The 59,406-nt window shown below is 48.5% G+C and overlaps 1 protein-coding gene across 1 annotated transcript; it reads left to right on the forward strand.

Moving 5' to 3' along the window:
- The first annotated feature begins 8,200 nt into the window (after positions 1-8,200).
- Positions 8,201-54,403, forward strand: KIAA1614 (KIAA1614 ortholog). Its single transcript, XM_007937688.1, has 10 exons — positions 8,201-8,265; positions 10,088-11,019; positions 11,752-11,815; positions 21,580-21,723; positions 28,141-29,690; positions 35,005-35,161; positions 37,508-37,766; positions 46,739-46,866; positions 48,142-48,326; positions 54,210-54,403. Exons 1-10 carry the CDS (start codon positions 8,201-8,203, stop codon positions 54,401-54,403), a joined length of 3,678 nt encoding a protein of 1,225 aa, XP_007935879.1.
- Positions 54,404-59,406: the final 5,003 nt, after the last annotated feature.

Consider the following 59,406-nt stretch of genomic DNA (forward strand, 5'->3'; position numbering starts at 1 on the left):
ACCAAAAAAAAAAAAGAAAAGAAAAAAAAAGAGTTTCTTCAACAAGTAAAAACATTTCCACTAATTACTGTCATCCCTCTTGATCATGCCTTGACTCAGGCCTGAACAGGCTCTTGACCAAATTAGTCCCCAATTTGTGACTTGTTGGAGACAATAGTGTAAGATAAAGGAGGGAAAGGGCACAGTCTGCACAAGTTTAGGGTTCCTTTGATTCCTGAAGGTAAGGAGAGACATGTTTGAGTTGATCCAGGCCTTATTTCAGGCCCCACCGACAAAGAAGAGGAAGGTGTAATGGGAATAGATGGGCCACATGAACCAAAGAACCTCTCTTGGGTGGTCACAAACACCCTTCAGGGTCAGGCAGAACAGGCTTTGAACCTGGGGACCACCACTTACCAGCTGGGGAGCCTGGGATAAACTAGTTAAAATCTCTGAGCCTCTGTTTATTCATCTGTAAAACATGGATGATATAACAGTTCTTAGGGCCACCTTGTGACTGTTGTTGTTACGTGCTGTCGAGTCAGACCTGACTCATAGCGACCCCTCCTTGGGTTTCCGAGGCAGTATCACTATGGAAGTAGATTGCCCCATCTTCCTTCCGAAGAGTGGCTGGTGGATTTGAACCGCCAGTCTTCTGGTTAGCAGTCAAGTGCCTTAGGCATTACCCTACCGGAGCTCCTCAGGCTAGGTAATACATGCAAAATCAGCTTGATTCCAAAACTCAAAGGCTTAACTACTGCACTCAGAGAGTTGATGGATTCATAGAAGAGAAAAAAGAAAGAAATCCACCCAGAAGAAGCTGCAGACAGTGAGCAGTTTGGAACAAAGAGCAGGGTATTACATTTGGGCTGAGGGTGGGACCCCTGTGGGGAGAGAGAAGACATTCCACATAGAGAATGCATGAATATGGAATAGCACATTATACCTTTCAGAGCCCATAGACCATTGTTAAATGAATATGATGATGAGAAGCATTCTTTTGTTCCTATTTCAATGGGACTACCGCAGTTTCACCATTTTGCAAGATATTGCCTCTTAGATGTTGGATTTGAGAAGGATATTTTTATCACATTAGAGAAGAAATCTACTTCTGGGTACAATATTGAATTTTTTCAAATACCTTTTTAGCTTTCGTTGAAATAATCAAATTTTTTTTCTGAACTATTGGTGTCAGGATATGCTAATACATTTCTACATAGTCCCCCATGCGTATCAAATCAATCATTCACAGTGCTGAGCACTTAGTGTCACAAATGAGTCTCAGTCATCCTCCAATATCTTTCTCCCTGAATCTGTTCTCATATCGTGGATGAGAAAATTGGCTTGGCCCAGATAAGAGTGATTGTTGACAAGACAGGGATTAAAGTCAGATGTCCTCTTCACATACTGAGACTGATGGCCTCCTTATAGGCAGGCACAGTAGGGTAGGAAGGAGAGTATTAAAATATTTTCCTAATCCCAGTCATTTCCCTGTGATTAGGATTATGAAATAAAAAGCTGCAGTTTGGGTTTAGGCATGGGAACAGATGCCTGGCAGAGACAGGGTTGATATGGGCTAAGTAGGCATCAAAGGCAGTGAATGAAGTCCAGGTCCTTGTCTTATGTCAGTGGGCTTCCTGCCTGTCAGCCTTGGGGAGCAGGGCAGGCTGACCCTGTCCAGGTAAGAATTACGTGTCTAATCTTGAGTTTTGGAGATTCAGGTTGGTGTGACACGAGAGGGCTTGACAAATCTGTGTTCATGCACAAATGTGCATGTGTGTGTGTGTGTACATGTGTTCACATGTCTAAAAATAGCAAGAAAACAAGGTGGCTGCTGTCTGGAGGTGCCCTATTGTCATGTTGCCTGCTTTCCCCAGGGGTATGTGCCTGACCAAGGAGCTCTGGTAACATAGTGCCTAAGGCACTTGACTGCTAACCAGAAGGCTGGCGGTTCAAATCCACCATCCACTCCTCGGAAGGAAGGTTGGACAATCTACTTCCGTAGTGATACTGCCTCAGAAACCCAAGGAGGGGTCACTATGAGTCGGGTCCTACTTGATGGCACATAACAACAACAACATGTGCCTGACCGTGTGTATATCTGGTGTCCTCTCCCAGCCGGACTTTCTATGCACCTCTCCTCAACATATCTTCCATTTCTTTTCTGGTAGCTATTTTATTTCCACATTTCCAGGCTCAATCAGAATTGAAGTTTAGCAAGGAGTTACAGTGTAATTAAAATTTGTGATCAATGACCATTTTTGGAAGACGAAGGAGGAACAGGAGCAAGGAGGCCTGGACATCAGCTATAACTAGGGGTCACTCAGCAGGCCTGGGTGCTGGTCTTGGCCCTACCAAGGAATGACATTCTCACAGGGCCTGGGGCAGGATTGGTGACACTGAAAGAATAAACTAAGCCGTTTGGAAAAACCCTTGTTCCTTTTAGCAAGCGGTAGCCCCCTCTTCTCTGAAGCATCCTAACTAACAGGGATTTTTTTCTTTCATTTAACCATCTGACATTTAGTCATTACCTTTAATGGGGCAGGAATGGTGCTAGGTGCCAGAGACACAGATAAGAATCAGACATTTGTTACTATCAAGAAGCTCTTTGTGTCCTGGGGGATCCACAAGAGCCAGACACTTACAGCTCAGTGTGAAAAATGTCCTGATAGAGGTGGGCCCAGCCAGCTCTAACCCAGGCTCTGAGGACTGTGGGGGTTGGAGAAGGTTTCCCTGAGAGTGACATTGGAGCTGTGTGTAGGTCTGGGAAGAGAGAGCCAAATTAGAACAGGATGTATGGTGTATATGGAGGGAAGCAGGTTGTTTCAGGCTGAGGAAAAGCGTGGGCAGAGACATGAGACAGCATGGTCAATTGGTGGGTTTTGAATAATTCAATATGGTGTGGATGTAGGGGGTAGGGAGAGGTGAGGTGGGAGGGACCCATGTGCCATAGGAAAGAGTTCGAACTCCTATGCTTCTCAAAACTGACTGGGCCTCAAAGTCACCTGGGAAGCTTCTTAGAAAACAGATTCCTGGGCCTTACTCCAACCTAAGGAATCAGAATTTCCATGGGCAGAGCCTCCGTTTCAGCATTTTTCCTAGCTTTCCAGGAGAGTCTACACAGGCACTGGCCAGACTCTCGTGGAACTAACTGAAGGGGAACCATGGGAGGGCTGAAGCAGGGGAGTGCTAGGCTCATGGTAGATCAGTCTGAATACTCTCTTAGAAAAAAATGACAAGGGTCTGAGTGATGGCACTGGGGCTGTGACTTACATGTCAGGAGTTGCTGCCTGGATCACTTCCTTCCAACTCCACCTGGGACCAAGAGAGGAAGGACTAGGAAATTCAGGTTCCAGTTGGCAAGGATGAACAAGCTGCTTTAGGCAGTATGGTAGAGGGATGGCAGGGATGTCCCTCCCACACCACCTAACTCTAATGGTGTGACCTTGAGGACCGTGAAGTGTCACCTTCTTCTGCGTCCTTAGTGAAACCGATCACATTTTGCCCTGAAATCAGCCTGCATGGCTCCTTACTCAAGCTGAGTATGCAAAACATGATGGGGGTAAGGCGGTGAGTGGTGGTGAGGCTGGTGTTTTCACCCAAGGTAAGTCAAAGTTTTTTTAGATTTCCCATGGTGTTCAAAAGGAGGAAGATATTTGAATACATGTTTGCCATTTACCATGCATTTATTTTCCTCCTAGATTTCGCTTCAAAAGTTGATTTTGAAAGTACCTGATTTACAAAGAAATAAGGTAGTTCCCCAGCCTGGGAATGAGCCACACTCTAGGACTATGGTGTTGATCCCCTAGGGACCTTCACTTGGCAGGATGGAGTCCAGGCTCCTCAGTGGGACTCCTGATGCCCTCAGTCCAGGCTCATACCACCCCTGCTCTCCAGCCTCAGCCCTCCCCTTGCCTTTCTCGGTTAGAGTTTTACACTTAGTAACGTTGAAACCAGGCAGTTTCACACTTCAATGCCCTTGTTTATGCTAATCTGTCCTCCTGAAATACCTTCTCCCAGCTCCCCTCCTCTGTCTGGCTAATTCCTGCTCTTTCTCCAAGACCCAGATCTTTGTGACACCCTCTTCCACCCAACATATACCCCTCAATATAGCCGTCCCTGCGAGTCATCTACCCCCATGTCAATCTTAATTGTTGTTGGAGCACTTAAATTATACAGAAAGTCCATTTATGCGCCCACTCCCCACCAAAAACTTGATCAGAAATTCATCAAAGGCAGGGTCTATGATACTAATAGTTGTTTCTCTACTGCCTGGCACATAGTAGGAGCTCAACAAATACTTGCTGAACTAAACAGAATCCAGAAGACGGGGCAAGGCCCTCACATGTGGATCTCATGAGAATTAATAGACCCACCAGCCACTCCTCGGAAGGAAGGTTGGGCATTTCTACTTCCGTAGTGATACTGCCTCGGAAACCCAAGGAGGGGTCGCTATGAGTCGGGGCCGACTCGATGGCAAATAACAACAACAACAACAAGGTCGATGTCAGTGGTTTTGGTTTTTGGAAGGATTTTCTTATTGGTGTTTTTAGGACAGGTGACTTTTAAAGAAGGAACTCTGGTGGTGTAGTGTCCAAGGCATTTGACTGCTAACCAGAAGATTGGTGGTTCAAACCTATCAGCCACTCCACGGAAGGAAAACTGGACAATCTACTTCTGTAAAGATTTACAACCTCAGACACCTAGAGGGGGTCACTATAAGTTAGAATTGACTAGATGGCAGTGAGTTTGGTTTGGTTTTGGTTGGACTTTTAAAGACTCAGTAAGAATGTGACACCCCTCCCCCAAAACCAAAATAAATTTAACGAGTAAACTGGAGGTGATTATTTGCATCTCAAAAGGTTGGAGGGGGCAGTTTTCTTTTAAACATTAAGCCCTTGCAGGACCTTTCAGAATCTCACTTTACAGATCATTAATTTCTGAGGGGAGGGGAGAGGGCAGGAATCATGGAGAGATTTACCTTTAAAAGTCTGAGCTCCGAGATCCATCTGAAAAGAAGCAAGGCGGAAGATCTTACAGTCGGACAGAATTGGGTTCAGGTCCAACTGGACTAGCTGTGTAGCCTTGGGCACCCTGATTTCCTTATCCCTGGCAGCACAGTGGTTAAATGCCTGCCTCAGAAACCCAAGGAGGGGTCTCTATAAGGCCAGGCTCCATGGCACATAACAACAACAACAAAGTAACCAAAAGTTGGTGGTTAGAACCCACCCAGTGGTCTGTGGGAGAAAGCCCTAATGATGTGCTCCTGTGAAGATTACAGCCTAGAAAACCCGATGGGGAAGTTCTACTCTGTCCCACGGGGTCACTATGAGTAAAAGTCAACTAAATGACACCCAACAACAAAGTAGGGATAAATAACACCTACTTTGCAGGGTGGTTGTAGAGGTTTAAGAGACTCTATGTGAAGTACAAAGGAATTCTGGTGGCACTGTGGTTAAGGCTGCTAACCTAAAGGTCAACAGTTCAAACCCACTAGTTACTCCAAAGGAGAAAGATGAGGCAGCCAGCTTCTGTGAAGATTTTTAGCCTTGGAAACCCTGTGGGGGGTCACTATGAGTCAAAATTGACTCAGTGGCAGTGGGTTGTTGTTTATGTGACACACAAGGAGCTGTGGCAGTGCACTGGATAAAGTACTTGGCTGCTAACCCAAAAGGTAATTGGTTAGAACTCAGCAGCTGCTCCATGGGAGAAAGATGAGGCAGTCTGCTTCTGTAAAGATTTACAGCCTTGGAAACCCTATGGGACAGTTCTACTCTACACTATGAGTTGGAATCAACTTCAAGGCAACGAGTTTGGTTTGGTTTGGCTTTATGAAACACCTAGCTCATAGGTGATCCCAGGTAATAATAACAGTATTGTAGTTCGGTTTGACACTACACGTGGAGGACAGGAAGGAGCCGTGTGTGGTTTTCAGGATTTTAGCTTGGATGGCAAGAAAAAGGAAGAGAGAAAGACCCAGAAAGGAAGGGCCATGCCAATGTGGCAGCACATTTTGAGAATCTGAGTACTTCATTTTTCTGACAAATCCTTGGAATTTTCTTTTTTTAATGAAATATTTCTTTAACTAGCAAGATACTGTGACAGTGACAGCACTGCTGATGTGATACCTTGGGCACTACAAGACCTGGCAATTACTGGCTCTATGATCTCAGGTAGATCATCTAGACTCAGTTTCCTTATCTGTAGAAAAAGAATGGCAAATAGCATCCATGTCTTAAGGTTGCGCCATGAGATAAAACATTTAAAGTGCTTTGCTCAATGTCTAGCGCACAGTACACCTCCATAAATGGTACCAGTAACTAGATTGCTAAGTAATCAATACCAGTAAACAGATGATGCTAAGTGCCATGTTGAACTCCTTGCTCTGGAAGGGGAAAGGACATCACTGGCCTCAGACTGGAGGCCCACCTGTCACCAGGATTGTGTGTCCTTGGGACGGTACCACAGAAGTTTTGTCCCAGATAATCTCTCGGGTTCCTGAATTAGCCCAAAGCTGAGTTACTCCCACTTCCCCTAAAAGCACTCTCAGGCCTGGGAGCTTCTGCCCAGATTCTGCAGGTAACTCCTGCTCACTCAAGTGGCGCCTTCTCTGCAAGCTTTCCTTCCCCTCCTGCCTTTTCTAAGGGACTTAGCACATTGTGTACTCCTTATTGTTTGTGTGCTGTCGCCTAGATGGTGACCATAGTGCATGAGTACAAGTAAAAGGGCATCCCGTGCTTGAGAGCGAAGTGCGTTGGCTGAAGGAAAATCGAAAGAGCACTTTCCCTTTGTAGAGGTTTCCGGAATCTCTTGGGTCCTAACTCTCTTATTGCTTCCTGTCTTATGTCGAAAAGTAACTTTGGAAATAGGTGAGGCTCAGTCATCTCCCTCTGAGCGGAAGAAGAAAGAAAGCTCCACTGGCTTGGACCAAGCCCTTTACTGCTTCTTCCTCCCTGGTCTTGAAAAAGTGCCAGTCTCTTCAGGAGTCCTCAGGACCCTGGGAACTGGCACCCTTAGCAGGACTGGATGAAGGAACCAGGTCCACTACGGTCTTACCCTCGACCCTCTAGAAAGCATAAGTAAATGACCTTGACCTCCCAGGAAACTCTCCCTGGGGCGATGGAGACTGCGCCCAGAGGGGGCGAACCTACTCCTCTGGAAAAGTTGTCTAAACAAAGGGCATTCCTTAGTTTCCACCCCCCAATAACCGAGCCTCCTCCCGCCAAAGCCCTGGGTGTAGGGTTACAGGCCGCCCCGCGAAGCTCAGCAGGAACGTGGTATTTTCCTAGCTTTTGCTCCAGTTGAGCCGCGCATCGCACTGCTACGCTCTCCCCTTCCCGGCGCTCGCGGAGGATATAGGGGGCTAACCCGGTCCCTTCACTTTGCAACAGCTGGTGCCTGCGCTTTTGAGTCAGCTGTCCTGTCGGGAAGGGGTTAGCTCTTGCGCCTGCGAAAGCGGCCCGCAGCTTCTGAGCGCAGCGAGTCCCCCGTGCCGGGCGCGGCTGCAGGACCCGGGAGGCGCAGAACCAGGCCGGCGGGCGCCGAAGGCGAATGGGCCTGTAGTTCCCAGACTTGGGGCCGGTTCCTCGGTTTTCCTCCTGCCCCATTGACGTCTGTGAGGACCTCGCGCCCTCGCCACCGCGGGCGCGGACAGAAGCACCTCCACTTGACTGGGCCTGGACGGACTGGGGACCTGCAGGCGGCAGCGAGGGCAGAGGGGCCACGAAGGCCGAGGGGTGAGGAGAGGCAGAGGTCCCCGCTTCTCCAGCCCCTTCCGCTCTCCCTCCTCCTTTTCTGCTCTCCTGTTCCCTCTCTTCCCGCCCCCGGCCTTGAAAGGCGCCAGCCTTGGCCTCTCTTCCCATAATGGCAAAGTCATGAACTAGCAGCCGATGCCACTTCCTTCTCTGCCAGCGCCCTCCCTCTCCCGACCCTTCTCCTCCTCAGACTGGGAGGGAGGCCACGGCCCGCGGGACAGCTGCTCGGGCCGGACCCACCCAGGGCTGGGGAGCTGCCCGGAGAGCCGGGAGCAGAGCCCTGGCCTTGGCCCTGCCTCCGATCTCCGGCCGGGCGCCCCCCGAGGGGCGAGGCCTGCGGACTACGTTCCCGGAGACCCCGGCCGGAGCCCGCCTGCCCGGGCTACGGCTCTGCAAGTCCCTCCCTGTACCCTGAAGCGGGCCTGGGACGGAGACAGGGCTGGAGGAAGGTTTCGCTTCTCGGAGGGATGGAAGGGATGGAGGAGGAGGCAGCGGCAGCGGCAGCGGTCAAATCTGCCGGCGGCAGCCCTCAGTGAGTATGGAGTGAGTGTGGAGGAGGTGGCAGGGCCGCAGAGCGGCTCGGGAACCGGGCCTTCACTGTCACACAGACGGGAGGGTCGTGGAGGAGGCCCGCCTTTCTCGTCCATCTTCACTTGAGCTTGTCTAAATTAGAGCAAACATGGTACTTGAATCAGAATCAGACGGCTCCAAGCAGAACAGTATTCCCGATACGTTAACCCAATAGGAAGGTCTCATTCTTTAAAGTCTCGGGAACTGGATTATTACTGAAATGCTGGTTCCAGACTTTAAACCGCCAAACAGATTTTAAAATCTGACTGAAATTGCTCATGTTACTTTCCAACCCCCTGTTTTCCCAGTTGGTCCATAGAAAAGGGGAATAGGTGGCTGGGCTCCAGAGAGAAACTTGGTTAATTCTAGATTAGTGATCTCTGTTGGGGTCTTCAGGAGTATAGTCCCAAAGATAGGCATTAAGTTTCACTGACTTAAAGCTGATGGGACATTTTAAACGACATGTGTGTTTAGCTTTATAAATACATGTACTGTGTTCCTGAAAAGTAGTGTATCAATTGAATGGTTATAAATGACTACAGAGGGCTTGCCATTTCAAAGAATTCATGGTCAATTCTCAGTTTTTGAAGTAAATGACTCCTAATCTATCTGTTATGTAAATATGAACTTTTATTCATGCAGTTTCGTTTAAGTGGGACACATCTACATATATGTTTAAGTGGTCTTCCCTTAGAAAGCAGAATAGACAGTAAGACGTTGTGGCATGTATGTATATGCACATGACAGCAACACTCTGTGCTCACTATCATTCCCTCTCAAGACATTAATGTCAACCATGCCACTAATGAGGAGCTCTGGTAGTGCAGTGCCTAAGGCACTTGACTACTAACCAGAAGGCTGGAGGTTCAAACTCACCAGCCACTCCTTGGAAGGAAGGTTGTGCTATATGAGTCAGGTCTGACTACATGGCACATAACAACAACATGTTGCTAATGAGCTGTGAAATGCTACCAAATCACTTGACCTCTCTGGACCCAGTCTTCTCATCCACATCTGTGGGAGGTGAGGTTAAATGACCATCGCTTTGGAAGAAACTTGGGCCTGGAATGAGAAGCTTCAGGTTCCAAACTGGGCCTCCCCTTAGTACCTGTGTGATGCAGTCACCCTGAGTCTTTGTGTAAAATATAATCTGTAAAATGGGAAAATACCATCCTGGCAGAGTTATGTGAGGATTATTCGAGAAAGTGTGTTTGAAAACACTTGCAGATGCCTCGGGGGAGTTAGCCACTGATCCTGGCCATCCTTTAAGCACTGTCCATGCTGTGGTCTTGTGGCTTGGGCACTCGCCCAGGGGTGAGGTTACGATGCAGCACCTTCCATCAGAATTAGAGGCTGCTTGGCATCTTCCTAAAGTCCATCATCCACACAGCTCCCCTTGGAAACGGACTATTAGCAGATGTAGATATCCTTCACTGAGACCGCTCTTCAGCAAAGCCAGGGATTAGAAAATCTGGCCTCATTTCATTCTGGTCCTCATCTGACATAGGATTAGCTGTCATTTGAAGCTTCATTTTGCCCCATCTGTAAAATAGGAATAGGAAAACTAGAATACCACTCAGATTTGGAAGAAAAAAGTCAATAATTTATACTGTCCATTGATTTGTACTTTTCAGTGTGCATTCATATTGTCTGGAGGGCATCCCCACCTCTGTCCCCAGGTTATTTTCATCTGAACAGGGCTCAAGATCCAGGGTCTTTGGGAATCCAGGAAGTTGCTGGAGGTACCCCTGGGTCTCAAGAGCTCTCTCTGTTTTCTTCTCAAGAGGGCCCAAGATAGTGACCAGAACAGCCAGCCCCATGAAAGTGACAGCTGTGGAAAGAAGTGGACGGGAGCAGCAGCCGGATAATGGTCACCTCCCAAGGCCCTGGCTGTGCCCTCAGGAAGATGGAACACCCAGCCTGATGGCCCCCCAGCCTCCCATGGCATGGAGGGTGGAGGTCCAAGGCCCCTCCGTGCTGGAGTTCAAGGTGAGAGCCTTGAAGGAGAAGAGAACAGCAGGCAAGCAGGGGGCAAGCCCTGGCCCCACCTCTCATGAGCACTCATCCTCCAAGAAATCCAAATGCAGACGGGTCAAGGGAGGTGGAACCGGGGCCTCAGCAGAGGGCTCTTCCCTGCCAGATACGTTAGTAGTTGCCCATGCTCACAACCTGACTGATGGGCAGCTGGACGATAGTGTCAATGATGAGGAACCTCCAAGGAACGGGTGCCCCAGAACCCCCAGGCCACCTGCCCCGGGGGTGGAGTGCTGGAGCAGGAGGAGCCCGTGGCCTCTGGAAGCAGCATGGACGCTGCCTGACCATGAGAGAGGGCTGCTGCCAGGGCCCAGCTCTTTGCAAGAGAGCCCCATCCACAGGGCTGAACCAAGCTGGCCAGGAGGTCCCGAACCTTGTAACAAAATCACCCACATATCCAACCTGAGGAAGGGAAGGTCATATCCCCTTCAAGATGGTCTGGCTACAGGAGGAGATGTAGACAGCACCTCCCTGACCTCTGAGGAGGACTTGGTCTCCAGGACACCTTTGCTGGGGGCACTCTGCAGACCTGGCGACCTGGGGATCCTGGGTACTGGGGGCAGTGCCTTGTCCCTGTCTGATCGGGTGGAGAGGAACCGTCTTCTGCTGCAGGAGATGCTGAGTGTTTCGGGACAGGGCCCCCCCAAGGCCTGGAGTCCATCCTGGGACCAAGCTGTACCAGGTGAGGTTCCCACTGAGGTCTAGGTGGCAAGGAAGGGGAAGGAAAGGAGGAAGTTCAAAAGAGAGAAACAGGAAAGGGGTGCCTAGGGAGAAGGGGCGGGAAAGGAGGGTGAGCACAGTTGCCTGTCACCAAAATCATCCGAATGGCTTCTTGGCTTTGACATAAATTCTTTATCACCTCATAGGCAACCCTGTCTGCTGAAGAAACCCATGACTACCCAAACCAATGAGAGGCCACCCTCTGGGCTTGGGTGTGGGGCTACCATGAGTTCCTTCCCGTGGCTTGTCCTTTCCACAGTGGCTTTTGCATTTCCTCTCTGATGGCATGCCCTCACCCCTAGTGGACCTCATTGCCCTCTTGGGCTGGGGCAAGCAGGCAGGTGCTCTTCCCTACAAAGGGGTTGAGTGTCTTATCAACTGAGCTGAGTTCTACCAGTAGCACTACTCGGATGTGCAAGTGCACCTAACTGGGAAGACAGCCTCTTTCCCTCACTTTTTCCCCATTCCAAAGGCTCATTCCATATCCTACACCTGAGAGGCCCCAGGTAGTCATGTCAGCCCTGGCAATGTCCACCAGAGGTCACTATGACAGTGTGTTTTCACTTCTCTGGCAAAGACACAGGCAACAGGATTTATCCCTGGGGTTAATTGCACCACCAGAACTCCTTCAGTATTCATAAGTGGGACAAAAGCCTAGCTTCTGGCTCTGTCCTGACCTCTGTTTCTGTTCTAGAACAACCAGCAGGGGATGTGGACTGGGACTCAGGTATCTCCCTGCAGGACTTGGATCAGAACAGGTAAGAACTCAGAACACACGTCTTCTGCTCCATACACACACCTCCTCCTAATCTTCTCCATTCACCCAGTACCACCAGGCTGAGGAGGAGTAGACTCAAGGTGGGAGTGAGAGCTGTCTGTAGCCTGAGCCTTGGCTGGGGCTTTCCCAGAGGTAGGCCTCGGCCTCAGTCTTTGCCCAGCTCCTGGCTCATGAGGCTTCGAAAGGTCACAGAGCTTGGAGCAGCTCTTGTTTCCCTAGCTGTGTGGTGATGTTGCTCTCCTCAAGGTCTCGTGGTTTCTGCAGACCACAGAAGTCAGTATATTGCTTCACTTTTCAGGTGGCTCCCTGCATAAATTCCACTCAGTTTGACTACTCTTTGGGAGACGTGGACAAGGTCCCTCAGTCCTGCATCCTGCTTTAAATAAGCAGGCCCCAGATTGAGGCGATTCAGCATCTGTTCTATTTATTGTCCTCAGAGGCTCTGGCCCAGGTCCTGTGGGGAGAAGAATATTGGCTCCTTCCTTCCCTCATAATTTATAGTTTGGAAACATGGTTGCCTCCCCTTCTGCCACGCATCTCTTCTTCCACCTCCATGGCGAGTATTTTCAGCCTCCTGCCACGTCCCCACCTAGCCCTGCCTGTGTTGAGGAGGGTAAGCACAGAAAGAACTGTGGTTCTGAAATGCTACTGCTCCCTCTTGGACTTCACATCTCTCCTCTGCCTCTTTCCCTTGTGGAAAAGGAGGAGGAGAAGGTTGAGGTGGATGCAGCTTGCGTGCTGCAGCTGCTCTTCTGCACACACGAGGCCCAGCAGGAAGGTGAGGATGCCCCTGGGGATTTTGTTCAGGGGCCACTATTGAAAGGAGAAGCCAAAGCATCTGACCCATGTGTTGAATAATGAGTAACAAAAACCACCCATTTTAAAGCAGAACCTCAAATATGAGTGTGCAGGGGCTTTCCCTTAGTCCTCTGAGGAGATGCCATTTGTGTAGAATCCTCAGTGTCCAGGCTGGTGTTTCTAGACAATTGTTTAACTTGCCAGGTCATGTGTGGCAGTCACCATCATTTTAGGGTTTGGGTAAAATGTGTATGTGTGTGTATGATGTGTAGGTTTGTGTGTAAGGATATGTTTATATGTAATGGTTGAATATGTGTGTGTGTGTGTGTGTGTGTGTGTCTGTGTACATGAGAGAGAAGTTACCCTAGTGAGCTTTAGGACGCTGGTCAAAGACTGTTAACAAAAATGTCCCCCATAGAATGCCCAGCAGACCAGGACATAGAATTGAAGTGGGAAAATCTTTGTCCTCTTGTTTGCTGGGAAAGTAATTTGGAGGGCCCCGCTGATCTCTGTCGGTGACCTACAGTCAGATCCTTGCTGAGTGCACACCTAAGCTGAAGGGCCAGAGAATGCATCTAGACATAAGGATGGGAGAGAGGCCAGCTGTGCCTTTGTGCCCTCTGTCTGATGGGGCTCTGCATTTGGTCTCTATTCCTGAGTCTTCTGGAGAGGTATTAAAGTGGTCCTCAGTCACTGCAGTATGCCATCTCTCCTATAAGTGTCATGGCCTGATTGATTCCATTTCTGTATAGCCCAACTTCTCAAGAGACCTTTGGAAAAAGGCACAATTCCCTCAGAGCTGTAGACCCTGGAAGTGCCACGTGGGACCAGAGTCCTGGGGCTTACTGTCTGTACTGAGGGACCCTGGGCAAAAGAGCATACTGAGGCTGTGGCTGAGCGTGGTGATGGACATCCAGAGGGGGTCCCAGGACACCAATCAGGACATGCTGTGGCAGGGGCAAGGGGCAAAGTCTGATTCATGGGCCACTCGGTCCCTCAGATTTCAGGTCTTGAGAAATAAATGGTCCTACTTCATACTCAGTCAAGTTTAACATTAGTTCAGTGTTACAGTAACATAACCCTTTTGACCAAGTTAACTCAACATGTATTTAATTATGTCCACAATTGTTACTGCTTTGCTTGGTAATAAAACAAGAACCTTGTGAAATGACAGTGGTTGCAGGGCCGAAGACAGTAGTCAGGGCTGTGGGGCTAGCCGTGCTTGTCATGGAGTAGTCACAGGTAGGAGCCCTGATAGTACAATGGTTGATTACTTGGCTGCTAACCAAAAGGTTGGCAATTGAAACCCACCCAGCAGCTTCATGGGAAAAAGACCATAAGATCTGCTTCTGTAAAGATTACAGCCTCAAGAACCCTGTGGGATAGTTCTACTTTCACATGGGCACACTATATGTCAACAGCACCTAACAAGTATAAAACCATAACAGTAGTCATAGGGAGAGTTGGCCAAGTGGAGCATGAGACACCCAAGATCCTGAGGGAACACGAGAAAATGACCCAAAACCTGACATGCCAAGGGCTAAATGTGAAGGAGACATCCACACTCCTGACCCCAGGCTTGTCCACAAGAGAAGGCTTGGTCCTGGAGGACTGGAATAGCCCCAATGGCTAAGTCTTCCCTCCACAAGACCTTGCCAACAGCTGCCACATCCAAGCTCTTACTATGTGCCAAATACTGTGCAAGTGCTATAACTGCGTTCTCATTTTATATTCATAAAAATCCCACAGATGAAGAGACCTTTCTGAGGAAAGGTTGAATGACTTACCCAGGGTCATACAGCTATTAAGTAATGGAGCCACAATTTGGGCTCACAGCTGCTTGGCTCCAAAGGCTCCTCAACCATTATGTGGCATTGCCACAGACTGTACTCTTTATGCTTCACAACGCCACCCCTTGGGTTAGGAGTCTGAGGGCCTTCTGGCTTCCCCAGCTAGGACTGTCCTCAGGTATAAGTAAAGAAGAGCAGGTGATAGGCTCGTGGGATAAGCTGATTTCCCTCCTCAGTCATTGTTGAGATGGATTCAGGTAATAGGGATTTGGTTTGAGGAGAGAGGATGGGGTAAGAGGTAAGTGCTTTAGAGAGGGCAACTAGGTGTTGGTTCTTGTATTAGTTTCCTAGGGCTACTGTAACAAAATACCACAATGAGTGTGGCTTTTTAAAGAACAAAAACTTACTGCCTCCCCATTCTGGAGACTAGAAGTCCCAATCAGAGTGTTGGGTATGCTGGTTCCTTCTGAGGGAGGGCTCTCAGAGAAGAACCGTTACATGCCTCTCTCCTATCTTCTGGGTGCTCCCAGAAATCCTTGGTGTTCCCGAGCTTGCGCCTCCATCTGCCTCCATCATCACACACTGTCCTTCTTCTGTTTAGATCTGTCTCTGTGTCTCTTCTCTTATGAAATGCCCCTCAGATGAGATTAGGACCCATCCTACTCTGATATAATCTCATGTTAATTGGTAACATCTTCAAAGACTATTTCCAAACTAGGTCTTGTTAACAGGTTCAGGAGTCAGGACTTCAACCTATCTTTTGGGAGGACACAATTCAATGCATAAGAGTGCTGTAGGCAGCTGTGTTCATGGGCCATGTCTGGGAACTAGACTTCTTAGAGATAGTAGAAGGGAGAAATGAAGCAGACGTTGTGCTCAGAGCTGTCCCACCCAAGGTTGACCCCTCACTCCTATACAGATTCTCCACCCCTTCTGGTGCTCTGGATTTTACCTCTCTGTAGAATGGCCATGACCAGCTCAGCCTCTTTCCTCACTGGTGGCTCCAAGACAGCATATCAGGATTACAAATGGCCTTGGGCCCCCAAATTAATACAGCATAAGCTAAAAGTATGTGAAATCAAAGGAGCGGCAGCAGTCAATACAATTTTCAGATGAGGCTGTGTTCCCAAAGGAAGTGGGCGTTCAATGTTAGGTTGCTGTGGGTACCAGGGCAGCTCTACTGAGTCTCCAGCACTTTTTTTGGCAGTTTTGTTTGAGAACCAGAGCTGCAGGATCCAAGCCTGCTCTGTTCAAGTCAGGATCCCCTGTGTGATCTTGGGTCCCCCAGGTTCTGAAGTGTGTCTCCAGGGCCTTTGATTATTAGTCTGCTGCAGGAATAATAAGGAGAAGAGTGTCTCTGGGATTTTGTTACAGTCATGCTAGAATGGTGAGGGAAGCTCCAAGGATTTTCTAGATCATGTATCTGCCCCTCCTGCCTGTGGTGGAATCAAGCCCATTTAAGAAACAGAAGCTGAGGGCCAGTCCCTAGTGTGCCTGTGAGGCCCTTCAGGAAGCCAAGTTATGTGTTCATGCAAAGAGAGGGGACAGGGAACCAGCATAGTAGGCCAGACTTTTGTGGGTCCCAGTTTTCAGGCCCCTGAAGTGATTGCTAGGAGTCCCTGGGTGGTACAAATGGTTAACATGCTCGACTATTAACCGCAAAGTTGGAGGGTCAAGTCCACTTATCTGATGGAGAAGGAAAAATGTCAGCACTGAACCTCTACCACAAAGCAAGCCCTGGAACCTTTAGACACACTTTAGCATGTAATTGTCTTACTCACATACACACCACATGCCAAAATCTCATTATGGTCCCAATCTTTATGAACAAAGGGGCTCAAAAAAGTTAATTGCCCAAGATCATTCACCTGGTGGGGGGTGAAGCTAAAATTCAAGACCTAGAAACCTTCCCTACCTGCACCGCCTCATGTTGAGCAGACCACTGTGCCCCCATCTGGGGGTGCCTTGGACACCTGCCTCCTCAGGCTGAGGCCAGGGAGTGCTAACCAAAGGGGCAGCCCACGGCCTCCCTCTGGGACTCCATGGGGCATTTGTTAGTCCTCTTCAAGAAGGCAGGGACCAAGGCACCCTGCTGTCCCGGAAAGAGGTCATTGTCTCAGGAAAGCTCTGGACACCTCCTCCCAGTTCCTTTTTAAAGGTGCTAAATGAGGCGGCTCCTAACAGGAGCCATTCTTACAGAAGCTCTGCTGAGAGAGGGCCTGTTTATTGTCTTGGCATCAGCTTCCCTGTTACCAAACAGCCTCCTCCTCCCCGTTTGATAGTGACTCATGTTAGGGGTATTGCCTTTTGTGTGGAGCTCTGTCAAAGGCATTTCAAAGTCTAGAGCAAAACCACCAATCCCTCTCTAGCTATAAGATGGTTTATCACTTTCAAACGCCCAATATGCTGATTAAATATGCTTCCCTCTGCTGGAAGTCCCTAGGTGGTGCCAGTGGTTAACACACTTGGCTGCTGACCATAAACTTAGAGGTTCAAGTCCACCCAGAGACACCTCAGAAGAAAAACCTGTCAGTCTGCTTCTGAAAATATCAGCTATTATAAACCCTCTGGAGCCTAGTTCTACTTTGACACACATGGGGCTGTCATGAGTCCAAATCATCTCAATAGCATTTGGTTTGGGTTCCCCTTGCAGACCACAAGGTGATCTTGGCAGGTGATTTTAGTTAATGTTCAGGGACTCCATCCTTCCCTTTGTAAGGGGGTTAACAAAAACTAATGATGATGATAATATAAAAATCTAGAGTGGTAATAGTAATAATGAATGCTAATACACATGGAATCCTACCAAATGACCAGCTCCATGCTAAGCTCTTTAAGGGTAACAGTCTCACTTATCTTAAAGACCACTGAGCCCTACTTTAGCAGATGTGGAAATTGAGGCTTAACCCCTAAGTAACCTGTCCAGGATGACACAGTAAGTGGAAGTTCAGGGGTTAGAACCTGGGTGGGCAGCCCCCGTACCATGCTTTTAACCATCCCTCTAGCCTTTCCTTGTCAGTGCCCTGGACTCCTTGGTGTAAGGCTCCTAGGCAACCAAGCATAATAGTGAGTCTAAGATAATTTTCCTGCCTTCATAGAGCACATGATCCTGAGTCACTTCTGGCATACCTTTTCCTCATGTGCTCACTAGAGGAACTGTGCATAGTGCCAGAGATATTCTATCCTTGGTTATCACAAAGCTTTATAGTATATAGAAGTGGATCTAATGCTAAGCCAAAGGGTTTATATATTTGTTGTTAGGTGGTGTTGAGTTGATTTCAATTCATAGCGACCCCATGTGACAGGGTAGAACGGCCCCATAAGGTTTTTGTTTTTCACCATCAAGGGATTTATTGGGGAAGTAACAGGTTACAATTCAGGTTCAGGAATGCTCTTAGGACACAATTCTTCCATCGGGACAGCCTCCCCTCAGCCATGCCCTCAGGCATCTCCCTGGACTTTGGCCTCTCCACCTGGCCTCTACCTGCTTGGGCAAGTGTTACAGAGTTTTTGTAGCTCGCCAAGAGGGTCACCTACATGCATCCTGCTCCACTAGCCAGTGTCCTGCCCAAAGGCATTCAGCTTTCTTGTTCTGTGGGCCCGCAAGCCTGCGTCTCTGCGTTGTCGTTATGCCTCTTGGTTCCTCTACCCTTATCTCAGCTGGTCATCTCAGCCAGGGAGGTCCAGCTTAGGGATCTCAGGTCCAAGAAAGTGCTGTACTCCACCTCCAGCTCTTCTCTCTTGATGGCAGTGAGATCCCCTCCATAGGGTTTTTTAGGCTGTAATCTTTCCAGGAGCAGATCTCCAGGTCTGCTGGGTAGGCTCAAACTGACAATCTTTTGTTTAGCACTTAACCAATGTGGCACCAAGACTCCTTTATAGTGTGTACTTTATGTTTCCCTCCCTACCTGCTGCATCGAGGTATTTGAGAAATGTCACATCACTTTACATTCCAAAATGTTTCCCTGACTCATGTACCTGAGATGAAAGGGTTAAACACAGGCTTGCTGGCACTATTATTCTAATCCAGGATTAAGATGGCTGCAGAGGGAGGCCACTCTGTCTCCTTGACCTCCCTGGCTAGGAGAGATGTGGTGGTTCTTCTGAGTAAGCTCCTGATCTGCCTGGTGGTAAGAGCTTAGCCTGTCTCATCTTTCCATCAGGAAAGTGGCTTGGATGGAGAGACGGAAGGGGAGGGGACCACACACTGCCCTTTGTCTTTGTGTAACAGCTTCAGATGCCCATGACTGGAGGGCTGAGGGAAGGGCAAAAGCATTCCCGTGGAACTGTGGCTTCTCCCCAGAATTTGCTCTTTGTAGGCTTTGCTGCTCCTCAATGGCCAAACAGCTATGGCATGAGCCCCCAAGGGAGAGGACATCCGACCCCATGGGCAAACACCCAGACTCAGGGTAACAATGTGCATCCTCTCCCCTGTCCAACTCCCAAGTTTACAGATGGGGAGACTGATGCCTAAAGAGGAAAATCACCCAGCCACTTCATCCCTCACCCTATCCACTGAGCTAACAAGCTGCAGATGTGCAGTTTCAGAAGCGTGGCAAAAGCTGTCTGTCTTTAGGTGGGAAGTTGCTTTTGCCTTAGCCACTGACTGTCCTGACACTTCTAGGAAGTTCCCAGGGGAATTGTCAAAGCTGGGCTTGTGAGTTACAGGCCATAGGGGGAAGGGTTGGCTCCAGGTCTGTGTGTCCTTGGTAGAGGCCAGGGTCAGATAGTCTAGAAAGTCTTCCACAGATGGAAGAGTGTGAGTCTGTCTGGAGGAGCTGGGTGCTCCTTGGGTGGCCTCCTTAGACCAGTATAAGGTGTTTTTGGGAGGAAGGAGGTGGGTTGGGTCAGGTTCAGTATCTCACAACACTATACCTGCTTGCTCTCTGCCCGTTTGGAGAAAGGCGCCCTCCTCTCTCCAGGGTGCATGATGAATAGTCGCCTGCTCTGCTGACCTTGGCTGTGATCTCAGAAGGTGGCTGCAACTCTTTTCCCCACCCATGTGTTACTGCATGGATGCCTCTAAGCACTTAAGAAGCCCTGATTTTCTAATCATCAGAGAAACAAGCTTTGTCTGCCAGAAACCAGAGCAGGGCAGATGATGGGGGAGATATAAATATATATATATATATATATATATGTGTGTGTGTGTGTGTGTGTGTGTGTGTGTGTGTGTGTATAAACAGATCCAAGTGCAGGGAGCAGAAAGGAAACAGCAAAGTTGAAAAATGGCTTAAAAACCAGGGGACAAGGCCAATCTTGGCAGCATCTGGCCAGCTGCCTGGGGGCCCTCCTGCCTGCCCACCAGGTCATGTGACAAATGCCCTCTGACAGGCAGGGAGCCACAGCTGTCACCGGAAGGCTTGGAGCGAGTGGGCTGCCAGCCAGAGGGCCATGACTGCAGGGGCAGCTCTCTGGGCTGGTAACCTCATTATCTCAGCTGTCGAGCAGGAGCTCCAGGGAGCACAGCTGCTCTCAGCGGCACATTGGAGGAGCTGCCTGCTCAGGGAAGCTGTGCAGAGGGTAGCGTCTGCTGCCAAAGGAGGCTTCACAGGGCAGCAGGCCTGGGGACTCACGTTCACAGCACTGCAGTAAAGCCCTCCTCGTTCCAAAGCCATGCCTGGGTCTTGCCAGGGTTCATGTGCACAGATGGTGCCTTTATTCTAGCAGTTTTTTTCTTCCTTTGGCCCTAAAGCAGAGTTAGGTACAAATAATGAGACACACACAGACCCACAAAATCATAGTTTGCTAAGGGTTTGACCAAAGATTCCCCACAATGGCCTTCCTGGAGGCCTCAGGGTCGTGCCATTTTCTACTCATGTCTTTCTCATCCTGGAAACTACCTGAGCCTGCTTCCTTTTTCTGGGTGGCATATGGCATGAGTAAGGGGTGGGTGACTGCAGGTCTGAGATTTAGGTCTGGCTGGATCTCTACCTGCCTGAATTCTTTTTCTGTGGACCCTGCCTGGTGAGGACAGTTCAGCACATTTGACGGTGAGGAGAGGGGCCCATTGGACCCGCTAGGGGCAGCCAATGGGCTACCGAAGTCCCATCAAAGAGTGTGTCTGATCCCAGCCACAAACATTCTTGGCCCTGGGTCCCAGGGAAGGAACAGGAATGATGCCAGAGGCTGTGGGACTGGCTGTCCTCTGTTCAACACTCTCAATTGATGTTCGACCTTGAGCCGTGTGCAAATGTTCCTCTCTGCTTTGTAACACCCTCATCTGTCAAGTGGAGAGAACACATGCCCTCCGCAGCCTGGCTGGGGACAGGGAGCTCCGGGGAGAAAAACGTCTTGTCAGCAGGAGGCTGTGGGCTGCAGATTGCTGTGACTGTGCTGGCTACATGTCACCTTCTGGGAGACAGCTTGGAAAAAGGGATGCTGTCACTTTCAGCAGCTCCACCCCAGCCAGGGACAGCAGCACATCTGGTGGTGTTGGTGGAGGAGGGGAGGAGTACAGGACCCTTACTATTATAAACATCAAGCCATTTGCTGACTTGGTTTGGATCTAGCTTAATTTCTCTCATCCCTGAGCCTGTGAGTCCTGTGCTGACGCCTGGCAGTCTTTGATAACAACAACCACAACGAGAGAGAAAACACCAGGATTTACAAAAATGTCATTCCCTCAAAGGACCAGATCTGTGAGGGGCAGAGCCCTGATCCCTTGTGTGCGGTGGAAGCTCAGGGTGGTGTGCGCTTGTGTTTGAGTGGGTATGTGTGTGGATGTGGAGAGAGACAACAGGAGAAAGAGGTGGCGCGTGTAAGGGCCATCTGTCCTGGTACAGGCCCAGCCCAGCCATCCCAGGTCCTCTCCCTCCTCCTCCCAGACAACTCTGCGGTCTGTCCGGGGAAGGAACAATAGAATAATCTGGAGACTCCCCTACCCTTTTCTAGATCTTCCTGGGATCTGTGCCTCCAGCCCCAGAATGGATGTCCAAGGCTTGGTGGTACCCCAACCCCTACCCAGAGCCACTGGGGGCATTTTCCAGACCCTGAGTGCAGCTGGGGCAGCCGGTGTGGGTACTGGGGGAGGAAGGCTGCACATGCAGGGCTTTTTCTGGCAGAGCCAGTGCTCAGCGCTGGTAAAGCCCTTCTAATCCATGTCATTTTCTTCTAATCCTTCCCTGCCCACTCTGGCCCGTGTGCCATCCTGCAGAACCTTTGGGCCCAAGCCCGAGCCCATGCTGAGCCCCAGGCATGAGGAAGCCAAACATCTGCTACAGCATCCCCGCATGAAGGCCAGGACTCGGCCCCTCCGGGCCAGCCACGACATTATCCCCACCATTGCCCCGGGCAGCCGGTGAGTGAGCCTGGGAGGACCGTGGCAGGGCAGGGTGGGTGGGAAAAAATATGGGCTGTAGCCAATATGCTGCTATTCATGCCTCCCCTCTGTGGGTTTTGTTTATTTATTTTTCCATGTCAGGCCCCTGCTTTCATTCATTTAGCCAGTCAACACACTTTTATTGAGTGCTTACTCAGTGCTAAGCACCGAGCTAGACACTGGGGATACAAAGGGAATGGACCATAGCTCAAAGTCTCTGAAAGATGGAGGTCTCAGTGCCCAGGAAGAAAGACAGGCAGGCAGATCAATACAATTGTGTTGACTCTATGGTAGTAGAGGGTAGTTGAAGGAGCCTTGGTGGCTTGATGGTTAAGCATTTGGCTGCTAACTGAGAGGTCGGCAGTTTGAAACCACCAGCAGCTCCATGGGAGAAAAGACTTGGTAATCTACTTGGTAAAGATCCCCACCTACTGCTGCTGAGTTGATTCCAACTCATAAAGACCCTATAGGACAGAGTAGAACTGCCCCATAGGGTTTCCAAGGCTGTAAATCTTTATGGAAGCAGACTGCCTCATCTTTGTCCCATGGAGCTGGTGGGTTCAAACTGCTGACCTTTTGGTTAGCAGCTAAGCACTTTAATCATGGCCCACTGATAGCGTAGTGCCTAAGGCACTTGACTGCTAACCAGAAGGCTGGTGGTTCAAATCCACCAGCCACTCCTCGGAAGGAAGTTTGGGCAATCTACTTCTGTAGTGATACCACCTCAGAAACCCAAAGAGGGGTCGCTATGAGTCGGGTCTGACTCGATGGCACATAACAACAACAACAGGGCTCCCTGTAAAGATTACAGCCTAGGAAACCCAATGGAGCTGTTCTGAGATGGAATTGACTGGACAGCACACAACAGCAGCCATGCTGTAGTAGAGGAAACGTGTGGGGAACCTGTAACTCCACCTAGAGAGGACAGGAGAGGCTCTCCAGGGGAAGTGGTTTCTATGTTGGGCCTTGAAGCAGGTGTATGTATTCACTGGGCAGACAAGGAGGCAGGAGAGCATCCTGGGGTGGAACCCTGCGCAGGAGTGTGGTGCTCTGGAGTTCATCTGGGCTGGAGCATGACAATGTGCCTGAACATGGGGCATGAAGGCTAGAGAGCTTCACAGTGGCCACCATGGAGGCCTCCAAGCCCCCTGAGCAATTTAAATACCTCCTGTATTAGACTGGGAGCCACTGAAGGATTTTAAGCAGGTGGGTAGCATGATCACATTTGCATTTCAGTAAATCCTTCCTGGCTACAGGAATGTATTGGGCAGTGAGGAAGCTGCCCTCATGGTCCTGTTAAGATGTGATGAGTCCTGAACCAAGCAGGTGGGGACAAGGGAAGGAGGAGGTACAAACAAGCAATTCCCAGAAGCTAGAGGCAACAAGACTTAATGAGACAGCAGAGAAATAGTTAAGACTCTAGAACTAGACCACCCAAGTTTGAATCCTGACTTTGCCACTTGCTACCTATGCCTCAGTTTCCTCATCTGCCAAATGCCTGTCTTACACGGTTGTTGTGAAGGTATGTGAGTCAATATATGTAAAATATTTAAAACAGCATTGGGCACATTGTTGTTAGGTGCTGTTCAGTCAGTTGCAACTCATAGAGATCCATCGTGTTACAGAGTAGAACTGCCTCATAGAGTTGTCTTGGCTGTAATCTATAGAAGCAGATTGCCAGGTCTTTCTTCCATGGAGCCGCTGATGGGTTTGAACCACCAACCTTACAGTTAGTAGGCAAATGCTTAATTGTTCACTCTATCTGGGCTTTTTTTTCTGGCACATGGTGACTGCTATGTAAGTGTTAACTCTTACTATTAATTTTTTAATTTACTGGATGTGGGAGGTATGAGAAGACGAGGCATCCAGAATAGAGCCGGGGGCTCTGACCTAGTATCTGGGTATTTGGTTTGCCTTTAGGGGATTCTGTCCCTTACAGAAGGAGCTCTAGTAGTATAATACCTAAAGCATTTGACTGCTAACCAGGAGGTTTGCAGTTCAAACCTTCTGGAAGGAAGGAAGACTGGGCAATCTACTTCCATAAAGATTTACCACCTCAGAAACCCAAAGAGGGTCTCTATGAGTTGGGATCATCTCAATGGCAGTGAGTTTTGGGGGAGGGGGTATTTATTTTTTCATTTTTGGTCCCTTCCAGAGCATCCATTGGAGATGCTCATAAGCAGTTGGATACAGGATCTGTAGAGGAGGAGAGAGGTCAGAGCTGCAAATTTAACAATGTGGGAGCCAAAGATGAGGGTGAGCTCATAAGGGATGAAGAGATGGGAAAAGAACAAGTTCAAGGACATACAGACCAGCACATCACATATGTGACTGCTCCTCTGAGTGGCACTCCCTGTTCCCATCATCATGCCTGTCCTGTCCTGTGCTGCATGGAACCACTCACATGTGGAGTTTTCCACCACACTGGAGCCAGCTCACTGTCACATGCCTTTGCCTAAGATGTGGCTCCCAGACATACCAACTCACTCCAGGTACAAGCAGGACCATCTCTTCACCTGACCAAGTCTGTGGCTCTACAGCACAGTGGTTATATTGGATTTGCCTGTTTCCATCACTACATGGGACTAGAGGGAGCAAGGATTCTTTGTGGAATGGGACCACATGTTCTTTGATTATTATTATCATTGCAAAAATATATATAACACAACATTTGCCAATTGACCATTTTTCAGGCATTCAATTTAGTGATATTGATGCATTAATCATGTTGTGCAACTACCACCTATAATCACTGCCAAATTTTTCACTACACCACATGTTCTTGATGGTGGGGTGGATGTTGAGCCTGCTCAGTAGAGGCCGAGCACCTTTAAGGAACCATTGAGATGACTCCATCATGAGCAGAGGCAAAGGTTGCCATTGGGCTGTGGCCTACGAGACCCTAAATCCCAGCGAAGGGTGCCAAGCAGGCTACCCTTATGATCATTTCCAAATATTATACCTTGTCTCTCCCTCTGGCTAGTGGGCACTCATTTGGGAATGAACATGACTTCTTAGAGGCATCCTAACTCTTCTTCCCCACATGTGTATATGGGACCTGGTAGCCTTGGATTTCCAAGGAATTTTCTGTTGTGCTTTGTCCAGGCACATTTGTTGGGCTGGGTAGCCTCAAGGCAAGACCATCTACAAAAGAGATTTTATTGTGTAAATGTACTCTTGGACCATTTCCTCCCCTCAAATTGCTTCAGCAGCTTACAAGACCCCAAACACTACTTAAAATAGGGCTTTTTTTTTGGCTAGGCTGTCTCTCTGGTTGAACAAATGCTATAGAAATGCAAGGTGACCCACTTTAGCAGCTGGTGTGTCCAGAAAAGAATTACTATGACTTGGCAGTGCCGGTGAATCCTCAGAGGGTATAGCTGAAAAATCACCGCCAGATGGTTTGCCGCAGATGCTTTTAAAGGTTACGCTCTGTCAGATCACCCTGGAGAGGCATGCTGTGTTAACACGGGGCTGCCACATGGGCTCTGGGGCCTCAGTCAGATGCAGCAGGCCTCAGGCCCCAGCCCAGAAGGATCACTCCTTTCAAAGAGCAGTTTGGTGAAAGATGGTGGAAGAGGAGGGGCAGGCAGAGCAGGCTTCAGAAGGCCTTCTTTAACCTAGATCTGGCTGGAGGTGGCTGGGGCAAGCCTGAACAGACAGGGCTTTTCCAGGAGGTGAGAAGGTATCTTAGCTATAGCTGCATATTCTGGAAGTATATTCTACAATCAAAGTAGAAATTGAGCAGCACCTGGAATCACAAACGCTTGCCACTTTGGGACTAGGCACACCTGGGTTGGTGTTTCTAGTCCCAAGAGGGCAGAACACAGCTGCAAAATGCAGGGATGACATCTGGGAAGGTGACACCTACTTGCTATTGTCCAGTGGTACATAATGGGTGTGTTAGGCCCCTGCAGATCTTGCATATCTCACATGGATTGCATGGTTAAGACTATATTCTTGCAGAAGGTGGGACTCTAGAAAGGATGCTCCCATGAAGGCCATTCAATTCCAGGACCACAGCAGAGGGTCTGAGCTCAGATCAAAATCCTTTCCAAAAAGAATGATTGTTGAGGCAACTACTGTGGCCTCATCTTGATAAGCTTGGCAGGCATGGGATCTGCTTGCTGCTTCATGCCTATTCACTCTGCGCTTGTCTCCAAAATCCTTGCCCTACCTTTAGGCACTGTTCCCGGTACTGCTGGTGGCCACCTCTGAGTTTAATTTAATTGGGTTGAAGACACATTATGTGATTAAGCTCCCCTTCACTTCACCTTTTAGAACAAAAGTTGCATTTCTACTTTTCAAGTGAATTTTAGGGATGGTTCATTTCACCATGATGTATGTAAAAGTTCTTGTCATTGAGGTGACTCATGGGACCAGGATTCCCTTTTTAGGTTAGGAACGTCTTGCCATTAAACCTGGGCTTTCTCTCTCTCTCTCTCTCTCTCTCTCTTTCTCTTCCCAGAACATGCAACCCACATCCTGTGAGCACAGCAGGGTACCACCCTCTGGAGTCTACGTAAGGGTTGTTGGGTCTAAACTGATGTACTGAAACTCCAAGTGGCATTTCCTGTGTGGTGCTGGGCTGGGAGGTGAAGGCAGAACTTCAGCTCATTGGAGTCCTTTTGTTTCTGTGGAGTGAGGTGATGCTGTGTCTCTGGTTAGATTTTCCTTTCCCTGGGCTATTAGAGGAGCAAGAGTGCTTCGGAAAGCTGATCCACAGACTCCACATATACTTTGATCCTGCAGCATAGTGGTTGTCCCACAAAATCTTCCTTAGACCCTGAAAAGCTAAAACAGGTACAAGTGCAGTGGGGCCCAGAATCCTCACGTGGATTCTCAGGGCCAGGGTCTTAGAACAGTGCTTCACAACAGAAAACTGTCACCACTGCAGTTACAGAGAAGTGCCTCCCCCGACAATGACCATGCTTACGCAAGCAGTGACACCCTGCACCATCTTTACCAGCCAGGTGATCCCACTGCAGTTGACATCTCTCACCTGCAGAACCCCCTCTGAATGCAGGGCCACAGTGTGGCTTCTGTGGCCTCTAGGTACTGTAGCCTTCTTGGGTCCCTTCTTTCCTAAAAACAGTTAAAAAAAATATATTGCAATTACTATGTTGCCTTAAAGATGAATATGTTGATATCATATATTAAAACAGTTTCTTTGACCTGAAAGATTATTTTCTTCTGATTAAAAAAAAAAATTAAAACCTTTCCATGGATCCCTATAAGTACTTTGGGCCCATGGCACTGTGACTACTGTGCCTACTGGATATGCAGCTCTGTCTGAATGTGAGTTACAGAAAACAGGATGGCTGACGTCAAATTCGTCAATATTCCTCAAAGAAGTCCTTTTAAGCACAAGATATGCTTAAATCTCAAAGAAACAAATTCACTTGCTTAACAGTAGTCCTTTTGAAAAGAAATTGCTCTCAGGGAGGTGTTTATTAGGCAGAACCACTGGAGTCGGGCATAGTAGCAGATGTGCAGGTCCCCATTACACATTGCATAGTCTGGTAACCATCTAGTTACATACTCTAGCAGAGGCCCCCAGTGCTTGAACTGAAGCACTTTTTTTTTTAAGTGAATTATTTTGCTGCTGTTGTTGAGCATATATGCAGCAAAACATACACCAATTCAACCATTTCTACGTGTACAATTCAGTAACCTTGATTACATTGAGTTGTGCAACCATTCTCACCTCCCCTTTCTGAGGTGTTTCTCCCCCAGCTACATAAACTCACTGTCCCCTAAGGTTTCTATCTCATCTTTCCAATTGCTGTTGTCACTTTGATTCCATGTAGATAGTTCTTAAAAGAGCATGATGCTCAATGCAGACACATTTTACCAGTTAAGCTAAACTATTGTTTAGTTTTAACAACGGACTGAGGCCCTTTTAAGCTACACAATTTAGGAAGCCCTCCTACAAGGGGTAGGAGACAAGGCAGTGTGAAGTAGCAGACCTCTGTAAAGAAGGCAGTGTTAATTTTGTTTAGCCTGCACCTCAAGACCACCATGGGCTTGTGAGCTACTCTAGTTTGCTGCCTGACTCCCAGGAACCGGAATTGGAGTGTCTTTGTGAATTGCAGAGGAGCTCTGGTGGCATAGTGCCTAAGGCACTTGACTGCTAGCCAGAAGGCTGGCTGTTCAAACTCACCAGCCACTCCTCGGAAGGAAGGTTGGGCTACTTCCGTAGTGATGCCGGCTCGGAAACTCAAGGAGGGGTCGCTATGAGTCAGGATTGACTCTACAGGAGGGAGTTTGGTTTGGTTTGGTGTGAGTTGCAGTGGCTGCTGAGCACTGGGGGACTACACTAGGGTGCTACCAGTGTGTGCCCAGGGAGGGGTCTTCTATCTGCTGCCTGTGATTTATTATCTGTTTCTTCATCAGAGATGTCCGGAGGAGCCCAGCCATGGACCCGAGGATAGCCTTTTCCTGCAGAGACAGCCCCCAGAACCGGAACCTGAGTGACTCCTCCAGCGAGGAGTCCAGCAGCGGGCTGTGGCCGAAGCGGGGAGCCTCCCCCTCCTCCCACGTCCGCTTTGAGGATGAATCTGCCCACGACGTCGAGTTCCGTTACCTGGAGCGGCTCCAGCAGCGCCAACGCCAGGTGCTTTTGCGGGCGGTGGACCAGGGCCCCCTACGCTCCAAGCCGGACCTTGCCAGCTATATCAGTGGGGGTGTAAGGCGCAGGGACACTGCAGAAGGGGCACTCCATGGGCTTGCAGGCGGGCTGCACAGCTGGGGTATCTCACCGCCGCCACCCACACGGGACAGTGAGAGGAAATGCCAAGCCTGCGGCAACTGTATCCAGCAGGAACACTCCAAAGAGGGGAAGACACCCCTAGGCCCGAGTGTCCTACAGAGGATCGAAGCTGGCTGTGAGGTGGAAGGGGTGCTGGTGGAGCCCCATAGCGCCTGGGGCCTGAGCTCCCAGGTCAGGCTCCTCCTTGCTGAGCCAGGGCTCCACTCAGAGAGGATCCGGGAAACGCACATCGGAGACATCCTTCAGCCAGAGGAGGTGGACTCCGCCCTGGACAGCACCGATGCCTCTGACAGCTGCAGGACAGACAGTGAAGAGGCTGGGACTCCGCAGCCCAGCAGGGCTCGGGGCCGAAGCCGTGGCTCCAGGCCTAGAGGAGGCCACAGGTGGTCCAGGAACATGGAGCCTCCCCGGGGCCCTCAGGCCCAGCATCATCTGCTTGGGGTTGACCATGTGGAGGTTGGAGATGAAACAAAAGAAGTCAGAGGACACACTCTGGCAGGGACTCTGTTTCCCAGAGAAGATGCTGTCCCTAAGCCTCCTGCCCTGGAATCTAAGAGGGCTTCCCTTGGGTCCGAGTGGCAGCCTGGACCTAGGCTAGATAATTGTTGGACTCACCTGGCAGATTCCCAAGCTCCATGCAGGACAGCTTATGCCGTGACCTCATCCATGAAGTTTGGGCTTTCCGGGCCAGGCAGGCAAGCTCCAGTTGTAGAAAACCATGAGTCTCTGGAAATGGCCTCCACTTCTTCCCTACAACAGAACCACGCAGAGCCCTCTGTCCTCCACCAAGCCCAGCAGCCAGCTGCTTCCCCCTCCTTGGAAGGCTGGGTGCCAACTCCTCCCAATTCAAGGAAAACAGCCTCTTCACCTGCGCCTCACAGGAAAGCAGCCCTGGCTGGGCCCCGCAGGCCAGGTAACCAGGGAGACCCTTTGGACACTCCCCTGCCTCCTTCAAGAACTGTGATTCCTAGAACCTGTGACCTCACCCCCCTGCAGCCCCAGCCCTGCAGCCCCCAAGTAAGGCACCCACTGCCAGTGCTGTCCGCCAACAACTGCAACAATGGTGCACCTATGGGGCTGCAGGAGCCCTGGGGAGAAGCCACCCCTGAGGGCAGTGTGGAGAGGGGCCCCTGCAGCCAGGAGCTAGAACTGTCCCTGGAGAACAGCAAAGAAGGTAAGAGATTGCCCTTGGTTCATGTCCTGCTACAGCAAAGGCCTCAGGTGAGTCTGTGGTACGGTAGGGATTCAGAGTCTTCACTTTCTTTTTCATTTTATTTTTGATGAAATCTGCTTCCATTCTACAGTATCTGGATCAATGACATTGGTTGCTTCTTTTCCTCTTAATAATCCAATAACGTAGGCCACACGCCACTCCAACAGCCTCTTAGGAACGACTCAGCAGCAAAAGGCATCAGGGGAAGTTGATGAAACCTGTCGGCTGGATGCCGGATTCAACATTGGTCTGGAGGCATATTAATCATTTCTGCCGCAGGGAGGTAGAACCTGGGGGAGGCAGTGGTGATGCTCTCTCTATATATTTTATTATTTTAAATTTTTAACATGATTTGGGTGAAATTTTGCAGAGCAAATTGATTTTCCACGCAGCAGATCGTACACATTTTGTCTCATGATATTGACTGCCATTTCCCACAATGTAACACCTCTCTTCCCACTTCCTCTCCATAGTTACCTCTTCCCTGTGTCCTTCCCTCCCATGCACTCCTGCCCGCCCCCCCAGCTGTCTCCCTGTGCATACACAATCCTTCTGTTCTCCCATGATTGAGCTCTCCAGGGAGTGTATCTACCTGATGTAAATGTTCAGCCCATATGCCTGTCTTTTATTTGGCTGAAAACCACAGGAGTGGGTTCAATTCCAGACCTGAAGGGCAGCTAGGAGCCATAGGCCAGGGGTTTCACCAGGCTCTCTCAGACCAGCAAACCTGGTCTTTTTCTTTTTTTTTATATAATTTTGAGTTTTATTCCACATTATTCTCCCACTCTATCCAGGATCTCCTACAGAGATCCCCCTCTGAGTGGTTGACAGTGGTAGCCAGGTACCATCTAGTTCTTCTAGTCCCTTGGACTGATTGTTTCCATGCATCTTTGGTTTTCTTCATTCTTCTTTGCTCTGGAAGAGGAGAGACTGACCCATCATTGTATCTAGATGGCCGCTTGCAAGCCTTTAAAATCCCAGTTGCTACTCACCAAAGTAGGTTGTGGAGCAATGTTTTTGTGTAGTATGTTATGCCAGTTGAGCTTGATGTCCCCTATGACCATGGTCCCAAGCCCACAGGTCCAACTACTCACTCTCTCCAGGTAGCTGGCTATGGCCAAGAAGTCACCACAACCTTGCCCCTTGTCAACTCTAGTACATACCTGGACATTCTTGTAGAACATACAAATATGCTTGTAGAAACCTCGTCTGCCACCCCTATACATGATCATGGGCATACTCCTCCCTGCCTAGGCATACCTGATCATTCAGCCTATCCACCCATCTGTCCACCCGTAAATCAATGTTTGCTATGGTAAAGCACTTGAGTCATTTTTCCAACTCATAACGACCCCCTCTTTGGGTTTCCGAGGCGGTATCTCTATGGAAGTAGATTGCCCAGTCTTCCTTCGAGGAGTGGCTGGTAGAGCTGAACCACCAGCCTTCTGGTTAGCAGTCAAATGCCTTAGGCACTATGCCACCAGAGCTCTCATACCACTAGAGCTCCCTTTGCCATGATGATGCTCTCTTAATGCTAGGAACCCTGAGGTGTGCAAGAAGTTCTTAGCTCCATGGCTGCTGGGGGCTTGGCTTTCAGGAAATTTTCCCCTCAGCAGAGCAGGAAGAGGCAGCAGCTTTAGGGTTTGTTATTTGCTTAGAGTAATAAATAGCCAGTAATCCTATGGCCAGGGCCTTTCCCTTCAACATCTTCATTTCATTCCTTCATTCAGCATTGACTGAGTACCTATTACGTGCCAGTCACTGTTCTAGGCACTGTGGGGAATGAATATATGAATTAAATTGATAGGAATCCTGCCCTTGAGACCCTTTATGACTGCAGATATGCTGCCTGGAGGGCACGGTGACCAGTGGGCAGAGATCCTACAAGATGTGCTGGACTTGCCCTCTGGTACCTGAGTCCTTCCCTAGCCCAGGCCCCACTAGACAAGTGGGTAGGGCTCTGCAGGCAAGTCTGCTGAAGGGTGTAAAACAGCATGTCTTTGCCCTTGGAGTTTTCAGATTCTGGGCATATCCTGGGCATCCACAGCATCAGGATCCCCAGTTTTGTGATCTGAGGTGACCAGCTTAGCTCCTCACTTTTAGTCCCAGATGACCAGATGACTGGCCTGCCCCACACACTTGCCTTAATGTATCTGCAGCTCTGGCAGCCCTGAACTGGCTCAAGAGAGATTGAGGGATCAGAACCAGTGGAGGGGAGGGGCAGAGAGATGATGACCAAAATGACATTATTGAAGATGTAGATGCCACATCCCAGCTGTGCTGGCCACTCCCTGCACTCCATACAGAGGCACACTTCCCCTCTCTGTCTTTTGTTCACACACACCCTAAAGAAATACCTCATCTTAATGTCCCTGCCACCACATGCTAAGTTGTGGTTCAGTCTTTGGGTGGGCTCTTGGTTGGCTGCTGGCTTGCCCCTAACCATTTCCTGCAGTGCTTTTAAGATTCAGTGACTTTCCTGGGCAGATCAGACCTTCACCACCTCCAGGCACACAGTCTAGGCTATAGATATTGACTAAGGAGGAGGATGGCCACTTTTTCCCCAGGTTTAGCATGAGGTTTCTCTTCTCAGTACTGTGAGATCCTGGGCAGGCCATTCCCTCCCCACCCCCCAAACATTTTATTATGGTTTGGGTGAAAGTTTACAGAGCAAATTCGTTTCCATCTGTTTTGGTTACATAGCCTCGCTCTGACAAGAATGTACCACAAATGGGATGGCTTGAACAAATAGGAGTTTATTTTTACAATTTGGAGGCTTTTAGTCCAAGTTCAAAGTGCCAGGCTCTAGGGACTGTGTGAAAGCCCCTTGACCTTGGGCTTCAACTCTGCTTCTTGCTCCTGGCCTGCTGAAGCTAGAGGCATCTCTTCACTCAGGCAGCTACTGGCTGCTGAAGCTAACAAGCCCAAGGTCAATGAATAAAATGGCACAGTACTGATGTTACCAAACCACACGGCAGGCTACTAATTCAAGTCCATTGTAAGTCTCAAGGTCAGCAGAGCATGGCAGGCTGCCGAACAACAACATGGCTACATGCAGGGTCCAAACGTGCCCTAAGCTAGAGACCATTCCCAAAGCTGCTGCTTATATATGGAAAGCAGACCACATCCCTAAAGCAGCTATTCAGCTGCTCCAATACATTCCACCACGGAGTTAATTACCAATCTCACCATGAGGAATAACTACATCCAGCTGCCCAGCTACTCAACCAGGCCTAGCCAAGTTAAAACACAAACATAACCACCACACCATCCAACAATTTATACACATTTTGTTTTATGACATTGATTGCAATCCCTACAATGTAACAGCAGTCTTCCCACTTCCTCCTTGTATTCCCCATTTCCATTCATCCTTCTTTTCTATCCCTTCCAACCTTCTGAGCTGGCTTTGCTGGGCAGACCACTTAATCATAGAACCTATCTCATAGGAATAAATGGAATAATCTCTGTATTGCTGGTACATAACAGATGCTACAAAAACAGTAGCTATTGACAAAGTGGTTAAAAATTCCAACCAATAAGACTGTGATTTTGTCCCAAGAATACAAACTTTTTGCTCTGAACTAGGAACATGCTTACTCAACCTGTATGCTGAGCAAGTAATCTAAGAAGCAGGACTATATAAAGAAGAACATGATATTAGGATTGAAAGAAGACTCATTAACAACCTGCAATATACAGATGACACAACCTTGCTTGCTGAAAATGAAGATGACTTGAAGCACTTACTGATGAAGATCAAAGACTATAGTCTTCAGTATAGATTATACCTCAACATAAAGAAATGAAAATCCTCACAATTGGACCAGTAAGCCAACAGCACAATAAATGGAGAAAAAATTGAAGTTGTCAGGAATTTCATTTTACTTGGAGCTACAGTCAACATCCATGGAAGCAGTAGTCAAGAAATGAGATGTTGTATTTCGTGGGGCAAATCTGCAAAACCAAAACCAAACACACTGCCATCAAGTCGATTCTGACTCATAGCGACCCCTCCTTGGGATTCCAAGGTGGTCTCACTACAGAAGTAGATTGCCCAACTTTCCCTCTGAGGAGTGGCTGGTGGGTTTGAACTGCCAGCCTTCTGGTTAGCAGTCAAGTGCCTTAGGCACTACGCTACCAGAGCTCCTAAATCTGCAAAAGACCTCTTTAAAATGTTGAAGAGCAAAGATGTCACTTTAAAGACTAAGGTGTGCCTAACCCAAGCCATGGTATGTTCACTTGCCTCATATGCATGTGAAAGCTGGACAATGAATAAGAAAGACCAAAGAAGAGTCGATGCCTTTGAATTGCGGCGTTGGCAAAGAATACTGAAAATACCATGGACTGCCAGAATGAACAAACCTGTCCTGGAAGAAGGGCAGCCAGAATGCTCCTTAGAAATGAGAATGGCCAGACTTTGTCTCCCCTGCTTTGGTCATATTGTCAGAAGGGGCCATTCCCTAGAGATATCATGCTTAGTGAAGTAGAGGGTCAGAGTAAAAGGGGAAGACCCTTAACAGAATGGATTGGCACAGTGGCTGCAATGATGGGCTCAAACATAGCAAGGATTGTGAGGATAGTTCAGGACTGGGCAGTGTTTCATTCTGTTATACACAGGGTCACTGTGAGTCAGAGCCAACTCGACGGCACCTAACAAAAACAATAACAGGGAGACTTGGGGCCCACCAGTTAAGCTGCTAACTAAGGTGGCAGCTTGAACCTATCCATTGGCTTCACAGAAGGAAGACCTGGCAATCTGCTTCTGTGAAGAATACAGCTTAGAAACCCCTCTGGGGGCAGTTCTGCTGTGTCACATGGTGTCTGCATGAGTCAAAGTCAGCTCTATGGCACCTAACAACAACATATCCCTGAATAGAGAAGGGACATGACTTACCACATTCATTCCACAACCATTTATTGATCATCTACTAGGTACCAGGCACAAAGTACATAGTGCCTGTACATAGTGCTGGGCAATGGGGTTACAGCAATAGACAAGACCTAGTCCTTGCTCCCAAAGGTTTTCCATCTAGAGGACTCCTAACACCCACCATTAAGGAGGGGCCCTGTGCATGTAAGAGGACATCATTTCTGCCTCCACTCATTGCTTGCTGGTGGGTGTCTCACCACAGCTCTTGATGTTTTTTGGGACTCCAGCCTCTCTCCTGCTTCCTCTCGCTCTCCTGCCTTGGTTACTGGGAATGCCTCTCCCTACACCGTGCCTTTAGGCATAGGTCAGATCAACACAGGAGCGATGCTGTGGTTGTTGCAGGAGGACTCCAGGGCTTTCCCAGCCCAGCAGCCATTGGCATCATCAGCTCCATGGGTACCACCCTCTCCCTGGCCTCGGAGGAGCCAGAGCCCAGCCAGGAGCCAGAGGGAAGCCTGCAGAGGACAGAGTCGAGGTCTGGAGGGCGTGTGCCATCGGGGTGAGTGATGGGAACAAGAATCTTGGCCAGGGAGCGGGGAAAGGGGGCACTGGGCAGGGAAAGACATCCCTTTGAGTAGTTCTTATGACTAACGCTGTACCCTAAACCTTCAGAGGGTTCCTAGACTTATGTCCAAGCCTGGAACCTCTAACATTGCTTTCCCAATCATTTTTATTCCAATGTACTTGATTATTCATTCACTAAGCATTCACTAACAGCCCCCAGCTCTGGGAGCTCCGCTGGGCACTGGGGCACAGCTGACCAGGCAGTCCTAGCCCCTGGGTGCTCCCAGGGTGGGGCTACTTTTCTGAGAGGGTTCACTCCTCACTCTGGGCTTCCTTCTTTTGCTGAGCTAACAGCCCAGCATTCACATTTCCATTGCTTCTTTGGTTCTTGGTCTGAGTCCTTGTCCTGGGACTCTTTTGGCTTTGTTGCAAAGCCTTGGTGAGTCCAATGCTCTGGCGGGGACTTCTCTTCACCTACACTATCCCTGGTGGCCCTACAGAGTCCATGGCTTCATGTGCCATCGAGTGCCATATCTCCCAGAGCGCCACATTCACACATGGCTTCCATTGTCATCTCTGCTAGGATGCCTGATTGTTGTTTTGGGGTACTGTCAAATTGATTTTCAAGTCATAGTGGCCCCATGGGACAGAGTAGAACTGCCCCATACGGTTTCCTAGGCTGTAATCTTTATAGGAGCAGATCACCTGTCTTTCCTCCTGTGGAGCAGCTGGGTGGGTTTGAACAACTGCTTTTCACTTAGCAGCCAAGTGATTACCCATTCATTGTGCCCCCAGGGCTCCTTAGAGTGATAGTTAATTACCTCAGACTCAACAAGGCTAAAAAGAACTCTCAGTTGCTCCAAACAGAAACAACTTCCCCCTACATTCCCTTCCCAGTAAGCACACTACCATCCACACATGTTCAGGCCCCAGTTCTGGGACTTATCTTGGCTGCTCTTTTTCCTTCTCTCCCACTCTAAGTCCCCTTCACCTCCTGAATCCACCCCTCTACTGCCGTTTCTCCTAGTTTCAGCCATGTTCCTTCCTTGTTGTATAACACTAGTATTCTCCTATGACTAACCTGTTCTCTGCCTTCACTTTTGCCCCCTACAAGCCCTTCTCCAAACAGGATTGTCACAGTTTCCCTTTAAACCTTAATTAAATGATGTTATTCCCTTGCTTAACTACCCCCACCCCCATAGTTTTTGCCTTTCCCTTGGAATAGAATTCAAACCCCTCACCTCATCTAACAGCCCAATGTGTTCTGGCCTCTGCCAGCCTGTCTGACCTCATTTTATACCTCTTTCCTGCTTACTCATGACATCCAAGCTGCAACAGCCTGGCCTCTCTCTGTTCTTGAACACAGTGAGCCTCTTCCTGTGTTAGGGCCACAGTACCAGCTGTTCCCTTGACAGCCTGAGCATGGCCATTAGAAGAACTGCAAAGGAGGGCAGCTTAGGTTGAGCAGAGTGGGCTGGGGAGAGGGGAGCTGGGCTCCGGCAGGCACAGGTCCCAGGTGAGGGCTTGGGCTGTGATGCTGAGTGAGGTGGGCACCACTGGAGGGCTGGGAGCAGAGGGCTGGCCTGCTCTGATTCCCATTTGCAACAGGCTCACTTCACTGACTGCCATGTTGAATACTCACCTCTTGAACTTTGTAGGACTGGCTCTTTCTTATCATTCAGCTCCATTTAGGTATCATCTGGGAGAGGCCTTCCCTGGCCACCCAGTCGAAAACAAACATCTGTTCCCTGCCTGCTTCACCCTGCTTGTCAGTCACTCTTGTTTATTCTCCTGGGATTACTAGTGTGTTTATAAGTTCCTGAGGACCAGGATCGGATTTGTCTTATTTATTTACCCCAGTACCTAGAAGGGGCTAGCACATAGTGGAAACCCATTGCCATTGAGTTGACTCTGATGTACCATGACCCCACGTGTTAGAGAGTAGAACTGCTCCATAGGGTTTTCTTGGCTGTAATCATCAGGCCTTTCTTCCCTGGCACTGCTGGGTGGGTTCAAACCAGCAACCTTTAGATTAATAGTTGAGTGCAAAGCATTTGCACTACCCAGGGATCTGGCACATAGGAGGCCCTCAAAAAATAGTGAAGATAGGAACGAATGATTGAGTAAATCCATGAGTAAATCTCTAAGCTGTTCTCTCTAAAATCTCCCCAAGTCAAAGCAGCCAGCCACTTAGCCCTTCTCTCTGCAGCCTGGTTGCTTGTTCCTTGTGTAAGAATTGCTGCTGGTCCATCCCATGCCTACAGGCCCCTATAGCATGGTCTGCCCTTGCCCTGCTCCCCAGGCCTCTCTAGCCCACCTCTTGTGCACTCTTGTATTTCAGAGATTCACCAGGGGTCAGCGCAAGACCCAGCTCACCCTCAGCTGCCCCGTCTGAAAAGAGCAAGAAAAACAGCAGCAGCAGCATTGCCTCCACGCTGGGGTTGAAAAAGTTCTTCATGGCCCTGGGCCAGAGTACCCGGCCCAAGCTGGGCAAGTCTCGTAGCTACAGTGTGGAGCAGCTGCAGTCCCCTGTACCTGGCCCATCAAACGCCAACACTGCCAAAGTGAAGAGAGCCCCATCGTTACAGTCCTTGTATTTGGTGAGTCCTAAGGGGTGTGTTTGCCTGCTAACCAGACAGCTGGCGGTTCAAACCCACCAGCCACTCCTCAGAAGGAAGGTTGGGCAATCCTACTTCCGTAGTGATACTGCCTTGGAAACCCAAGGAGGGGTCGCTATGAGTCGGGTTTGACTCGACGGCACATAACAACAAAAACAACAACAAGGGGTGTGTGAGTCCGGTGGTGGTGTAGCCGGCATTGGAATGAAAGATTGGGAAATGAAGTATGGAGGACACCTGCCTAGCAGCCCAAGGCAGAGAAAGGGAAACAACTCACATCCCCACAGTTGATCCCTGAGGTTTGGGTTTCCCTGCACACCATGCTGAAGGGACTGTAGCTCACCATTTGCTTTTCTTTCTCTTGTGGTGGGCAGCCTTCCACATTTCTGTTCCTCTACCTTTTGCTCCGGCCTCAGCTCATCCTTGACTCCTCCCTCACCTTCCCGTTCTTTTCCCCCTCCCACTCCTGTCTTTCCCTTCTGTCTCTAACTCACCTTCACCTCTGCCAAGTTCCAGAGGGTCTGTTGTCTTGTTACTTAAGAATCTTTTCCATGGCCGCAGCCACTGTGTTAGTCCAGGCTTCAGTCATTTCACACCTGGGTTACTTAAACAGCCTCCTGAGCAGCCTCCCAGGGAGCTATTCCTGGGAGCCACATCACTTCCAGAATAGTCTGTCTTTCTTATTTTCATTGTGATTTGGGTGAAAGTTTACAGAGCAAATTGGTTTTTCATTCAGCAATTTATGCACATTTTGTTTTGTGATATTCATTGATATCCCCCGCAATGTAACTGTACTCTTCCCACTTCCTCCCTGTGTTTACTATTTCCCTTTCTTCTTCCTTCCTATCCCTTCCTGCCTTCTGAGCTTTATCCCTGGGCAGATGCTGCCCTTTTGATCTCATATGGTTGATTGTTCTAATGAGTACATACCTTCCTGTTATTATTGTTCACCATATAGGACTGTCTGCCATTTGGCTGAAAGGTTGTATTCACTTCTCACCTTGAAGGGTATCTATGGGCTATATAGGCTTTGGGAGTTCCACCAGTCTTCATCAGACCAATAAGCTTGGTCTTTTTTTTTTATTTTGAGTTTTGTTCCATGTTTTTGCCCTACTCTGTCCAGCACCTCCTATTGTGATTCCGTTCAGAGTGGTCAGCAGTGGTAGCTGCTGTTCTAGTTCTTCTGGTCTCAGGGTAGTGGAGGCAGGAGTTCATGTGCTCCATTAGTCCTTTGGATTAAATATTTCCTTCCATCTTTGATTTTCTTCATTCTTCTTTGCTCCAGAGAGGGAGACCCCAGTAGTTGCACCTTAGATGGCTGCTCACAAGCTTTTAAGACCCCAGTCTATTCACCAAAGTAGGATGTAGAACATTTTCTTTGTGGACTATGACCTTAGTGCCCCTGAGACTATGGGCCTGAGCCCCTAGTCCAAGTGACTCATTCCCTTAAGGTTTTCCATTCAACAATCCATTCTGTTTTGTGACATTTACTGCAATCCCTGTACTGTAACAGCATTCTTCGCAATTCCTCCCTATACCCACCCCTTCCCTTCATTCTTCCTTGCCATCCCCTCCCACCTTCTAGCTCTGTCCCTGGGCAAATGTTGTTTGCCTGCATGGTTTCTGCTGAGAAATCAGAACTTAGTCTTATTGGTTCTTCTTTGTAGGTCACTTTTCATTTTTCCCAAGCTGCTTCCAGGATTCTTCCTTTGTCTTTGGTTTTAGAAATTTGATTATGATGTGGCTTAATTTTCTTTTAGGAGTCTACCCTATTCGGGGTTCATTGAGCTTCTTCGTGCACGTCTTCTTATCTTTAATATTAGGCAAGTTTTCTTCTAACAAATCTTCAACAATTTTCTTGGTGCTTTTTTGGGGGAAGGGGGGTTTATTTTTTTTCAGGAATTCCAATCACATGATTTAAGTTATTCCTCTTGATGGGATCCCACATAATTCTTAAACTTTCTTCTTTTTTTGGTGGTGGTTCTTTTCTCTGGTTTCCCGTCTGATTACTGTTGATTTGTCTTCAATCTCACTAATTCTATGTTCCATTGATTCAGTACTTTGTCCTCCCAATTTATTATGTATTTCTGAAATTTTATTATTAATCTTCTGGATTTCTGTTTGCTGTTTTTTAGTGATTTGTAATTTTCCCATTAGTTTGTCAATTTTTTCTTTTTTTAAAAAAATAGTTCATAGTTTTTTCTCTGTTTTCTTTTATTTTGTCTGTGGTTTCTTCAAACTTTCTCTCAATCCATTGTTGTTGTTGTTATGTGCCATCGAGTCGGACCCAACTCATAGCGACCCCTCCTTGGGTTTCCGAGGCAGTATCACTACTGAAGTAGATTGCCTGATCTTCCTTCCTAGGAGTGGCTGGTGGGTTTGAGCCACCAGCCTTCTGGTTAGCAGTCAAGTGCCTTAGGCACTACGCTACCAGAGAAGTACCTAAATACAATTCTTTTTAATTTCTTATTAGGAAGTTCCAATAGCATTTCTGTCTCCAGAAGATTTTATGGCCCTGTATTTTGGTAACTTGATTGAGCCATCTTGTCTTGTTTTTGTGTATGTGATTTGAAATTGTCTATTGTCTCTGAGACATAGTAGTGTTATTGTATTAATGTGTTGATTATGTGTTGGTTTGCTTCACCCTGATTTTCTGTTTTGTTCCATTTTAATATATCTGAGCAACAGGCCAGGCATGTTACTCTGGTCATTAGTTTGGCAGAACTGGAATGCCCACCATTTGTCTCTGGGAGGATTTGGTAGCAGTTGGGAGTATGGGGATGAGTCTCTGGTCACTGATCATTCAGAGCAGCTAAAGGTAGGCTAGGTGGGTGTTGGCTGTTGGTCCAGTGGTGCTGGAGTACGTGGTGACATTCACCCAATGGGTAGGGCTACAGTTGTGGGTGTGTTTGTCCAAGCAGGCTCTCTGGCTTCCAGTTGCTGGGGAAATAGTCAAAGAAAAAAAACGGAGGGGAAGGGAGAGGGGGGAGAAGAGAAAAACAAGGAGTGGGGGAAGAGGGGAGACCTAAGAAGAAAGAAAAGGAAAAAAATAAAACAAAAACATAAATGTGGCAGAGTGCAAATGATAGCTTCCTAATACAGCTGTGGTGGAAATGGCACTTGCTCTGTGAGAGCACCCACCCCCAATGTGGTGGTTAAGTTTGTGTATCAACTTGGCTGGGCCTGGTTGAGTGTCTGGGCAGCTGGATGTAGTATTCTCCATGATGAGATCAGTAGTCAGCTCCATGGTAGAATCTACTGTGAGCAGCTGAGTAGCTGCCTTAGGGAATGTGGTCTGCTTCCTGTATATAAGGAAAAGACTTGGGGAACAGTCTCTAGCTTATGGCATGCTTGAACCCTGCATGTAGCCATGTTGTCATTCAGCAGCCTGCCATGCTCTGCCAACCTTGGGACTTTCAGTGGACTTGAATTAATGGCCTGTCGTGTGGTTTGGTAACATTGGGATTGTGCCTTTTTATTTGTCAACCTTGGGCTTGTCACCCTCAGCAGCCAGTAGCTGAGTGAAGAAAAGCCTCCAGCTTCAGTGGGCTGAGAGCAGGAGGTGGAACTGAAGCCTAAGGTTGAGGAGTTTTCACCCAGCCTCTAGAGCCTGGCACTTTGAACTCAGACTTAAAGCCTCCACATTGTAAGAATAAACTCCTGTTTGTTAAGGCCATCCCATTTGTGGTGTATTCTTGGCGGAACGGCACTAGGTAACCAGAACACCCAAATACAGAGGGTCAAAGGCAGCACTACTGAATGTGAAGGGTGTGTGTGTGAGGTACCAGCTTAACCAGATCTAAGAAAAAGAAGAAGGAAAAAAGGGAGGGGGAAGTGAAAGAAAAATGGGGGAAAAAAAAAAAAGAAGAAGGAATGGGGAGTGAGAAGGTCTAAGAAGAAGGGAAGAAAGAAAAGAAAAAAACTACTGCATGTGTTAGTTGCCAAACACAGCTGCAGCAGGCACGTGGCACTCACTCCAGGGGGGTACATGCCAGGACCACAGAAGAGTGGGGGTGGGATTAAAAAAAAAAGGAGGGGGGAGAACAAAAGAAAAGGAAGAAGAGGAAAACAAGGGGGAAAAGAAGGAAGAAGTAAGAAGAAAGAAAAAAAGCAGGACAGTACTGGCAAAAGTACAGCTACCAAATAGGGCTGCTCAGGAACGCAGTTTTTGCTCACAGGAGCCCACGTCTGACCAGGGAGAGGCGGGTAAGGTGCCACTAATTGCATGGGCAGTGGGGGAGGGGTTCCCACGCTTCAGGATCCAAAATAAATAAATAAATAAAGGGAGCAAGGAAAAGGAAGGGGAAAACAAAAGTGGTGAGGGAAAATGGAAGAACTAAGAAAGAAAAAGAGAAAAAAAAGTGGCACAGCACTGGCAGTGGGGGTAGTTTGACCTGCTGCCTGAGTGAGTGGGGGTGGGAAGGACCATGCCTCTGGTCACCAGGAGGTTGTACAAGGTAATGGGGGGAGGGACACAGTTCTGGTCACCTGATCGCCAGTGTGTGTGTTGGCACAGTCCTGGGCAAGTGGAGCCTGTTATCTAATTGCTGCTCCCATCATATTGCTGCTTGCAGTGATTCAAAATGGCCATGCTGTGCTGGTTGGCAATTTACCTCTCCTTTTTCACTGTTTTCATTCAGTTGCTTCCTTTCATTTGTATTTGATCTACTTCTTAATCCTTTCCTTTGAAGCTCTGGAATTGATGGTTGGCATCTGTAGCTGTTTCTCTTGTTTTTTCAAGTCTTTGTTGTAGAGGGTCTGGATAGTGTATCTGCCTAGTCTGCCATCTTCAGGCAAGAATGGTCTTTCTAATATGCAAATGTGGCCATACCACCCCTTGCTGGCACCATCAGTTCCCTTACTGCCCTCAGAATAAAGTCTAGACGACTGGGCATTGCCAGAGAGTCCCAGTGTTCTATCTGCCCTCTCTCTGGTCACTCTCCTTCCAACACTCTTGCCTCCAGTTATACTTGACCTCCTGTGGTTCTCATCTTGACCTTGTCCTGAAATGTTCTACCTTCTCCACATGCTAACATCTGCTCATCCATCAATACTCTAGGTCTTGACCTCTCCAGGAAGCTATTTCCAGCTATTCCTCAGGTTGAGTTGGGAGTCTCTGCTCTACATTCCCAGCTCACTCTGTGTTTCCCTCCCTCACCAGTTCATCACACAATATTTTAATTGATTTTTGTCTGTCTTCCCCACTGGATGGTGAATTCTTTGAGGGAAGACAACTAGATGTTTATATCCCCAACACTTAGTACAGTGTCTGGTCCAGTGCACACATTCAGTACACAATGAATGAGTGAATGCGGATCAGTTAGCTAAATTTCTCCCTCCCTATGTGCTTACGTTGGCAACCAACAGCAGTGCACTGTCAACTCGGCCTCTGCAAACCCCGCTCTATTCAAAGGCTTGGCCCAGGTGTGTTAGTTTCCTATTGCTGCTGTAACAGAAATACCACAAATGCAGAGCTTTAAAGAACAAAAATTTATTTTCTCACAGTTTAGGAGGCTAGAAATCCGAATTCAAGGCACTGGCTTTACAGCTGGACCCTCTGTCGGTTCTGGAGGAAGATCCTTGTTTTAGCTTCTGTAGCCCTGGCGCTTCCCAGCAGTCTTCACACAGCACCTATCTTCTCCCATTTGTGCTTACTTCTGTGTCTAATTTGATCTTTTTATAACTCAGAAGTGATAGGTTTAAGACACAACTGACACTGATAGGACCTCATTAAAATAACAAAGAAAACCCGATTCCTAAATGAGATTACAAACACAAGTATCTCGGTTAGGATTCCAACACATATTTTGGGGGAACACAATTCAGTCCATATGCCAGGTATTGTTTGTTCCTCTCTATCTCCCCTTCTTCCCTGGGCAGAATGAAGAGAGGTGAGGGGGGTGGGGCTGGAGCCTTTCCTTTTTCAGGCTGCAGTAGGGAAGAGAATGCTGACTGGTTGTCTTGCACCAAAGTCAGTACCTTGTACGTGGGGGTGGGGGTGGGGTGGTGCTTAATAAATATTTGTCATATGAAGGAATGGAAGACAAAGAAACAGAAGCAATGAGATTGTAAACTGAGGAGAAGAGCAGGAGCAGTGACACTGGCCTCCAGGAGTTCACTCTTCTCTTGACAAGAGATTTGTACGTTGTGTTAGTCTAAGCCATGGGGCCTAGATTTACTGCCATCAGAGCTTCTAACTCTGTAAACACCTCAAGGGCAATGACAACACTGTTAGTGTAGTGGGGAGATTTATTAGCAATTTAAGCTGAGCGTGCAGAGATGGAAAGTAAACTGGCTAAGAAAGGATAGGAGGAAGTCTAGAAAGGAATTGAAGAAAGAAGAAAGGCAGCTGTCACTCGGAAGTATTTATGACATAGCTCTGGGGTGAAATACGGCCTGTTAGAATGTTGTGCGTGGAAATGTTTGATGAGAGGGGGGTGAAAGCTTCACTGGGATGTCTTTTGTTCTCTCTTCACCCTCCTGAGTGGGCAGCTGCACTGTTCTCACATCGTCACCACACTGGCCACCTCCCATGTACTTCAAGGGGCTGTGGCCCTTCCCCCTGGGCCTTTGAACCTGCATCCAGAAGACTCTCCCCTTTTTTCTCCTCTCCCCTTTCCCTAGGAAACCTCTGGTTGTCCTTCAGATCTGAATTGAACATGATTTCTCTGGGGAAGCCTTCTTGAACTGTGATACAAGGTCAGGTCCCCGTCTTGATAACATACTTTACAGCTCCTTCAGAGCACAGATTTTAAATGTATGGTGGTGGTGGTGGTGGTGTTATTTGCCATCAAGTGGGACCCGACTCATAGTGACCCCTCCTTGGGTTTCTGAGGCGGTATCACTACAGAAGTAGATTGCCCCATCTTCCTTCCGAGGAGTGGCTGGTGGGTTTGAACCACCAGCCTTCTGGTTAACAGTCCAGTGCCTTAGGCACTATGCTATCAGAGCTCCCAAATGGTGTTGTTAGGTGCTATCTAGTTGGTTCTCACTCATAGCAACCTTACGTATCGCAGAATGAAAGGCTGCCTGGTCCTGCACCATCCTCATAATCACTGCTATGTTTGAGCCCATTATTGCAGCCACTGTGTCAGTCCATCTCATTGAGGGTCTTCCTTTCTCTCACTGACCTTCTACTTGACCAACCATGGATTGGTCCTCCTTCAGGAACTGGTCCCTTCTGATTCATGTCCAAAATAAGTGAGATACAGTCTCACCATGCTTGCTTCTAAGGAGCATTCTGGCTGTACTTCTCCTAAGATAGATTTGTTCATTCTTCTGGCAGTCCATGGTATATTCAGTATTCTTCACCTATCATTCTCATTGCCATCAAGTCGGATCCGACTCATAGAGACCCCTCCTTGGGTTTCTGAGGTGATATCACTATGGAAGTAGATTGCCCAACCTTCCGTTCGAGGAGTGGCTGGTGGGTTTGAACCACTAGCTTTCTGGTTAGCAGTCAAATGCCTTAGGCACTATGCCACCAGAGCTCCCATACCATAATTCAAATGTGTCCTTTCTTTAGTTTTCCTTATTCATTGTCCAGCTTTTGTGTGCATATGAGGCAGTGTGGGTGGATACATGTAGGGTTGCTATGAGTTGGAATTGACTAGATAGCAACTGGTTTTAAAATGTAGTTAATAATGTGTGTAATTATTTGTGTAAAAGTCTTCTCCTTGCCTTCATCTCCACATCTCCAACCCCACCTTCAGAATAGCTGTCACATTGGGTCCATTTCTAAAACACAAATCTAACCATCTCGCTTTCCTGATTAGCATCACTCATTGGTTCCTTTGCAGGGCATAAAAGGTCCTCCCAGGTCCGGCCCCCAGGCTCCAGCCTGTCTCACCACTTCTGCACACCATGTGTATTGGATATTCCAGAATATACCGTGCTTTCTGTCATCCATGTCTTTGCACATGTTATTTCTCTTTCTGAACATACCCTTAACATCTTTTTTTCACCTAGTGAACACTTGCTTTAAGACTCTCTATGTTGTCAGCTCTTGTAGCGTCCCCTAGCCTTCTGAGTAGAAAGAAGTCTCTTGGCTTCCCTAGCCTGTCATCCATACTTTTGGTTCAATGCTTACACTTTCATTCAGATTGTGTAGTTTATCTGTGCTCACCCACCCCCAATTATTTGGTGAACTCCTTGAGGGAGTTTTGTCTTGTTGATCTTTTTATGCAGTGTCTCAAAGTACATAGTCAAAATCACAATTTTTGAATGAATGCAATTATAGGAGATACTAAAGAGTTAAAAAATAATATTTCAGATTTTATCTTTAAAATTGTGTTCATTATTCTATAATTAATTTGCTTTCACTTTAAAAAAATCAGTCTTCTATCACCATGAGTATTATAATTACAGGAATAATTTTAGCCAAAATTTAAAACAACTTGGAGCCTGCATAGACCTATTTTCTTGAGTGTTATGGTGATACTTGTTGAGCCCTGGGGAGTTTGCACCATTAATTTCTTATGTGCCGTTGAGTCAAACCCGGCTCATAAGGACCCCTCCTTGGGTTTCCTAGGTGGTATCACTACAGAAGTAGATTGCCCAAGCTTCCTTCCAAGGAGTGGCTGGTGGGTTTGAACCACCAGCCTTCTGGTTAGCAGTCGAGTGCCTTAGGCACTGCACTACCAGAGCTCCTTAAAAGGCCTTTCAGTTCATGGTGGAGTAGTGCAAACGATTAATGTAATTGGCTGCTAATTGAAAGGTTGGAGGTTTGCGTATACCCAGAGGCATCTCAAAAGAAAGGTCTGGTGATCTACTTCTGAAAACTCAGCCATTGAAAACTGTATGTAACATAGGTCTACTGTGACACACATGGGGTTACCATGAATCAGAATCAAGTCAACAACTGCTTTATTGGTAGGTTCATGGTTGGGGCCAAGTCCCCATAAGACCTGCCCAGGTAACTTTTCTCACCTGCAATATTGGATCTTTCCCACTAGGTGTCATCCTCTCACCAACATCGGAAAGCTGCCTCCTTTCAGAACCTCCAGTCTCTGCTAAGCAGCAAGGTGGACCGATCCAGCTTCTACTTGGTAGGGGAGCCAGGGGACCACAGTGCAGGTGGCAGGTAAGAATGGACACAAGACCTTCAGATCTGGAATTGAACCCACACCTGTGGCTTCCAGCCAAACAAAAGACAGACACATGAGTTGAACATTTACCTGAGGTAGATACACTCCTTGGAGAGAAAGAATGGCTGTTTATGCACAGGGAGACAGCTCAGGGGGCAGGAGTGCATGGAAGGATGGACACAGGGAAGAGGTAACTATTGGGAGGAAGTGGGAGGGGAGTTGTTGCATTGTGGGAAATTGTAGTCAATGTCATGAGACAAAGTGTGTGAACTACTGTATGGAAAGTGAATTTGCTCTGTAAATTTTCACCCAAATCAAAATTAAAAAAAGAAAAAAAAAATGGGCACAAGTGACTTGGAGGATAAACTTAGAGCCCAGTGGAACTGTAAGTTTAACTCCTTCCTGCCTCAGTAGCACCACCCTGAGTGGGCTCTCTTTAAGAGAAAGCAAGGCTTGACACATTGTGAAAAATGTAACTAATGTCACTGAACAATTGTATGGAAATTGTCAAATGGGAACCTAATTTGCTGTGTAACTTTTCACCAAAAACACAATAAAATATTATTTTAAAAAAGAGAAAGCAAGGTCAACTACCTGTGTCTCCCTCTAACAAGTCAGATGGAGATGAAGGGTATAGGTGTGGGGGGACAGGGCGCTGCAGGAGTCTGCAGCCCAACCTTCACTGCCCTTGTCCTGTGCCACTGAAGCCCTGAGAAGATGTGGGGTTGCTGTAGTGGGTAGAGTTGGGCAGGTTTGACTCCACTGTCCCTCTGATGTCTGATGACATCTTGAAATAGGAATTCCAGAGAGCTTCTTTAACCAACTAAAGGTCCAGTTAAAAGATCCAGAGACAGGGCTTCTAAAAGAGGCCCTTACCTGTGACCCTCCCCAGAGAAATCACAACCTCTGATGAGACCCTCTAGGCTAGCTTCTCTGAACCAGGGCTCCATGGGTGGACTTGGGGGTCTATTAACTTCTAGATATTTTGTATAAAATGATAGCTTTCATCACATTCTCAAAGGAAGCTCTGCACCCAGAAAGGTTAAAAAAACACTGCTCTTGGTGCGGGGGGTGGGGGGGCTTTGTCATTCTGCAGCAGCCTTAGGAAAGCTGTGGGGACCCACCGATCTTGGCCCAAGCCAGACTCTTTATGCTGGTTGAGATGAAACCCAGCCTCCAGTGTTAGACTCTGAAGTCCAAAGGCATCAGGAGCCTTTAAGCCAGGGCTGCCCTCTTTGGCCTCATACTGTTCTCTGGTTGGTCCCTCATAGGCCAGCCAAGGCCCCACCCCGGCGTGCCCTCAGCGTGGAGGATGTGGGTGCCCCCAGCCTGGCCCGCACAGTAGGCCGCGTGGTGGAGGTGTACCCGGATGGCACGAGCCAGCTGCTGCTACAGCGCTCCCCAGAGGGTACTTTTGGCTTCTGTGTGGCTTCCGGGAATGGGCGCCGTGACTCAGGTATGTCTCTTTCCCTTCCTGGGTCCCACAGACCTGGGGCCTTAGTAAACCACAAGCCTTGCCAGAAGCCCATGGTCAGAGGCTTTTTCTGGCCATTGGCTCAGCCATGGAGCTCTGGATTCAGAGAAACTCTCTGCCAAAGGACTAGAATTCTTCCCTTAGGGGGCTCTTTCTGAAGTGTCAAGGGCTGCGTCAGAGCCTGACCTGCAGGACCCTGTGCCACTGTAGCCCTGAGAAGACAAGGGGTTGATGGAGTACACAAAGCTGGCAGGTTTGAGTCCACTGTCCCTCTGACGTCTCATGATATCTTGAAATCAAAATCTTGAAGGCCTTCTTTTCAGAGGAGAGCCAGAGGGAGAGCATCTGTGCTGGCTGCCTCTCCTCATCTCTTTGATGTGGTCAATACGTTTAAATTGTTTCCTTCCTCCAGCTATTGATATGTCCAGGCATGTGGAACGTGCATGTCTGTCTGTGTCCACAGCCCTCCCTGAGGGCCAGCGTTGAAGGTTCATGTTCAGATAGGTCTTGGCCCACACCCCTGGCTGAGTTGCCCATTAGGTCTCGATTCAATACTGGCTAGGTCAGTGAGGGGCCCAGGGCTATCGTTCTGCACTCTAGCTGGTGCTTAGTCCTGTCTGGAACAGTGGGTTGGTACTGAGGGAAACAAATCTTTCAAGGCAAAGTAATTTGTCTAGACCTTTGTTTAAGGGCTGTGGCCCCGAATCCATCTCAGGCAAAAGACCCTGCAAGGCTTTTCCCAGATCCGATGAGTGGAAGAGGAGGACAGGATGCTGGGGATGGGGAAGGGAGGGGCGATGAAGGAAGAAAAGAGAAAGATCACAGACACAGAGTGTCACACTCACAGAAGCTGGCTGCAGGCAGGGCTCTGCTGAGAAGGGCTCAATCCTGAGCTTTGATCTACGTGGTCAGAGTTATTGAGCCTGTAGGAAAATCTGCCTGCTGCCAAAGTTATAGACTGCAGCATGAGTTTTTGCATCTGTCCTATCGTTCACTGTTTCAAAAAAATATATATTGAGCACCTAATGGCAATACAAGGAGCTCTGGTGGTACAGTAGTTAAAGCACTCAGCTGCTAACCAAAAGGTCGGTGGTTTGAACCCACCAGCAACTCCATTGGAGTAAGATGAGGCAGTCTGCTTCTGTAAAGATATACCGCCTTGGAAACCCTATGGGGCAGTTCTACTCTGTCCTATAGGGTTGCTGTGAGTTGGAATTGACTCAGTGACAGTGGATTTGGTTTGATCAATGGCCATACAGTAGTAAATGGACAAAATCTCTGTGCACATGGAACATACAGATTTTTATATGTTAAATATATATATCAGATAGGGGGAAATACTAAGAAAAAAATAAAAATAAGCAGGGTGGGGCCCATAGAGTGGCAGTGAAGAAGTATATTGTAGACAGGGCAATTAGGGCCTCCTCTCTGAGAAGATGGCATTGGAGCAGAGACTGGAGTAGAGTGAAGGAGGTGTCACGTAGGCATTTGGGAAAAGTATTGTAGGCTTAGAATGATCAATCATGGGAGAACAGAAGGGCAGTATTTGCACAGGGAGATAGCTGGGGGTGGGAGGGCAGTAGTGCATGGGAGGGAAGGACACAGGGAAGAGAGAACTACAGGGAGGAAGTGGGAAGAGAGCTGTTACATTGTGGGGAATTGTAGTCAATGTCATGAAACAAAATGTGTATGAACTGCTGTAGGGAAAATGAATGTACTCTGTAAACTTTCACCCAGGTCACAAAAATTAAAAAAAAAAAAAAAGAAGAAGAAGAAGAAAAAGAGGAAGCTTTTGAGCCAAAAAAGAAAGAAAAGCATTGTAGGCAGAGGGGACAGTATTACAAAGGCCCTGAGGCCCAGGGGTGAGTCTGACCCTTAGAAGAACTGTGAGGAGGGCGGCTTGAGTTGAGCGCAGTGGCCCGCTGGGCAGGTGGGAGCTGGGCTGCCAGAGGCACAGGTCTGAGGTGAGGTCTTGGGCTGTGATGCTGAGTGAGGCAGCAGTGACTGGAAGGCTGGGAGCAGAGGCCTGGTGTGCTCTGATTACCATTTTCAATGCTCACTTCACTGACTACCATGTTGAGATAAACCCCTGTGGGGCAAAGGTGGAACCAGGGAGAACCGTTTTAAAGCTGTTTCAGTATGCAGGACAGACAAAGGTGGCTTGGATTGGGAGTGTCTGTGGAGGTGGTGAGAAGTGGTTGGGTTCTGGATGTTTTGAACGTAAGTTTGACTCAGTTTGCTGATGGATTAGACACGAGTGTGAGAGAAAGAGAGGACAGGTCCCCCTCCCCATTCTGGACCTCAGGCAGGGGTTGGGTAAAATGCCTGTCTTCAATGGGAGATTTCATACATGGAGATGTGGAGACGTACTGATCATCATAAAGCTCTCAGAAGGTTCTGGAGGCTCCTCTTTAGCCACTCTACATCTTCCTTTAGCTTCCTCGCTCCTTAAAAAATAAAAGCAGTTGCCATTGAGTTAGTTAGGATTCATGGCAACCCCCTGTGGGGCAGGGTAGAACTGTGCTCACAGAGTTTTCAATGGCTGGTTTTTTTGAAAGTAGATCTCCAGGCCTTTCTTCCAAGGCATCTCTGGGTGGATTCAAACCTCCAGACTTTCGGTTAGTAGCCGAGCACCATAACCATTTGTACCACTCAGGGCTCCTTAAGAAGAAAAAAAAAAAATCATTGCCATTGAGTGGATTCCAACTCATAACGACCCCCATTGGGTTTTCCAAGGCTGTACATTTTCACAGAAGCAGAATGCCTGATCTTTCTTCTGCAGAGTAGCTGGTGGCTTCGAACCACCAACCTTTTGGTTAGCAGCCAAATGCCTTAGTGACTGCACCTCAGGAACTCCTTAGATGAGGTAAAATAGGCCCTTCTTGCAAGACAATATAAAGTCTCTTTCCCAGTACCTCCACAAGCTGGCTGTGTGACCTTGTACAGGTTACTTACCCTCTCTGAGCCTCAGTTCTCTAATCTATAAAATGAGGATAATGAAATGTAATTGGAAGAGCCACAAGGAGTTTTCAGTGAGGTATATATGAAAGAACCTCACACTTTTTGCCCCTTCTCTTCAGAAAGAGAATGTGTTATTTGGGGAGCAGAACCCCTGATGAGGGACGGTTGATCTGCATTGATCTGTCAATGTGAGATCATACACACAGGGCATTGGACTATGTCTCCCAACCCCCAGAAATCTATTTTGGGCTCTTTGTAGGCAGTGGGAGGCCTCACCTATGACCTCTCACAGAGCCCTGAGGAGTAGGGGTCTCCAGTGACCCTCTTAGGGCTTTGCCCCAGCCCTCTCCCTGGGTCGGTGAGCACTCTTCCTTGTCCTACCCAGGTCATGTCCTGCTCCAGCTGCTGCTACAGTTGGCTGTTGTCACACAGGTCTCGCCACACACACGGAACATGGCAGGTGCTGGTGCCTCCTTGCCACAGGTTGTCCCTCAGCAACTTAAGGGTCTCTTCTCCTGGGCCTCAGAGGGGCTATGAGCTGGGGTTGGTTTGTGCTTCTCATAATATGTCAAGATGCTGGTGTTAACTTGTCGGCCATCATATCCATCTGACTTTGTACAAGCGTGTGAGAGCAGCAGGCTTGCCTTCCACTACAATTAGGTACAATATAGAGATCACACATCTGTAACGAAGACCGTTTCTATCTGACAGTAAATACTGACGATAGCAGTCTCTCTATCATGTTTTTATCGTGGCTAAGTTGTGAAACCTGCCCCTAGAGTCTCCCCAAAATGGCTGGAATGCCACCAGTGTCTGGTGTAGCTCTGGCTGCCTTCTTTTGATTCTGATCATCACTCCCAGCCCATGTCCCCTACAGTGCACCGGACACTTCTCCAGGCTCACCTGGGCCCTCCTTACTGCCCTGTCCTCACGCCCCTATCACTCAGACAGAGCAGGCAAGCAATTAAAACATCCACATTGAAGAGGTAAAAGAGGGCAAGGGTGGAGAGAAGCCTTGTGTGACCAAGATGGCAGACAGACCAAGTCGTCAGGTGGGAGACAGAGCCTTGCAGAAAAGGCTCAAAGTGGCCAAGGGCCAACAAAAGGGATATCCACATCTCGGACCAGGGAGAAGAAACCATGGGCAAAGATTGATTTTGTAAACTCAGAGCTAAAATCCTTCTCATGCCAGGAAAAAAAAAAAACAGCAGCCATGGACTTGATTCTGACTGTTGGTGACCCTATGTGCATCAGAATAAAACTGTGCTCCATAGCATTCCCAGTGGCTGATTTTTCAGAAGTAGCTTGCCAGACCTTTCTTCCAACGACACCACTGGGTGGACAAGCCTGCAGCCTTTCAGTTAGCAGCACATTAACCGTTTATACTACCCAGGGACCCCATCCAGGCCAGAAGCTGGGCTTAACAAAGCTCACGGGGCTGGATGGAGGCCAAATAGAAGAGGAGGAACAGAGAGGTCCCACTAGAGGTGCTAACATGCGCTAAATGGTTTCAAGCGAGAGATTGAGGAACCAGACCAGGTGCCCTTTCAGGTCCCTTCTAAGGAACCTGATTCTAGGAAGAGGAAGTGGAGACAATGTGTGGGCAGTTGCTTACTGCTTCTAACTGGGAGCCAGCCGGGCCTGGCCTGAGAGCAGCGAGTGTGTTTGAGGGTGCACTGAGCTCCCTCTATGCATTCCTCTGCTGTCATCTGTCCCAGGTTTGTTCCCTGCAGTCTTCCACAGTGCTGAGCTCCCATTCTCCTGTGTTCTCACAGCAGACAGCGTGGGGCTGGGGGCTCCAGCTCTCTCTGGGTTAACCTGCCCCTCCTTTAATCTCTCAGGAGAAACCAGTGGAAGGGGAGGTTGAAAGGTTTCCAGCAGTGACTTAAGAGAGCTTTGCTCAGCTTGACCCTTCTTGCACTGTCACTACGCTGTCACTACATGAAGCCAGGGAACCAGCTTCTGCCAGTGGGCCTGCTCCCCTGAGGGGGTCCCTGAAAGCCAGACCCCAGATATGAGCAGAGAAGCTGGGAATGATCTTATGAGAATAATCATACCTTCATGGGGCAGGGTGGTGAAGAAGAGGACTGTTCTAGATGGTTTAATATCTTAGGAAATTAATAGAGAGGTACCTAGGCTTGTCATGCGTGAACTCATTTAGTTTACTACAAGGCAGTCATGGCAAGACATGAAAGGAAGACCTTACAACATTCATTTTGAACTGAAGAGTCAGCATTTACGATTCCAACGTTAATTCAGTGGCTAGAGTTCAAATCTTTAGACTTCAGGCTTTTATCTTTAACGGGAGGTCTCAAGAGGAAGGCTTAACACAGGTGGCACTTGGTAGAGGTTCCTCGTAGCCCGGGTCTGAGGTCAGCAGCCGTGGGCAGAGTTGCAGCAGGTTCTTGGTGTTTGCCTCTGGCTCCTCTCAGTGAGTGAGCAGAAATTTAGGGCCTATATGGGAATTTCTCACCTTGGCGCCACATGATGTCAAAGACTAGCATGTTGTGTCTTTTCCTCAGGGTTGGAGATTAGCCAGATGATGTATCAGTTTCTTCAAGGTTACAGATTAGGGAGGTTAAGATTTATGTCTCAAGGCTGATTTACAAAGATTGACTATGTTCTATCTTCTTTTATCAGTTAAGTCAACTTAAAGGTGGTTTAGCACATTCTTCACATACTTCTATGTTTCTGTATCTTTGTTCAGAAATTTTCTAAATAACTTTCCCATGACTTATAGGTTTCTAATGACTTAATTTTAGAGAGCCTCATAAAGGTAGAAATATTTCTAAACCCGTAGTGCTTATTACATTTGTATTTTGGAACTGTAATGGTGACTTATTGTTGTGGTTCTCTAGTGCTGCTCTGGTTTCATTTGCTAAATTCTCCTGTTTTCTTTTGCAGGGTTCTACGTGCAGGAGATGGCTGATGCCAGCACGGCCAAGCTGTATTCAGGCCTGCTGGGGGTGGGGGATGAGCTCCTTGAGGTGAACGGGGCCAAGGTGGCAGGGCTGGGCTTGGCTCACATTAAGGAGCTCCTGGCCCACGCAGAGAGCTTATCAGTCCGTGTGCTGAGGCAGAGGCCTGTCCCACGGTGACCACGAGGTGCCGTTGCTCTCAGTGTCACCACACAGAAGCCCTGAACCCCCTCACAGGGGAAGGCTGAGAACACGCTACACAGAGCTGCTCCGTCGAAGAAGAACACAGATCACGGTGGCATCTAACCAGTTAGGCTGTGGCAGGCTTCTGTGATGGACGGCCCTGGGGAGAGGCATGGAGCCTGTTTGTGTGTTTTGTTTAAGGCTATTAATTTATGCAAACTGGGGAAAGAAAACCTAGGCGTCTTTCCATGCCAGTTGTGATGTCAATATCTACTTGCAACTATGTTGCAGGAAGAATGCTTCATTGAGTCCTTCAGTTGGTTTCAGAGTGTTGACCTCATCCCCTAGGTTCCATGCCACTCTGTCAAAGGCTCCCTCAGCCCCCAATATTCCGGAACCAGAGAAAGTGCTTGGCCATGGAAAAAACCAAACTCACTGCTATCAAGTCGATTCCAACTCAGTGACCCCCTTTGGGTTTCTGAGGCAGTAAATCTTTACAGAAGTAGATTGCCCAGTCTTCCTTCCTCAGAGCTGCTGGTAGGTTTGAACCACCAATGTTCTGGCTAGCAGTCACATGCCTTAGCCACTACACCATCAGGGCCCCTTGATTCCTTTCCTTTTTTCTCCCTACTACCTTTTTTTGCTCTTTATCCAGAAATGGGCAAAATATCCTGGAGTAATGGAAGGAAGGTGGGCAATCCTACTTCCGTAGTGATACTGCCTCGGAAACCCAAGGAGGGGTCGCTATGAGTCGGGGCCGACTCGACGGCACATAACAACAACAACAACAATGGCCTTATAGTTGTTAACCAGATATTCTGAAACCAAAAACATGTGTTCCAATGGCTTCATATGCCACTGCTGGGTGTGAGAACCAGAGAGATGTTACATGGTAGCTAGGATATTAAAAAATTTCTGGGAGATTTTGATTACATATAAATTTGAAGGAAAAAAAAAATGAAACCAACCAATTTCAAGGACATATAGCTGTAATAGCCATGCTCCAGCCTGTGGGACTAGCCAGCCCTGCCTCATGCCACCCTGCCCTCTGTCTCTGCCCAGGTAGAGACTGGAGTGGCTGCAGTTCTGTTGAGCTTGGAGACAGAGCTGCAGCTGGTGACAGGCTGCCCCAGCCACATGCCCAGACCTCCCTGGTGGCAGGTATGAGCAGTAAGGCCCCAAGTGCAGAAGGGATGAGATCTTACTCTGGATTTGAACACTGACCAGAGGGTTGGGACTCTGGAGATGGATGGCCATGTGTCAGTTTTAAATTATTAAACAGCAAAGTTGAAGCTTCTCCCACTGAGTTGCTAAATCTGCACCACTCACTCACTTGACCATGAGCAGGGGCTGGGATAAGGGAATTGGGGACAGTGCAGGCATTGTTGTGTTGGGTGTGCCAGAGGGGAAGGCTGCGGAGTCCCCCGGATTAGATTGACAGCCAGTATAGATGCAGAAGCCTCAGAGACAGTTGTTTGGCTGGAAGAGGAACCTGTGGTGAGGTATGTTTATAAGCAGGAGAGAAGGGTACAAGAGAGAGTGGGGTGGGGTGGTAGAGCAGGCAGCCCCTGGGTTGTTTTAGAACTTGGCAGGATGCAGGCTGTGGTAAAATACACGGCATTCCGCTAAATCAGTTAAAATGAATGTCATGGGCAGCTTTCAACAAGCAAGGTGGTCACCAAAGGACGCGTGTGGCCTGAGGAAAAGGCAGTCGGGTGTGCAGAGGAGAGGCAGCGCTGTGGAGTGTGTGTGTATTTAGCAGGGTGAGTGCTCTCCGGTTCCAGAGAGCTGGTTAAAACCTTTATTCCCACTACTGCCCTGGAAGCTAGGGAGTAAAAGAAGGGTGCCCAGAGCACAGCAGGTGGGAAGGCTGGGGTGGGTGTAGGGTAGGTGGGTATGAAGGAGGAATGCAGGGGGATTCTGGCAGGTGAGCAGAAGGGCCAGCAGATGTGCTTGAGGGCTTCGAGCTGTGAAGAGGGTGCTGAGCTCCCAAAAGTATAAACATGGTTCCAAAGCAGGAAACTAGAAGTGAGGGGAAACCCTGCCAGCTCCTGTACTCCAGTATTGACCTTGAGGTCATGAATCTCTGGAGAAATTTCATGTTGAAAAAGTCTTCTGGGGGTGAAAACCACCTGTTTTCTCTATATGGACAACACCTTGATTCACGGCACCAGCTGGGAGGAAATGAAAGTGTGGGTGCTAGGGCTGGGGGGGAGGGCGGGGAAAGGTCTTTAAGGAGCACTGACCATGTGCAACTATTACCTGCCAGGTGCTGGGCCAGGTTCTTGACACATCTTATTTAGTCCTTAAAATTTTCCTGTTTTGGTTATCTAGTGCCGCCAGTGGGATGACTTGAAGAAACAGAAGTTTATTCTCTTACAGTTTGGAGGATTTAAGTCCGAGTTCAAAGTGCCAGGCTCTAGGGGTTGGGTGAAAGCCCCTCAACCTTAGGCTTTAGCTCTGCCTCCTGCTTCCGGCCCACTGAAGCTGGAGGCTTTTCTTAACTCAGACAGCTACTGGCTTCTGAGGCTGATGAGCCCAAGGTTGACAAACAGGCAACATGTTTGGTAATATTACCAAACAACACGGTAGGCCATTGATTCAAGTCCATTGAAAAGTCCAAGATTGGCAGAGCATGGTAGGCCGCTGAGCAACGATTTGGCTACATGCAGGGTTCAAGCGTGCCATAAGCTAGAGACTGCCCAAAGCTGCTGCTTATAGACAGGAAACAGACCACAGCCCTAAGGCAGCTACTCAGCTGCTCCAATAGATTCCACCACGGAGTTGATTACCAGTCTCATCATGGGGAATACTACATCCAGCTGCTCAGCCACTCGACAGGCCCAGCCAAATTGACACACAACCTTAACTACCACCTGTCCTATGAAGGTGGTCCTGCATATTGATTTCATTTTCATAGATGAAGTTCCAGGACCATGATAGCATGCTCAAACCTGGCCCCTGTGACCCAAACCTCTGACAGGCGCCCCACTCTTCACACTGCAGCCTCCCCACTCCATCCCCAAGCAGTGGAGGCTCTCCCAGCCTCTGGACTGTGCAGTAGACCAGGCTCTGATACCCAAAGGGGCAAAAGTCATCACTTGCATGCATTCCAGCTCCTCTGTGGGATAAAGTGAAACTCGGAGTTCCTGATTGTATGGGTGGGAGAGTGGTTTGGTTCCTCTATCCTCTTGTCTGATCTCTCCTATCTGCTGACCTAGAAGCCTGGTCCAGCTCTGTGCCACACACACAACCATAGCAACCTTCTTACCTAGAATCTAGTTTAACTTCGACCAGGCCCTGTGACCCAGAGACAAGACACCAAGAGCTGCGACCAGGAAGTGACGGCATGCCGCAGCGTGCCCGCTCCCCGCCTCTATTTGGGCCCCGCGCCCTCCTCAGAAGCGGCTCCCGCCCCCGCCCCCACACCCCCCACCCCGCTCACGCTGTCTGCAAAGGGGGCCGATGGGCTGGGGACAGACAGGTGAGAGCCCTGGGGCTCCGCGCACGCTGCGCCTTTCCCGCCAGGTGGCCGCCGGTGAGGTCACCCTCTGCGTGGGTGGGGCCCCGCGCCTCCCTCAAATGTCCCCCACAGCGCCCCTTTCTTTGCCTTTGTAGGGCCGGTGATAGGAGGTTGGGTGCGTCTCAGCCTGTTCTGCCAAAGCCACTTCCTGGCGGCAGGCGGGGTGGGGTGGGGTGGGGTGGGAGACACCCAACTAGGCACGAGCGGGTTAGAGCCAGAGGTTTGACAGAAGGTGGGTTTCAGGAGGTCATTGAACAACCCCAACACACGCACCCTTTGTTCTGCGCCAGAGCCTGGATGAAGACGACCTTGACTGCTTCCCAGGAACTCACAGTGGGCAGGCGGGGGAGAGAAACAAGACTTTGGATAACAGCTTGGTGACCGCGGTTTGCTCAAAGGTAGTGTTGGAGGCGCCGCAACGAGAGAGGCTGGGGCCTCCCAGATGACGAACAGGAGTTAGTGGGTGGGATGGAAGGAGAAAATGAGGAGTCGAGGGGCCAGCAAGGGTGTCCTGATGTTCTAGGCACGATGGGGGAAGCACAGGCATTTCTCGAATTTGGGAAATCAGCGTTTTCCTGGGAAATCAGGGAGGTACCCTCGTAGGCCTTGCTCTACCTGTTCCAGAAATAATCCAGAGTTCTGTGGGCACATTAAGGATAAAATCCTGAATCCTTACAGCAACTCTTCGAGGGTAGGACTACTTACCTCTGGGTTACAAATGAGGACTCGGAGGCTCGGAAAGGTTAAACCACTTATCCAGGGTCACAACAGCAAATAATAGTGGACGCAGGATTTGAACCCCTGCGACTCCAAGTGGCTCCTTCAGCTATCCTGGGCCCATCTGTGGATCCTTTCATTCAGAGAGGCCTTTGAGCACTCCCCACTCTGCCCCACATGGATTGTGACTCAGATCATTGAATCATGGGCCCAGAACAGGGGATACTGCCCGGGTGACCTGCTTCGAGGCCAGGCTGACTTCCATGAGGCAGGGGCAGGCGGGCAGGGGGGTAGGGTGGTGCTTAGCTGCTATTTTCTACGGCACTGGAGTTCCTCACCTTCCCAAAGGGTGAGGGGAGAAGTGCAGGCAAAATATACCTTTCCACAGCAGTGTTTCCAAAGTGCAGTTACAACCCAGTCATAAAACTAATTTTATGGGTCAAGACCAGAAAATTTTTTTTAAGTTATTTATAGACACATATAAATAACTTAAATATATATAACCAAACTCGCTGCTCATAGCTACCTCTGTTAGTTTCTAAGGCTGTAAATCTTTATGGAAGTAAGAGTGTCCCATCTTCCTTCCTCAGAGTGGCTAGTGGGTTTGAGCCAGCAACCTTCTGGTTAGCAGTCAGATGCCTTAGGCTCCACACCACCACAGCTCCTTTATACATGCCATATAAAGATTTATAGCCTTGAAAACCCATTGGGGTTGCTATGAGTCAGAATCAACCTGATGACGGTGAGTTTAGTTTTTTAA

Source organism: Orycteropus afer, unplaced genomic scaffold (assembly GCF_000298275.1).
Source record: "Orycteropus afer afer isolate SDZICR_OR568_19922 unplaced genomic scaffold, OryAfe1.0 scaffold00043, whole genome shotgun sequence".
Taxonomy (NCBI): Eukaryota; Metazoa; Chordata; class Mammalia; order Tubulidentata; family Orycteropodidae; genus Orycteropus; species Orycteropus afer.

What these genes read in the sequence shown, in the direction of transcription:
- KIAA1614 (XM_007937688.1), top strand. Translation starts at nt 8,201, where the DNA reads ATGGAAGGGATGGAGGAGGAGGCAGCGGCAGCGGCAGCGGTCAAATCT. An exon ending in ACCATTGCCCCGGGCAGCCG is followed by an intron (nt 21,724 to 28,140) that starts GTGAGTGAGCCT and finishes TTTCTTCATCAG; the next exon opens with AGATGTCCGGAGGAGCCCAG. An exon ending in GACCACAGTGCAGGTGGCAG is followed by an intron (nt 46,867 to 48,141) that starts GTAAGAATGGAC and finishes GGTCCCTCATAG; the next exon opens with GCCAGCCAAGGCCCCACCCC.